Genomic DNA, 72,089 nt, shown 5'->3' with positions numbered 1-72,089 from the left:
ATTCTTTTCAACTCACAACAAGGGCTTATTTTAAGAATATTGACAGTTGGTACACAAAAATATACATATCTCGAACAGTGACGTTGGCTTTAGTTTTGTTCAATTAGAACAGATGTGATTTATATCAAAGGAAATAAATTTAAAAATGAATAAATCAGTTCTGAAAGTTCTGCTGCCAAACTCAGTGGAACATCTCTGAACAGGCTGCTATTCCACTGGATCTCCATTTAGTGGAATACTTAATCCATTGAAACTTAATAGGTTAAAGCAGTGAGCAGAGGAGTGTCGGCCAATCACAGTAATATCTGAGCTTTTCACATATCACAACATGTATTTTCCAATGTTGACATTTAGAAACACCTTGCATTTATATAGCACCTTTAATGACCTCAAGTTGTCCCAAAGTGCTTTACAACCAATGAATTATTTCGGAAGTGTGGTCACCGTTGTAATGTAGGAAACGTGGCAGCCAATTTGTGCACAGCAAGATCCCATAAACAGCAATGGAATAATGATCAGGTAATCAATTTTTCAGATGTTGGCTGAGGGATAAATGTTTCTGCTGGAAACCCTGGAGAACTCCTCTGCTCTTTAACATAGTGCCATGAGTCCTTTAAATCCACCTGAGTGGGAAGACGGGGCCTCAGTTTAATATCTGCCACGAAAGACAGCACCTCTGATCATGCAGCACTCCCAAACTACTGACATCAGGCGTGTCGGTTTAGATTATGGGCTCAGATGTCTCGAGCGGGGTTTAGTATCTGTGTCCTTCTGAGTCAGAGGCGAGAGAGATCCTGCTGAGCCGAGGCTTGAACATATCACCGCTTGTATTTTAAAATGCTGCCATTCAGCTCATCATGTCTGAGGTTCAAGGTCTGAGCCCAGTCTTACACCGCTCCGTTTATCATCAGGCGCGAGTTCTCTTATCTTGCCTGAGATGTCATTACCACACTGTGATTTCCACTGGGTCCGTAAACAAGTGTCAGTGATTCCGCAGCGAACATTTGAAGTGCTCGAGGCAGAAGGACCCACGGAACTTGATATTTACATTGTGTGAGCTGCACCATCAGAGCAGCTGGAAGCTGGAACTGTTCTCCTTAGAGCCGAGCAAGTTCTGGGCCACTTAATAGAGCTGTTCAAAATCATGAAAAGTTTTGATCGGGTAAATTGGAAGATACACCATCATTCCCTCCGATCATCCCTCCCATCCTCCACCCGTCTCTCCTTCCCTCCATCCCTTCATCCCTCCCTCTCTCTATCCCGCCCACCCGCCATACCTGCCTCCATCAATCGCTCCCTCCCTGGACCCACCTCTCCCTCCCTCCAGCCGGACTCCACCCGTCTAATACACTACACCTCCCTTGCTCCACTCCTCCCTTCCTCCATCGCCCCCTCGATCAATTGCTCACTCCGTGCACCCATTTCTAACTCCGTCCATCCCGCCACCCCTCCACCTCTCCATCCATCCCTTGTTCCATTCCTAACTACCTCCCTCCCTCTGTCAGCCCAAACGTGTCTTTTTTTCCCCTTTGCAGTGTTTCTGCTTCCATTGATGAGGATTCCTCAGCTGGAATTTTCTGCAGCCAATTCCTTCACTGGGCTTTCATATATATTAACAAATGAGAGAGAGAGCAATGGCAATTATATATATATTTAACCCCCCTACCCCCACCTAAAAAAGCTGACAGGAATTAAAATGTTGACCTTTCCAGAGAGGGAGTTGGTTGGTGAACTGTCACAGGGTAGAAATTCTAGTTGGCACAGTCAGGATATTTTTCCTGTTTATAAAAAAAAGTAAGCGTAACAATTTAAAAATTGTTTTAAGTCATCGGTCGACTTTCAGCTGCTGTTTTTTCCTTCCCTTTCTCGCTGTTGTGGACAGGCCAGTGCCCGCCTGGAGCTCGCTGTCAATGTGAGTACGGGACAGTAGGACGTAAGCTCTCGCTGCGCGGACAGAGTTGGAGAAGCTGGGGCTGTTCTCCTTACAGCAGAGAAGGCTGAGGGGAGATTTACCAGAATAGTACCAAGGATGAATGGTGAGAAACACTAGTTCTGCCCCAGCTGGAGTATTTTGTCCAATTCTGGGCACCACATTGTAGGAAGGACGTGAAGTCTTTCCAGAGGGTGCAGAATAAATTTACTGGAAACGCATCAGGTATGGGGGTTACAATTATGTGGAGAGACTTGCGAAGCTGGGGTTGCTCCCCTTAGAGCAGAGAAGGTTAAAATAAGATTTAGTAGATTGGTACCTAGATGAGGGATTTCAGTTAATGTGGAGAGATCGGAGAAGATGGGTTTGTTCTTCGAGTAGAAAAGGTTAAGAGGAGATTTAGTAGATTAGTGTCTGGCATGTGATACTTCAGTTAACGTGGAGTTGAGGTCAGAGACCAGCCATGCTCTGATTAAAATGTGGAGCAGGCTTGAGGGGCCGAATGGCCTACTCTTGCTCCGAATTGTTATTTTCTTTTGTTCCTAAACAGGGACAGTGTGTATAACTCAGACAGGGCCGAGTGTAATATGAATCAGGTCCTGAGTTATGTAAACAGAGAAAAGATCTGTTTCAGTAATAAGTTATATAGGGACTTATGTAACATAAACAAAAATATGCTAAGATATAATTAAAATAAAATTTGTTCTGGTGCAGGAATAACTGAGAATGGGTCATGTGTAATATAAACATGGATATGGTCGAGTATAATATAAACTGAGGCTAGCTTGAGTACACTAATAAATTTGAAAGCGGCATCCTGCTTCAGTTATACTGATCTAGACAATGTCTCTGTTTAAAGTACAGTAGGACATGTCTTGATTTGTGCTGCAATCGACCTTGTCTCTCTTTATATTACACTAGACACTGTCTCTGTTTAAATTACACTAGACCCTGTCTCTGTTTATATTGCACTAGACAATGTCTCTGTTTACATTACACTAGACAATGTCTCAGTTTATATTGCACTATACAATGTCTCTGTTTATTTTACATTAGACAATGTCGCTGTTTACATTACACTAGCCAATGTCTCCGTTAATATTACACTTGACAATGTCCCTGTCTATTTTGAATGAAGAGAGTACTCGAGTAATTTTGACTGTGGAATGAATGAAAGCCTGTTTTAAAAAGGTGTGGAGCTGCCTGCCTGTTTTAGCTCCATCCACTCTTTCCAAACAGAGTGAAATGTTTTTTTTTAACCCTTCGTAGTGCTGTCCTGTTTGTGGGAAATTTAAGAAACTGTGAACCTTATGGTATTACATTTTAAGTTGGAAACGAAGGTGTGGATATAAGTTACGGAGCTAGGAAATGCACAAAGGATAGGTTTGTTGAGTAAAAGATAAAAATACATGGTCCCGGTAGTAAAGAAAAAAAAAGAATTTGACACGCTCACTTACTTGTCGAAAGAAAACATGCAATTGGGTTGAAATACATAAATTTAGTCTAGGAATGAGATAAAGAATGCCTTTCAAAACGCTCCCATTTTCCTTTGTGTAAATCCTTGACATGAAAGCTTCTAGCTCAGCAAAAAAAAAGAGTTTTAATTTTGAAATACTTCAGGGATCAGGTCAAACTCCTGGGCGAGTGGTGAGCTATCTGTGAAGGTGTAAAAGGGACTTTTGAAAAAGGCTAAAACAGTAAGCTTAAGCAGTTTAGAAAAGAAAAAGATAAAGCAGGAAAAGGTCTCTGCCACGGGAACAGGAGGAGGGCAGAAAAGGGGGACTTGCCACAATACCCTATAAGACCTGAAGCTAGAACAGCGGTTGTAGAAATAGTAAAAGGGCTAGTGGAAAAGGGTATCTGTAAAGAAAGAGTTAGCACCACTAACTCCCCAAAAAGGCCCAGGTAGGGAAATCCCAGGTCCTGTACCTAGGGTACTGCCTCTCAAGGGGTTGAAAGAAACGCCCACGGATAGGAAAAAGGCTGTCAAGGACATGCCTAGACCAGTAACGGTAAGGGGGGTGAGGAAGGTACTGGGCCTCTTTAATTACAGCCGGAACTTTATCCCTGATAAAAGGAGACCTATAGCCTATTACTCTACCACCGAAAGCCCGGTGGTGACTGGGTTATCCAGATGTATAGCCGCGCTAGATTGCGCAGCTTGGGCGGTAAAAATTAAGCGAGCTTGTGGTGATGACTGGAAACATCATTCTCCACACTAAACACACATTGGTAGAAATGTTAAACACAGGAAAACTGAGAACCGTATCTAATATGAGACATGCAAAGTGGGAAGCAGTCCTCTTAACACCCAACAAAGCGGTAACCATAATTAGTGATGTAGGAAACAACCCCACAGAAGGTATGATGGGTGAGGGGGAACCCCACTTTTGCGAAGAGGTATGTGAGGATATGGAAGAGGATAGAATAAAAGACGCCCCCCTTCAAACCGCAGAACAAACCTTGTTTGTGGACGGCTCACGAAAATACGTAGAGGGACTACCTCGTACCGGATGGGCCGTAGTTAACCAGGATCTAGAGACAGTTGAATCAGGGCGAATTAATGGGGGGTCGTCAGTTCAAGTGGCAGAACTGGTAGCCCTCACCTGGGCACTGGAATTATCGGAAAATATGATTGTTAATATTTATACGGACAGTAGATATGCATTCGGGGTAGTACATGATTATATGACAGCATGGGGGAGAAGGGATGTTTGCGATGGATAAAGACATAACTTACGAAATACCAGTTGATATCAGCTGTGAAAAAGATATTGGTTTCATTGAAAAAAAAATATTTTGAAGAGGTAAAAAACACTCTCCATTGATAATAATTTTAAATGATTAAAATTAAGTCAGTGCCGCTGGGGCCCAAGACGAAGAGATAAGTATTGAGAAACTACACCAGGACACTTCTGAGGAGGAAATAGGTATGTGGACAAAGCAGGGCGCAACGCAAGGGAAGGATAACGTTTGGAGACGAAACGACAAGGTAATGGCGCCTGAATGCATACTGAATACCTTATTGGAGTTGCATCATGGCCTGTCTTATTCAGGATGAGAGGCCATGACCGGGAGTCTTGGAAGAGATTGGTGGTGGAAAGGGATGGGGAGAGATATCACCAAACATTGCCATCGATGCGTTACGTGCGCACAATATAATCCAGGCAGGCCCATTAAAATTAAAATGGGACACAAGCCCCGTCCACGTGGGCCATGGGAACACGTACAAATTGATTTCACAGGTCCTTTGGCCCCATCCCATGGAAAAAGATATTGCCTAGTGATTATAGATCAATTTACCCGGTGGGTAGAAGCTTTCCCACACGTGATTGCACTGCCTCAACAGTGGTAAGGATATTGACCACGCAGGTGATTCCCTGATGGGCAGTGCCTCTTCAAATAGATTCCGACCAAGGCACCCACTTCACCGGAAAAATTGTAAAAACAATATGCCAGCTGATCGGCATAAAACAAAAATTCCACATCCCCTACCACCCGCAGAGTTCTGGGATGGTAGAGCGCATGAACCATACCCTTAAGAACGCCCTGGCAAAGGCCATGCAAACGTCAGGAAAAACGTGGACAGAAGTATTACTCATTATATTGATGAAGTTAAGAGCCACGACAAACCGGACAACCGGATTAACCCCTTGTGAACTAATGACAGGAAGGGCGAAGCAATTACCCGAGAACATCATAACAGGGTGGGCCGATGTAGGCCCATAAAAAGACAAAATAAAACGGTATGTTTTGGAACTAAGTACTCAATTAAAAGGGATGCATAAATTAGTTCGGTACAATCAGGAAGAAAGAGACTCGGAAGCAGAGCCTACAAAACTCCCTGAAGTCCCGTAGGCAGGAAGTCGCATTATGGTAAGGGTCCTCCCGGGAAAAACCGGGGTTTGCCTCAAAAATGGATATGACCATATGAGGTTATACTCAGCGGGGACACTTGTGCCTGCATCGATGTTAAAGGGAACGGACAATGGAAGCATCGGACCCAGCTTAAGGTTTTTGAACCAGCCGTTTAGCACACATATTAGTTGTTGTTGTTTGTCTATTTAAAGATTGACAGCGAGAGATTCTTCAAGCAAGCCATATGGCCATTTTTCCTTTGACTATTTGTTAATTATAGAGTAATAAGATGAAACTATATATTGCGATCAGTGCGATTATCATAGTTCGTGTTCGGTCCGGCCTGCTAGCTAGACCGAAACGAGAGTTACTTGTGAATACCTTTTTGTACATGTCTTATGTTTATGCACAAAATGAGAACTTTTCTAGTTGCTGGGTATGTTCGCACATCCCCATACATAGCAAAGGAGGCATCCCTTTGACGTCAATCTCCCTTAACAGTTCAGAAGTAGCAGAGTGAGTAATGCGACAAAACAGTACAGGGGAAGTAAATGATACTTGGAACCACAGTGGGAATAAAGAAACGTGGAGATCGGGGGATTGCCTTTTGGATGCATTGACAGATGGTACCAGCCGGAATATAATAGGTCGGTACGACCCCCGTTCCTGGTTTTGACCAACACCTCAGAAGTTGGAAGGCCCACCGCTGACATTTGTTTCACTAGAGACCTGACCGGTGAGGAAACAGGTTTTGTAGCAGGATATAGTTTAACCTCACCAGATGGAACATAATAGCCAGCGAAACAACAAACCAAGGCTTCTTCGAAATAGAGGGTTTGAAGAATCAGACAAGTAGCCAGGACTGGGACGCTAAGATTAGGTGGCGACGGGGGCTGAGAGAGAGATTGGGATCGAATCTAACAGCATATAATTGCACTTATTTTGTGTGCGGGCATAAGGCCTACCCCTGGTTGCCTCAGAACTGGAGGGGGTCTTGTTATTTGGGATATGTGGTCACCTTTGTCAGACGGGTACGTACTTTAGCAGAAGTACAGACACCAGGTCGACTAAGACGAGATCTTACCGCGGTAGAGAGGCTATTTGGGGTCATGATGCTTCCATTCGAGATAGGACGCACCATGGATGAATTACATAACCTAGAGAGGGTACTGGAACAGATAGTTAACGGCACTGCTGAAGCAATGTAGGGCATAACGGCTGAAATGGTAGCCATATGCACAATGTGCCTTAATTGGAGCTGAATGTTGCACTTACATTCCTGATAATTCAGAAAACATAACCAACCTCGCTGATCACATAAGAAGGGAGGTAAAGAAGTTATATATAACAGCAGGAGGATCTGGCTGGTTTGACTGTCTGTTAGGGGGATCCTGGGGGTCCTATCTTATGCATGGAGTAATTATTCTGGTTGTAATAATAATTACTTGCTGTCTGATTATCGGGTGTTTTAATATCTGCTGTAATGTTACGATGGCTCGACTGAAGCCAGTAGCCAGTGTAATCGCTGAAGAATAAGCACATCTGATGGAAATACCTGAAGACACCAAGAATGAAGAAACAGACGACAATGACACCGACCACTATCTTTGAAGGGTAGCTTAGAGCTACAGGCAAGGTGGACATACGGAACATCTGGGAAGTAACATACGCCAAAGGACGAATATATGCTACTATCATTGTGGTCATCTGGATTTCGTAAACATCATCCAGGACCAAAAGGGGGAATATTGTTGGAGCGGATTTTTGGACATATACTGGACTAATATACGGGTTCAAACATTTGTTTTATTTTCCCCTTTAAATGAATTTTGTAAGGGACAATACTGATGCATTATGCTCGATATAAAAAAAAACAGTTAGACTTTAAGGTATGCTGGCCTTGAGTTAATGCAGATAGGAAAGTGAGATAATGAACACTGGAGAGTTAAGTGCTGGATATGTTTGTTTATACCGGTGTCAAAAGCCTGCACTTGTTTATACTGCCCTGTCACAATGCAGGATGGGTTATATCAAAAGCTTAGCCTTCGATAGTCAAAGCTTTGTAGTGCTAAAGCATGCGTTGTAAAGTGACGTAATTTGTAAGATAAAAGAACTTCACTGCCGATACCAATTTGAGAAGATGGTTCAAAGACAGGGGTCTTTTACACTTCTCCCAAAGTTTTGACTCCAATTTAATAAACCTCTCTTTATATATATTATGCAGTCTCAGAAAAAATTTCCACAACATATTACACGAGACAATTTCTCATTTTATATTACACTAGACTCTTCCCCTGTTTATATTACACTAGACAGTGTCACTGTTTATATTACACGAGACAATGTCGCTGTTTACATTACACGAGCCAATGTCTCCGTTAATATTACACTTGACAATGTCCCTGTTTATAGTACACTAGCCAATGTCTCAGTTTATATTACACAAGACTCTTTCCCTGTTTATATTACACAAGACAGTGTCACTGTTTATATTACACGAGACAATGTCTCTGCTTATATTACACAATAGCCTTTTTCTTTTTTGTTACATCAGACAATGTCTCAATTTATATTACACTGGACTCTGTCTCAGTTATTACTGCACTAGACCATGTCGGTGGCATATTACATTAGGTTCTCTCTCCGTTAGTACTGTACTAGAGTCTGTTTATGTTAGTATTGCACAATGCCCTGCCTCATTTATTATTGCACTAGATCCGGTGACTAGTTATATTACACTAGGCCCTGCATCTGTTCATATTACACTGGGCCATGCCTCAGTTATTACTGCACTAAGCCATGTCTCTGTTTATATTACACAATGCTCCCTCTGTTATACTGCATGAGAACACGTCTCTCTTTATATTACACTAGGCCTTGTCTCAGTTATCACTGCACTAGACCATGCCTGTGATTAGATTTCACTCAGCCTTGTCTCAATTATTACTGCACTGGACCGTGCCCCTTTTCATATAGTCTTATATTAAATACTGTCTCATTTATTGCTGCCCTCTGGTATGTATCTCTCATATTACACGAAACCTTGCCTCAGTTATAAAGCACTAAGCAATGTCTATGTTTATAATACACTGGGCACTCTCCGTTATTATAATCTATACCATGTCACTATTTATATTACACTAGGCACTGTTGCAGTTATTACTACACTAGACGACGTCTCCTCTTTATATTGCTCTAGGTCTTGTCTCTGTTATTAATGGATTCGACCAGTCTTCTGTTTAAATTACACGATACGCTTTCTCAATTAGTACTGAACTATATCATGCCTCTATTCAATTAGATGACGGATGATCGGCATCTTAACTCCATCGACCAGCTTTGGTTCCGTCGCCCGTAATCTCCTAACCGAACCAAAATCTACCAATCAATCTCTGGCAGCAATCAGAAAATAATGCCTCTGCCTGTCATAGCCTTCCTTTTATGAAGGGATTTGATACGGTTAAAAGTGAGATAATGTTTACACTGAGAGTGTCGGTAACCAGAGGATACATATTTAAGATCATTTGCAAAAAAAAAACAAAAGGGAGATGTGGAGATGTTTTAATGTAACAAGTGGTTCTGATCTGGAATGCAAAAGGTATACACTATCTTTAGTTTTCATAAATAGAGATATAGGGTTCAAATGCGAGGAACTTATTGGTAAGCATCTGTAAAACATTGGTTATACTCCAGTATTGTTCTTAATTCTGAGCGCCACATTTAGGAAAGATTGAACGGCTTTGGAAAGTGTGCTTGGGGAATTTACTAGAATAGTATCTTGGATAAAAGACTTCAATTAAGTGAAGACACTCGGGGCATTGAGATTGTTGTCATTAGAGCAGAGAAGGTTAAAAGGAGCTTTTACAAACATGCTCAAGACCGTGAATGGTTCTGACACTTTAAATAAGAAGATAATTTTCCAGTGGCTGATGAGTCTGTCACCATATGACACACATTTAAGGAACTTCGCAAAAGAGCCCGAGGCGAAATGAGGAAAAAGAAATACACAACTAGCTATTATGATCTGGAATACACTATCTGACAGGGTGCTGGAAGCAATTCCAGTAATAAATTTCAAAAGTGAATTGGGTAAATAATTGAATTGGAAATAATGCAGGGTTATTGGGAAAAAGCAGGGATAGTGGGACCAATTGGTTAGCTGTTTCAACTCAGTGCAGGCACAGGCACCAGAGGGCTTAATGTGCACGTTATGTGCTGTATCATTCTTCCATTCTGTGATTTTATATCGACATCATGTCTCGGTTCATATTACACTAAGACCCGTCTCGGTTTATACAACACTAGTTCCTGCCGCAGCTATTATTGCACCGGTCACGGCATGTTTTTATATCACGCGAAGACCTTCGAACACAAGAACATAAGAATATATGAAATAGGAGCAGGAGTAGGCCATTTGGCCCCTCGAGCCTGCTCTGCCATTTAATAAGTTCATGGCTGGTCTGATCATGGACTCAGCTCCAATGCCCTGCCCGCTCCCCCTAACCCTTTATTCCCTTATCGCTCAAAAATCTGCCCATCTCTGCCTTACATATATTCAATGACCCAGCCTCCACAGCTCTCTGTTGCAGATACTTCCACAGAATTACAACCCTCTGAGAGAAGAAATTCCTCCTCATCTCAGTTTTAAATAGCAGCCCCTTATTCTGAGATTAAGCCTCCTAGTTTTAGTTTCCCCTGTGAATTAAAATGTCCTCTCTGCATTCACTTTCTCGAGCCCCCTCATTATCTTATATGTTTCGATAAGATCTTCTCACATTCTTTGAACTCCAACATGTATAGGCCCAAACTACTCAACTTTTCTTCATACATCAACCTCCTCTTCTCCGGAATCAACCCAATGAACCTTCTCTGAAAAGTCGCCAATGCAAGTATAACCTTTCTTAAATCCGGAGAACAAAACTTTATGCAGTACTCCAGGTGTGGCCTCACCAATACCCTGTAGGGTTGTAGCAGGACTTCTCTGCTTTTGTACTCCATCCCCTTTGCAATAAATCGCAACATTCCATTTGCCTTCCTGATTACTTGCTGTACCTGCACAGTAACATTTTGTGTTTCATGCACAAGTACAACCAGGTCCCTCTGTACCGCAGCATTTTGCAATTTTTCTCCATTTAAATTATAACTTGCTTTACTTTTTTTTTCTGCCAAAGTGGATAATCTGAGATTTTCACGATTATAATTCATCTGTCAAAGTTTTGTCCACTCACTTAGCCTGTCTATATCTCCTTGCATAATTTTTTAGTGTCTTCCTCACAATTTGCTTTTGCACCCAACATTTATTTTTACACAACCACTTGAATGTCCCCATTAACTCCGTGTTGTAGTCAGTTTACTAATCTTCTCAGCAGTCCCTCTCTTGTTTATCGATGCCCTGGACCCAGTCACAGTTATAACTGCAATAGACCCAGTCTCTGTTCATATTACATTGGACTCTGTCTCTGTTTAATTTACATTCTTCCTTGTCTCTATTTATATTACACTAGACCTTGTCTCTGTTTATATAACATTAGACCCTGTCCCTGTTTATATTACACTACACACTGTCTCTGCTTATATTACACTAGACCCAGTCACTGTTTATAATACACTAGCCCCTGTCTCTGTTTATGTTACACTAGACCCTGTCTCTATTTATATTACACTCGTCCCTGTCTCAGTGTATATTACACTATACTCGGTCCTTGTGTATATTATACTGGACCCTGTCTCAGTTTATATTACACTACACCATGTCTCTGTTTATATTACACTAGGCACTGTCTCAGTTATTCCTGCCATAGACCATGGCTGAAATATATTATAATAAATGCCTGTCTCTCTTCATATTACACTAGATCTTGTCTAAACTATTAGTGTGCTGGATCCTGTATCTATTTCTTGTAGCATAGACCCTGCCTCAGTTATTTCTCCACTTGCACATGCGTCTATTACATAGGCAGACGATATAAAGAGATATCGACAGATATTAATATAAATAAAGATGTATATATGTGTGGCTGTGAGGATGCAATACTTTTTTGGTTGGAAATATAGGTTTAGATTTGTTAACAGCTATCAACACGTGTGTGTAATCTTGAATTAATCTGGTATTATGACGGTAATATTTGTGTTGAGAGGATGGGGTGAATCTTTTAACAATCTTCCAGTAATGGACTGGGATTGAAGGACAGGACGGAAGGTGAGCAATAGTGCACTGCACTTTGAACTACTGGCAAAATCTGTGTGTTTGTGGTTACTAAATCACACTTGTGTTGTCCTGTGCCTATTTCTCCAAGTTCTTTAACGTTAAGGATTGTTTTTGGTCCAGTATTTTCTATTTAGCTGTGACGTGGCCCACTGATTATGTAAGACAGAGCCTGGAACCGTGAGCTCAGAGCACCGCCGGATGGGCAGCCGCAGGGTCCTAATATCCACCAGAATAAATGTTCTCACCATGTAAAATGAACAACTGAAAAGAGGACACAGAAAGTGTTTGCTATATGTGTATGCGTGTTTGTGTGTATGCGCGTTTGTGTGTTTATGTATGTGTGTGTGTGTGTGTGTGAATGTATGTGTGTGTGTACAAAACACTTGCTCACATTCATAATGTGTACATGTGCATTCCAGAAAGATAAATGATTAGCTTCAGCCAATATTTTTCAGCATTCTACTTTATTCAAAATGCAATTACAGGTCGTTTAATAGCTTTAACATTTATTGATAACCCATTCTCTTGCGTGCTCTTGTTTAGAAAATGATGTCACTCTGACGATTCTGTTACAGGTGACCATTTCTGTCCGCAGTTTCAGTGTGAAACGGGATTAAATCACACCGAGGATAATGAGCAGCCAGACGCCAGTCTCTGCGCTTTATCGTCTAGTGATCACCTCAGCATCACCCAGAAAACACTGATATACACCTTGAGGGAATGCATCCAAAGTTCACCAGACTGATTCGCGGGATGGCAGGACTGACATATGAAGAAAGATTGGATTGACTAGCCTTATATCCACTGGAATTTAGAAGAATGAGAGGGGATCTCATAGAAGCATATGAAATCTGACGGGATTGGACAGGTTAGATGTAGGAAGAATGTTCCCGATGTTGAGGAAGTCCAGAACCAGGATTCACAATCTAAGGATAAGGGGTAAGCCATTTAGAACAGAGATGAGGAGAAACTTCTTCACCCAGAGAAATGTGAACCTATGTAATTCTCTACCACAGAAAGTTGTTGAGTCCAGTTCGTTGGATATATTCAAATGGGAGTTAGATTTGGCCCTTACTGCTAAAGGGATCATGGAGAGAAGACAGGAGTGGGGTATTTACGTTGTATGATCAGCCATGATCATATTGAATGGTGCTGCAGGCTCGGAGGGCCGAATGGCCTGCTCCTGCACATATTTTCTATGTTTCTATGTTTCTATGATTAGTGCCCATGATGGTAAAAATGAAACTGCACCTGTACCTGGCAGGAGGTTAATAAATCTGCAATTATCTGGCATTATTTCTCTCATTACACCAGACACCGTCGCAGTTTTTACCGCGCTAGATCCAGTCTCAGTTTATAAGGTTGATGTGGTGGCCTTCTAAAAGGTGTTTGATAAAGTGCCTTAATAATAACCTTGCCATAAAAATTTAACCACATAGAATAAAGAGGACAGTGCCAGCATGGATATGAAATTGGCTGAGTGACAGGAACCACAGAGTAGTGGTGACCAGTTATTTTTTGATGGACTGGGGTAAGGTATATTGTGGTATTCTGCAGCGGTTGGTACGAGGAACACTGCGTTTCTTCATTTATATTCATGACTTAGACTTAGGAGTACAGGGTACAATTTCGAAATTTGCAGATGATACAAAACTTGGAAGTAGAGGGAACAGTGAGGAGGATAGTGATGACTTCAAGAGGACATAGACATGCTGATGGAAGGGGTGCACTCGGGGCAAATGAAATGGAGAAAAGTGTGAAATGAATCATTTTTATAAGACGAATGAGGAGAGGAAAAATAAACTCAATGTTCAATGCTAAAGGAGCTGCATGAACACAGTGACCTGAAGGTAAATGTGCACAAATCATTGAAGGTGGCAGGGCCGGTTGAGAAAATGGTCAAAAAAGCTTACATAATCCTGGGCTTCATAAATACACGCATAGAGTACAAAAGAAAGGAAGTTATGATGAACTTCACCTGGAGTATTGTGTCCAATTCTTTAGGAAGGATGTAAGGCTTGAGAGAGGATTCAGAAAAGATTTACAATTATGGTTCCAGGGATATGGTACTTCGGTTACGTGGATAGTCTGGAGAAGCTGGAATTTTTCTCCTTAGAGCAGAAAGGTTGAGATGAGATTTCATAGAGGTGTTCAGAATCATAATGGGTCTAGACAGAGTAGATAGAGAGAAATTGTTCCGATTAGTGGAAAGATCGAGAACAAAGGACACAGATATAAGGTGATTAACAGATTGGAAAACTGCAAATTTAATGCCTCTATTTACGAAAGGTTGCAGGCAAAAAGCAGGAAACTATAAACCAGTTAGTCTAACATCTGTGCTTGGGAAAATGTTGGAGCCCATTATTAAAGAAGCAGTGGCAGGATATTTGGAAAAGCAAAATTCGGTCAGGCAGTGTCAGCATGGATTTATGAAGGGGAAGACATGTTTGACAAATTTTCTGGAATTCTTTGAGGATGGAGCACACAGGGTGGATACAGAGGAACCAGTGGATGTGATGTATTTGGGCTTCCAGAAGGCATGTGACAAGGTGCCAAATAAAAGGTTGCTGCACAAGATAAACATTCACGGGGTTAGGGCTGATATTTTAACATGGATAGAGGACTAGCTAACTAACAGAAAATAGAGATTCAGGATCAATGGATCATTCTAGGGTTGGCAATCAGTAAATAGTGGGGTGCTGCAGGGATCAGTGCTGGGATACAATCTATATACAATCTACCGACTTTAAAGAAGGGATCGAGAGTAACATAGCCAAGTTTTCTGATGAAGCAAAGATGGGAGAAAAAGCAATGTGTGACGAGGACACAAAAATACTCCACTACACTACAGTAGACCATTCTCAAGTTTATTTTACCCCATCCACCGCGTTAAATATTCCCTCCCTCCCCCAACGGTGCACCATGCCTGCAGTGATTAACATCCCCAAGATGCTTTGCAGCAACTTCCCAAGACATCCTCAACAGTCCTTTCCAGACCAGCGACCTCTTCCACCTAGAAGGACAAGGGCAGCGTGCTCATGGGAACACCATCACCTCCATGTATCCCTCCAAATCACACATCACCCTGACTTGGAACCGTATTACCGTTCCTTCATAGTCGCTGGGTCAAATTCGTGGAACCCCTTCCGAACAATTTGGGGGTTCCATCGCCACATGGACTGCAGCGATTCAAGGTGGCAGCTCGCCACCTGTTTTTCAAGGCCAATTAGGGCTAGACCATCAATGTTTGCCTTGCCAGCGACACCCATACCCATATGCCAGGAGACAATAAAGAAATGTCCCTGCATCAGTAATTACCGCACCGGGCCCTATCTCAGTTATTACTGCACTAGAACTATTAATATTGTAATAGGCCCGGTATCAGATATTACTGGAATATGTCATGCCTTTGTTCCTATTGCACAAGACCCTGTCTCTGTTTATATTAAACTAGACCAGGACATAGATTATATTACACTAGCCCCAAACTTTTACATTACTAAACTAGAACATGTCTCTGTTTATATTCCACTGGACCCTGTCTCAGTTATTACTGCACTAAACTCTGCAACTTTCTGGCAGGGTTCAGCATGTGTTAGCTACAGAGTAAAACGCCCTCTACACCGCACTATCATACATTCCCAGGCCAGGTACAGCATGTGTCAGGTACAGAGTAAAGTGCCCTCTATACTAGGACATCACATACTCCCAGGGCAGGTAGAGTACGAGTTAGACACAGAGAAAAGCTCCCTCTACACTGCCCCATCAAACACTCCCAGGGCAGGTACATCATATGTCAGATACAGAGTAAAACTCCCTCTACAATGTCCCATCATACACTCCCAGGGCAGGTACAACTTTAAGCATAAACCTCCACTATCACATTAGTGATATTGCTGTACATGCTGACGAGAAGGAGTATTTCCTCATTCTGTCCGTGGGTATCATATTTCCTTTATTCTAATAAAATTTAGTGAAATGTACCAAAAAACAATTGTTGCTGGAGTCTGTTGAGAGATTTGCATTTCTGTCTATCTTTATTTCTATGCTGTGTTGGTAGCGAAACATTTATTGTGTCTCTGACGCTCAATACTCTAATCTGGGACATCTATTTCTGTGATTATTTACAAAAAGGTCTCAATGGTTCCTATGAAGTGTTCATGGCAGCAAAATCATGCCAACAGAGTCACTTACATAGAAACATAGAAAATAGGTGCAGGGGCAGGCCATTTAGCCCTTCTAGCCTGCACCGCCATTCAATGAGTTCATGGCTGAACATGAAACTTCAGTACCCCCTTCCTGCTTTCTCGCCATAACCCTTGATCCCCCGAGAAGTAAGGACTTCATCTAACTCCCTTTTGAATATATTTAGTGAATTGGCCTCAACTACTTTCTGTGGTAGAGAATTCCACAGGTTTACCACTCTCTGGGTGAATAAGTTTCTCCTCATCTCGGTCCTAAATGGCTTACCCATTATCCTCAGACTGTGACCCCTGGTTCTGGACTTCCCCAACATTGGGAACATTCTTCCTGCATCTAACCTGTCGAAACCCGTCAGAATCTTAAACGTTTCTATTCTAAACTCACAGCAAGAGCTTATTTTAAGAATATTGACAGTGGGTACACAGAAGTAGCAATATGTCGATCAGTGACGTTGGCTTCAGTTTTGTTTAATTAGAACAGATGTGATTTATATCAAAGGGAATAAGTATAAAAAAAAATAATTCAGCTGTGAAAGTTCTGTATTCCACTGGATCTCCACTTCGTGGAAGATTTAACCCAGTGAAATTAAATAAGTTCAACCAGCGACCATCAGTAATATCTGAGCGTTTCACAAATCGCAACGTGTATCTTAAAATGTTGACATTTAGAAACAACTAGCATTTATATAGCGCCCTTCATGACCTCATGATGTCCCAAATGCTTTACAGGCAATGAATTACTTTGGAAGTGTTGCAACGTAGGAAATGTGGCAGCCAATTTGTGCAGAGCAAGATCCCATACACAGCAATGAAATAATGACCAGATAATCTGTATTTCAGATGTTGTTTGAGGGACAAATGTTTTCCGTGGAAACCCTGGAGAACTCCTCAGCTGTTTAAGATAGTGCAACGAATACTTTAAATCCACCTGAGTGGGAAGATGTGGTCTCAGTTTAATGTTTTCCCCGAAAGACGGCAGTTCTGATCGTGCAGCACTCCCTCAGCACTGGCACCGTGCATGTCGGCATCGATTATGGGCTCAGGTCTCTGGAGTGGGGTTAATATCTGCGACCTTATAAGTCAGAGGCGAGAGTGATCCCACTGAGCCGAGGCTTGAACATATCACAGCTTTATTTTAAAATGTTGCCATTCAGTTCATCCTGCCTGAAGTTCAGGGCCTGAAGTTCAGGGCCTGAACCCAGCCTTACTCCGATCCGTTTATTATCACGGGCGAGTTCTCTTATCTTGTCCGGGATGTCATTCACACACTAGGGTTTCCACTGGATCTAGATAAAAGCGATTCCACAAGGAACGTCTGGAAGTGCCCAAGGCAGAAGGACTCACGGAACTTGAGTTTTACACTGTGTGAGCTGCACCATAAGAGCAGCTGGAACCTGGCATTTTTCTCCTTCGAGCCGAGCAGGTTATGGGGCACTTATTAGAGGTGCTCAAGAAGATGAAGAGTTTTGATCTTGTAAAATGGGAGATACTCCATTACTCCCTCCAACTATCCTTCCCTCCGACCACACGTCTCTCCTTCCCTCCCACCATCAACCCTCCATCACTCCCTCCCACCATCCCCTGCCACCCTCCTTCCATTTCCAGCCCTCCATACCTCCATACCTCCCTCCATCAATCTCTCCCTTCCCGCAACCATCCCTCCCACCCTCCGACCATCCCTCCACCCCTCCATCACAGCACCCCTTCCTTGCTCCACTCCTCCCTACCTCCATCCCTCCCTCAGCTCAGCCGATTCGTATTTTCCCTTTGCAGTGTTTCTGCTTCCATCGATGAGGATTCCTCAGCTGGAATATTCTGCACACAATTCCTTCACCGGGCTTTCATATATATTAACAAATAAGAGAGTGAGCGACAGCAAATGTATATATTTAACCCCCCTGCCTAAAATAATACTGATGATAAATAAAATGGTGACCTTTCCAGAGAGGGAGTTGGCTGGGGAACTGGCACTGGGTAGAAATTCTAGTTGGTACAGTCGGGGTATTTTTCCTTTTCATGATTAAAAAAAAGAAGGGTAACTTCTTTAAAAATTGTTTTAAGTCATCGTCAACTTTCAACTTCTTGTTTTCCCTCCCCATTCTGGCTGTTGAGGATGGGCCAGTGCCCGCCTGGAGCTTGTTGCCATTGTGTGTACGGTATGGTAGCTCACAAGCTCTTGCTACATGGACAGACTTGGAGAAGCTGGGGCTGTTCTCCATACAGCAGAGAATGGTGAGGGGAGATTCAGTACATTGGTACCTGCATGAGGGACTTCAGTTAAAGCGGAGACTGGAGAAGATGGGTTTGCTCTCCTTGGAGGAGGCAAGGTTGAGGGCATGTCTAATAGAATGGTACCAGGGATGAGGGACTTCAGTTAATGTGGAGAGACAGGAGAAGATGGGATTCTCCTCTTCAGAGGAGAGAAGTCGAAGAGAAGATTTGATGGACGTTTTTGAAAATATCAATCATTTGACAGAGTAAATAAACAGAAACTGTTTCAGATGGGTGGTGATTGACAAAAGAACAAGAAGCGATATGTAGATAAAATTTCTATGCAACCACTGGTTAGAATTTAGAGTGTACTGCATAATAGGGTGGTAGATACAGATTCAATAGTAGCCTTCAAAAAGGAAATTGTGCAAGTATTTGAAGGAGCAAAAATGCAGGGATATAGGGAAGGAGCGGGGGATTGACATTAATGGGCTTGCTCTTCGAAAGAGCCGGCACAGACTCTATGGGCTGAATGGCCACCCTGTGTGCCGTACCAATCTATGAATGACCATAACATAGTTGAATTTCAAATTCAGTTGGCGGTGGGGGAGGTGGTGGGATAGAGTTGGTTCACAATCCAGTATCCTAAGTTTAAATGAAGGATACTATGAGGGCAGAGTTGGCTAAAGTGGACTGGGAAATTAGATAAAAGGATGGGACAGCTGATGAGCAGTGGCCGACATTTATGGAGATATTTCATAACTCGAAACAGAAATATATCCCAATGAGAAGGCAACACTGCATGAGAAGGGATAACCATCCGGGGCTAACTAAGGAAATAAGGGAATGTATCAAATTGCAAACAAATGCATACATTGTGGCCAAGACGAGTGGGAGGTCAGAGGATTGGGAAACTTTTAAAAGCTAGCAAAGAAACAATAAATGATAAAGAGAGGGAAGATAGATTATGAAAGTAAACAAGCACGAAATATAAAAAACAGATAGTAAGAGTTTCTACAGGTGCATAAAAAGGAAAGGTTTGGCTAAAGTAAATATTGGTCACCTAGAGGATGAGATTGGGCAATTAATAATGGAGACCAAAGAAATGGAAAAATCGTTGAATAAATATTTTGTATTTGTCTTCACGGTAGAATACATTAAAAAAATTCCAATAGTGGAACATCAAGGGGCTATAGGGAGGGAGGAACTTATTACAATCACGATCACTAATGAAGTAGTACTCGGTAAAATAATGGTAATCAAGACGGACAAGTCCCCTGGACCTGACGGCTTACATCCTAGGGTCCTAAAAGAAGTGGCTGCAGAGATAGTGGATGCGTTGGCTGTAATCTACCAAAATTCCCTGGATTCTGGGGCGGACCCAGCAGATTGGAAAACTGCAAATATAACGCCCCTATTTAAAAAAGAAGGCAGACAAAAAGCAAGAAACTATAGATCAATGAGCCGAACGTCAGCCATTGTAAAAAAGCTGGATTCCATTCAGGTAGCGGGACATTTGGAAAAGCATCATTCAATCAAGCAGAATCAGCATGGTTTAATGAAAGGGAAATCATGTTTGACAAATTTGATGGAGTTCTTTGAAGATGTAACGAGCAGGGTGGATAGTGGGGGACCAGTGGATGTGGTGTATTTGGATTTCCAGAATGCATTCGATATAAAAGGTTACTGCACAAGATAAAAGTTCACGGGATTGGGGTTAATATATTAGCATGGGTAGCGTATTGGCTAACTAGCAGATCGGCGAGTCGGGATATTTGGGTCATTTCCCGATTGGCAAACAGTGACTAGTGGGGTGCGCAGGGATCGGTGCTTGGTCCTCAACTATTTATAATTTTTGTCATGACTTTGGATGAAGGCACTGAGTGTAATGTAGCCAAGTTTGCTGATGATATAAAGATGGGTGAGAAAGCAAATTGTGCGGAGGACACAAAAAATCTGCAAAGGGATATAGACAGGCTAAGTGAGTGGGCAGAACTGTACAGGATATTGTAGTACAGTACTGCGTAAGGTTTTGGTCTCCGTATTTAAGGAAGGATATACTTACATTGAAGGTTGTCCAGAGAAGGTTTACTAGGATGAGTCCGGAGATGAGGTCGTTGACTTATGAAGATAGGTTGAGTAGGTTGGGACTATACAGATTGGAGTTCAGAACAATGAGGTGATTTTACTGAAACATAGGATAACGAGAGAGCTCAACAAGGTGAATGCAGAGAGGATATTTCCACTCCAAGGGGAGAAAGAAACTAGGGGACATAGTCTCAGAATAAGGGGCAGCACATTTAAAACTGAAATGAGGAGGAATCTCTTCTCTGCGAGGTTTGTATATCTATGGAACTCTATGCCCCAGAGAGCTGTGGAGGCTAGACATGCAATATATTTAAGGCGGAGACAGACAGATATTTGAGCGATAAGGGAATAAAGAATTGTGGCCAGCGGGCAGGGAAGTGAGGCTGAGTCCATGATCAGATCAGCCATGACATTCCTATATGACGGAGCAGGTTCGAGCGGCCAGTTGGCCTACTCCTGCTCCTATTTCTTATGTACTTATGTTTTTATATTTATATTGCACTAGGCACTGTAGCTATTTCTATTACACTAGACCTTGTCTCTGTTTATAATACACCACACCCTGTCTCTGTGTATATTACACCAGGCCCTGCCTCTGTTTATATTACTCTAGACCCGGTCTCCCTTTATGATGGACGAGGTCATGTATCATTGCACTTCACAAGAAGACCCAGCAGATTGGAAAACTGCAAATGTAAGACCTCTATTTAAAAAAGGAGGCAGCCAGAAAGCAGGAAATCATAGATCAGATAGCCGAAAATCTGTGTTTTGGAAATTGTTGGAGTTCATTATTAAGAAGCTATAGCAGGATATGAAGAAAAGCATAATTCGGTCAGGCAGCGTCAGCATAGATTTATGGAGAGGAAGTCATGTTTCCCAAATTTGCTGGAAATCTTTGAGTGTAACGAACAGGGTGAAGAAAGGGGAACCAGTTGATGTGGTGTACTTGGACTTCCAGAAGGCATTTGACATGGTGCCACATAAAAGGTTACATCACAAGATAAACCTTCAAGGGGTTGGAGGTAATATATTAGCATTGATAGAGGATTGTCTAATTAACAGAAAACAGAGAGTCGGGCTAAATTGTTCATTCTCGGTTTGGCAATCAGTAAATGGTGGCGTGTCACAGGGATAAGTGCTGGGGCCCCAGCTATTTACAATCGATACTAACGACTTGAATGAAGGGACCGAGTATAACACAGAGAAGGTTGTTGACGATACAAAGATGAGACGAAAAGCAATGTGTAAGGAGGACACACATAATCTGCTAAAGGACAGACAGGCCATGTGTGTGGGAAAAAAATTGACAGCTGGAATATAATGTAAGAAAGTGTCAGATCATGCACTTTGGCAGAATAATTGCAAAGTGCTGCATTACAGCGGGACCTGGGGGTATTTGTGCAGGTAAAGGAAGTGATCATGAAGGCCAATGGAATTTTGGCATTTATTGCAAAGGGGATGGAGTATAAAAGCAGGTTGATCTTGCTACAGTTATACAGAGTATTGGTGAGGTCACAGCTGGAAAACTGCGTACTGCTTTGTTTTCCACATTTACGAAATATTATACTTGCTTTGTAGGCAGTACAGGGAATGTTCACTAGGTTGATTGCGGAGATGAGTGCCTTGACTTACGAGGAAGGGTTGAGGAGTTTGGGCATCTACTCATTGGAATTCAGAAGAATGAGTGGTGATCTTATCGTAAAGGTGGATACATAGACGATGTTTCCACTGATAGGGTAGACTAGAACTAGGGGCATAATCTTAATATAAGAGCCGCCCATTTAACATTGAGATGAGGAGGAACTTCTTTTCTCAGAGGGTTGTAAATCTGTGGAATTCACTGCCTCAGGGAGCTGTGGATGCCGGAAAATCGAATACATTTAAGACAGAGATAGACAGTTTCTTATGCGATAAGGGATTAATGGGTTACGGCGCGCGCACAAGGAAGTGGATCTGACTCCATGATCGGATCATCCATGATCATATTGAATGACGCAGCAGGCTCGAGGGGCCGTATGGCCTACTCATGCTTCTATTTCTTATATCCTTACGGTCTTCTAATGTTACAATGTCTGTTTGTGTCAGCCGAGGCACAGTGTGTCTCACTTCGCCCCGTCTAAGACAGTTTTGGGATAAACTCCCACTCCAAGGAATATGTCTCTAGTTATTGTACTATAGACCCTGTCACCGTTATTTCTGCACTTGACCATGCGTCTGTTAGATTGACAGAAGATATATAGACGCTGGATAGATATTGATATAAATAAAGATATTTATATGTGTGGTTAGGAGGATTTAATACTTTTTTGGTTAGAACATACGTTTAGTTTCAATAATAGGTAACAAGAGTTGTGTGCAAAGTCTAATTGATCTGGTATTGTGTCGGTAATATTTGTGCTGAGGGGATGGGGTTAATCTTGTAACAATCTCCCAGAGATGGACTGGGATTGAGGGACAGGACTGAAGGTGAGCAATTCACTGCACTTTACACTACTTAGTGGCACTGTGTGTTAAAGGTTACTAACTCACACTGGTGTTGTCCTGCGCCAATTGCTCTCGGTTCTTTAATGTAAACGATTGTTTTTCTCGCAGTATTTTCACGTGTCCCACTGATTGTGTCAGACAGAGCCTGGAACCGTGACCTCACAGCACCGCCGGATGGACGGCCGCATGGTCCAAACATCCACCGGACTAATAACGCATCTGCTTAAGCCGAACAACTGAAAAGAGCACACACACAGTGTTTGCTATCTTTGTGTGTGTGTGTGTGTGTGTGTGTGTGTGTGTGTGTGTGTGTTTGTGTGTGTGTATTTGTGTGTGTATGTGTGTGTGTATATGTGTGTGTGTATGTGTGTGCATGTATGTGTGTGTATGTGTTTATTTGTGTGTGAGTGTGTGTAAGTGTGTGCATGCATGTGTGTGTATATGCGTGTGTGTGTGTATGTGTGTGTGTGTTTGTGTGTGTGTGTATGTAAAAAGCACATCATTCATAAGGTGTGCAAGTGCATTCCACAAAGATAAATTATTAGCTCCAAACATTATTTTTCAGCATTTTATTTTATTCAACAGCTAATTGCAGATCGTTTAATACCTTTAACATTTATTGATAACACATTGTCTTGCGTGCTCTTCTTTAGAAAGTGATGTCACACTGACAATTCCATTACCAAGGTGACCATGTCTGTCCGCAGTATTCAGTGGGAAAGTGGATTAAATCACTCCGAGAATAATGCGCAACCAGTCACCAGTCCCTGCGCTTTATTGTCCAGTGATCATCTCACCATCACACAGAATCCGCTGATATACACCTCAAGTGATGGTAAACATGAAACTGCACCTGTATCTGGCATGAGGTTAATAAATCTGTAAATATCTGACTTACTGTCTCTCTCATTACACCAGACCCCATCGCGGTTTTTGCTGCAGTAGACCCAGTTTCAGTTTATGATGGACTTCCAAAAGGCATTTGATAAAGTGCTTTGATAATATCATTTCCAGCAAAGTTAAAGCCCATAGAATATAAGGGACAGTGGCATCATGGATATGAAATTGGCTGAGTGACAGGAATCAGAGAGCTGTGTTTTATTTGGGACTGGAGGGAGGTATACAGTGGTGTTTCGCAGCGGTTGGTACTAGGAACGCTGCTTTTTTTGATTTATATTCATGACCTAGATTCGGGTGTACTGGGCACAATTTCAAAATGTTTAAACTATTCAAGTCTGGGAAGTTTAGTGAACAGTGAGGAGAGGAGGATAGTGATGACTTCAAGAGGACAGCGACATGCTGGTGGAATAGACGGACACTTGGCAAATGAAACGCAGAAAAGTGTGAAGTTATACATTTTGGAAGGAAGAACGAGGAGAGGAAAAGTAACCAAAGGGTACAAAACTAAAAGCTGTGATGAACGCAGGGACCTGGGGGTCGAAATGCAAAAGTCTTTGAAGGTGGCAGGGTAGGTTCATAAAGTGTTTTAAAAAACATATGGGATCCTGGGCTTCATAAATAGAGGCATATAATATATAAGCAAGGAAATTATGATGAACCTGTGTAAAACACGGTTTCGGCCACAAGCTATTACTGTGTCCAATTCTGGGCACCTTACTTTAGGAAGGATGTAAACGCCTTCGAGAGGGTGCAGAAAAGATTTCCCTGTGGTTCCAGGGATAAGGTACTTCAGTTATGTGGATAGACTGGAGTAGCTGGGGATGTTCTCCTTAGAGCAGAGAAGGTTGAGATGAGACTTGATAGAGGTATTCAGAGTCATAAGGGGTCGAGACAGAGTAGCTGGAGAGAAACAGTTCCCATTGGCGGAAGGGTCGAGAACAGAGGATACAGATTTAGCGCAATTGGCAGAACAACCTAAATCGACACGAGGAAAAATTAGGATCTGGAATGCACTGCCTGAAAGAGTGGTGGAGACAGATTCAATCATGGCACGGAATTGGATAAGTTCCTGAAGGAAGAACAATCACAGGGCTACGGAAAAGGGCGGGGGAGTGGACTAGCTGAAATATTCTTGCTGAGAGCGGCATGGTCTGTATGGGCCGAATGACTCTCACACCCGCATGACAGGAACGAATAAAACAATGTCCCTGTATCAGTAATTACTGCACTAAGTCCTGCCTCAGTTATTACAGTACTAGAATTATTAATATTGTACTACGCCCTGGCTCATATAATACTGGAATAGTATGTGCCTTTGTTCCTATTACACAAGTCCCTGTCTCTGTTTATATTAAACTAGACAAGGACGGTGTTTACATTACTCTAGCCCCATCATTTCACTTTACTAAACTAGACAATGCCTCCGTTTATGTTAAATTAGACCCTGTCACCGTTATTAATGCACTAAACACTGTAAATCACAGGTCAGGTACAACATGTGTCAGATACAGAGTAAACCGACCTCTACATTTTCTAATTAAACATTCCCAGGACAGGTATGTACGGGTTAGATACAGCAAAATGGACTCTATACACTGTCCCATCAAACACTTCCAAGGTAGGTACAGTACGGGTTAGATACAGTGCAAAGCTCCCTCGACTCTGTCCCATCAAACACTCCCAGGACAGGTGCAGCATGTGTCAGATCCAGAGTAAAACGAGCTCTACAGTGTCCTATCAAACACTCCCAGGGACACAGTAGAGCACAGTTTAAATACAGAGTAAAGCTCTCCCTACACTGTCCAATCAAACGCTCCCAGATCGTTTAATTCACAGGTCATATCTTGGATTAAAGCTCCCTCTGCGCATTCCAATGAAGTTGGTTCGAGGCGTATCATTCGGGTTCAAGAAAAACATTTGTTAGATTTTAATATCTAGTTGTGGGAGATGGCTAATTATCCATTCTTGAGAGACAATACACAAATTGGAAATAGGAGAGGGAGAGGGTACAGGAAATCTCCACTGACAATTTGTGATGTTACTATATACGGTGAATAGAATCTTTCCCCATTCTGTCCCTGGGTATCATCTTTACTTTATTCTCTTTTGTTTAGAAAAATGTCCCGCAAAACAATTGCTACTGGAATCCGTTGGGAAATTTGCATTTCTTTCTCTGCTTATTTCTATTCTGTGTTGGTGGGGAAACATTTAACTTGTTTCTGTCACTCAATACTCTAATCGAGAACTTCTATTTCTGTGTTTATTTACATAACCGCCTCACCGGTTCCCATGAAGTGTTCATGGCAGCAAAATCAGATCAACAGAGTCACTTATTGATTAGTCTCCTCTCACAACAAGTGTCATTTGTAAAAATATTGACAGTTGGTACAACTTTAATAGAAAAATCTCCAACAGTGAGGTTTGCTTCAGTTTTGTTCAATTAGAACAGATGTCATTTATGTCAAAGGAATACATAGTAAAATGAATAATTCAGTTCTGAAAGAACTACTGCCGAAATTAATGGAACATCTCTCAACAGGCTGCTATTCTACTGGATCTCCATTTCGTGGAAGATTTAACCCATTGAAACTAAACATTGAAAGTAAAACCAGTGACCAGAGGAGTGTCCTACAATCACATTAATATCTGAGCTTTTCACATATCTCAACTTTTATTTACAAATGTTGACATTTAGAAACACCATGCACTTATATAATGCCTTTCTTGACCTCATGATATCCCAAAGTGCTTTACAGCCAATGAATTACTTTGGAAGTGTGCTCACTGTTGTAATGTAGGAAACGTTGCAGACAATGTGTGCACAGCAAGCTCTCACAAAGAGCATGAAATATTGATCAGATAATTTGTTTTTCAGATGTTGGTTGAAGTATAAATATTTGCGCTGGAAACCCTGGAGAACTCATCTGCTCTTCAGTATAGTGCCATGAATCCCTTACAACCAACTGAGCAGAAAGATGCAGTGATATAGGGAAAGTGCACAGGAATGGGACTAACTGGGTTGTTCTTCGAAAGAGCCGGCACAGACTCTATGGGCTGAATTATCACCTTCTGTGCCGTACTAATCTATGAATGACCATAACACGGTTAAATTTCAAATTCAGTTGGAGAGTGCGAGAATTGGTTTTCAAACCACTGTCCAAAGCTTAAATAAACGAGCCTACAAAGGTATAAGGGCATTGGTGGCTAAAGCGGACTAGGAAAAAAGATAAAAGTATGGGACGGTTGATGAGCAGTGGCAGACATTAAAGTAGATAATTCATAACTCGCAACAAAAAAATATCCCAATTAGAAGGCAAGACTGTAAGAGAGGGGATAACCATCCGTGGTTAACTCAGGAAATAGGGATGGTATCAAATTGGAAACAAAGGCGTACAATGTGGCCAAGACTAGTGGGAGGCCAGAGGATTGGGAAACTTTTAAAAGCCAGCAAAGAACAACTAAACAAATGATAAAGAGAGGGAAGATAGATTATGAAAGTAAACTAGCGCGAAATATAAAAACAGATAGTAAGAGTTTCTACAGGTACATAACAAGCAAAAGAGAGGTTAAAGTAAATGTTGGTCATCAAGCGGATGAGACTGGGGAATGAATAATGGAGAACAGGGAAATGACAGAGACGTTGAACAAATATTTTGTATCGGTCTTCATGGTAGCAGACACTAAAAACATCCAAATTATGCAAAATCAAGGGGCTATAGGGAGGGAGGAATTTATTACAATCACTATCACTAATGAAGTCGTACTCGGTAAAATGATGGGACTAAAGGCGGACAAGTCCCCAGGGCCTGATGGGTTACATCCTATGGTATTAAAGAAGTGGCTGCAGAGATAGTTGATGCATTGGTTGTAATCTACCAAAATTCCTTGAATTCTGGGGCTGGCCCAGCGGATTGGAAAACTGCAAATGTAGTGCCCCTATTTAAAAAAATAAGCAGACAAAAAGCAAGAAACTATAGACCAGTGAGCTGAACATCTGTCATTGGGACAATGCTGGAGTCCATTAAGGAAGCAGTAGCGGGAGATTTGGAAAAGCAAAATTCAATCAAGCAGAATCAGCATGGTTTCATGAACGGAACGACATGATTGACAAATTTGCTGAAGATCTTTGAGGATGAAACGAACAGGGTGTATTAGGGGAATCCAGTGGATGTGGTGTATTTGAATTTCCAGAAGGCATTCGATATGGTGCCGCATAAAAGGTTACTGCACAAGATAAAAGTTCTCCGGGTTGAGGGCAATATATTGGCATGGATAGTGGATTGGCTAACTAACAGATCGGAGGGTCGGGATAAATGGGTCAATTTCCGGTTGGCAAACAGTATCTCGTGGTGTGCCGCAGGGATCGGTGGGGGAACCTGAACTATTTACAATCGATAGTAATGACTTGGATGAAGGGACCCAGTGTAATGTAGCCAAGTTTTCAGATGATAAAAAGAAGAGTGGGAAAAAAAATTGTGAGGAGGACACCAATAATCTGTAAAGGGATATGGACAGACTAAGTGAATGGGCAAAACGCTAGAGGATATTGGTGAAGCCACATCTAGAGTACTGCGTCCAGTGTTGGCCCCTGTATTTAAGGAAGGATATACCTGCATTGGAGGCTTTCCAGCGAAGGTTGATTCCGGAGATGAGGGTGTTGAATTATGAAGATATTGTGAGTAGGTTGGGCCTATACACATTGGAGTTCGGAAGAATGAGAGGTGAACTTATTGCAAATTATAAGATAATGAGGGCACTCGACAATGTGGATGCAGAGAGGATACTTCCACTCATAGGGAACATTAAAACTAGGGGACATAGTCTCAGAAAAACAAGCTGCACAGTTAAAACTGAGCTAACGGGGAATTTCTTCGCTCAGAGAGATGTAAATCTATGGAATTCTCAGCCCAAGAGAGTTGTGCAGTCTTGGTCATGGAATATATTTAAGGCGGAGATAGAAAGATGTTTGAGTGATAAGAGAATAAAGGGTTATGGGGATCGGGAAGAGAAATGGAGCTGAGTCCATGATCAGATCAGCCATGATCTTATTAAATGGCGAGCAGGCTCGAGGGGCCAGGTGGCCTACTACTGTTCCTATTTCTTATGTTCTTTTGTTTACATTACACTAGGCACTGTCTCTCTTATATTACACGAGACGCTGTATCTGTTTATATTACCCTAGACCCTGTCTCTTTTAAATTACACTAGACCCTGTATCTGTTTATATTACACTAGACCCTGTCTCTGTTTGTATTACACAAGACCCTGCCTCTGTTTACATTACACGAGACTATGTCTCTTTTTATATTTCACTAGATCCTGTCTCTGTTTGTATTACACTAGAACCTGTCTCTCTTTCTGTTATACTAGACCCTGTCTCTCTTTATATTACACTAGACCCTTTCTCTGTTTATATTACAGTCGACCCTGTCTCTTTATATAACACTAGACCCTGTCTGTGTTTATATTACACTAGACCCGCTCTCTCTTTCTATTATACTAGACCCTGTCTCTCTTTATATTACACTAGACCCTGTCTCTGTTTATATTACACTAGACTTTGTCTCTGTTTATATTACACGACACCCTGTCTCTGTTTATATCACACGGCACCCTGTCTCTGTTTATATCACACTAGACCCTGTCTCTGTTTATGTTATTCTAGACCCTGTCTCTGTTTATGTTACACTAGACCCTGTCTCTCTTTATGTTACACTAGACCCTGTCTCTCTTTATATTACACTAGACCCTGTCTCTGTTTATATTACACTAGACCATGTCTCTGTTTATATTACACTAGACCTTGTCTCTGTTTATATTACACTAGACTCTGGCTCTGTGTATATTACACTAGGCCCTTTCTCTGTTTATATTACAGTCGACCCTGTATCTTTATAGTACACTACACCTTGTCTCTGTTGATATTACCCTGGACCCCGTCTCTCTTTCTATTATACTAGACCCTGTATCTCTTTATATTACACTAGACCCTGTCTCTGTTTATATTACACGAGACCCTGTCTCTGTTTATATTCCACAAGACCCTGTCTCTGTTTATATTACACTAGCCCCTGTCTCTGTTAATACTACACTCGATCATTTCTCCGTTTATATTACACTAGACATTGTCTCTGTTAATATTACACTAGACCATGTCTCTGTATATATTACACTAGACCCTGTCTCCGTTTGTATTACACTAGACCTTGTCTATGTTTATTTTACACTAGGCCCGGTCTCTCTTTACATTAAACTAGACCCTGTCTCTGTTTATATTACACCAGACCATGTCTCTGTTTATATTACACGAGACCTTGTCTCTGTTTATATTACACTAGACTCTGGCTCTGTGTATATTACACTAGGTAACCTGTCTCTGTTTATATTACACTGGACCCTGTCTCTGTTTATATTACACGAGACCCTGTCTCTGTTTATATTCCACAAGACACTGTCTCTGTTGATATTACACTAGACCCTGTCTCTGTTTATATTACACTAGACCCATGTCTCTGTTTATATTACACTAGACCTTGTCTATATTTATATTACACTAGACCATGTCTCTGTTTATATTACACAAGACCCTGTCTCTCTTTGTATTACACTAGACCATGTCTGTGTTTATATTACACTAGACCCTGTCTCTGTTTAGATTACACTAGACCCGGTCTATGTTTGTATTACACTAGACCCTGTCTCTGTTTATATTACACTAGAACATGTCTCTGTTTATATTACACTAGACTGGGTTTCTGTTTGTGTTACACTAGACCATGTCTCTGTTTATATTACACTAGCTCCGGTCTCTGTTTGTATTATACTGGACCTTGTTTCTGTTTATATTACACTAGACCCGGTCTCTGTTTATATTACACTAGACCCTGTCTCTGTTTATATTACACTAGACCATGTCTCTGTTTATATTACACTAGACCTTGTCCCTCATCCTGGAACACTGGGCCCTGTCTGCCTTTATGTTAGACTGGGCCATGTATCCATTGACTTCACAAGACAATGCCTGTTTGTGTCAACCGAGGCTCAGGGTGTCTCACTTTCTCCTCGGTCTGAGATAGTTTTGGATGAACTCCCTCTCCAGGGACTATATCTCTATTTATTGTACAACAGACACTGTTGTCAGTTATTTCTGCCATGCGTCTGTTAGGGAGACAGACGATATATAGACGGTGGATAGATATTAATATAAATAAAGATATTTATGCGTGTGGGTAGGAAGATGCAATACTTCTTTTTGGTTGGAACATACGTTTAATTTCGTTACTAGCTATCAAATGTTGTGGGCAATGTCGAATTGATCTGGTATTGTGTCTGTAATACTTGTGTTGAGAAGATGGGGTGAATCTTGTAACAATCTCCCAGAGATGCACTGGGAGTGAGGGACAGGACTGAAGGTGAGCAATTCACTGCATTTTGCACTACTTAATGGCACCCTGTGTTTTAATTTTCAATAATTCACACTTGTGTTGTCCTGTGTCAATTGCTCCCAGTTCTTTAATGTTAAGGATTGTTTTTCCTGCAGTATTTTCTGTTGAGCATTCACTTGACCCACTGATTGCGTCAGACAGAGCCTGGAATCGTGATCTCAAAGCACCGCCGGATGGGCGGCCACAGGGTCCCAATATCCACTGGAGTTCATTCCCTTACGACGATCAACTGAAAAGAGAACACACACAGTGTTTTCTATGTGTGTATATATATATATCTGTGTGTGTGTGTGTGTGTGTGTATGTGTGTGTGTGTTTGTATTTGTGTGTATTTGTGTGTGTGTGTGTGTGCTTGTGTGAGTTTGTGTGTATTTATGTGTGTATGTGTGTACGTGTGTGTGTGTGTATGTGTGTGTACGTGTGTGTGTGTATGTGTTTATCTTCATGTTTGTATGTGTGTGTGTGTGTACAAATTATAATGTGTGCAAGTACATTCAACAAAGATAAATGATTAGCTTCAACCATCATTTTTCAGCATTTTATTTTATTCAACAGCTAATTGCAGATCGTTTAATACTTTTAACATTTATTGATAACACATTGTCTTGCACGCTCTACTTTAAAAAGTGATGTCACGCTGACGATTCCATTACCAAGGTGACCATGTCTGTCCGCAGTATTCAGTGGGAAAGGGGATTAAATTACACCGAGGATAATGAGCAGCCAGCCACTTTATTTTCCAGCATTCACCTCACCATCACACCGAGTCTCCTGATATACACCTCAAGTGTATGATGATTTGTGCAAGTGATGGTAAACATGAAACTGCACTTGTACCTGGCATGTAGTTAATAAATATGTAATTACCTGACTTATTGTTTCTCTCATTACTGCACTAGACCCAGGCTCAGTTTAAATCGTTGATGTGGTGGACTTACAAAAGGTGTTTGATAAAGTGGTTTGATAATATCCGTGCCAGCAAAGTTGAAACCCATAGAATAAAAGGGACAGTGGCAGCCTGGATGTGAAATTGACTGAATGACAGGAATCAGAGAGTAGTGTTTTTTTTGTACTGGAGGAAGGTATACAGTGGTGTTCTGCAGCAGTTGGTGCCAGGAACACTGCTTTTCTTGATTTATATTCATGACTTACATTGGGTTTAAGGGCACAATTTCAATATATACAGACGACTCAAAATTTGGAAGTATAGTGAACAGTGAGGAGGGTTGTTATAGACTTCAAAAGCATATAGGCTTGCTGGTAGAATAGACGGACACATGGAAAATGAAACACAGAAAACTTTGAAGTGATACATTTTGGTAGGAAGAACGAGGAGAGTCAAAGTGAACCAAAGGGTACAATTCTAAAGGGTATGATGAACACAGAGAATTCAGGCTATCTGTACATACATCATTGAATGAGGCAGGGCAGATTGAGAAAGTGGTTTAAAAAGCATAATGGATCATGGGCTTCATAAATAGTGCATAGAATAAAAGCAAGGAACTTATGATGAACTTGTATAAAACAATGATTAGGCCTCAACTGGAGTATTGTGTCTAATTCTGGGCACCGCACTTTAGGAAGGATCTGAAGGCCTTAGAGAGGTGCAGAAAAGATTTACGTGTGTTTCCAGGGATAAGGGACTTCGGTTATGTGGTCTAGTCTGGAGAAGCTGGGGTTGTTCTCCTTAGAGCAAAGAAGTTTGAGATGAGATTTGATCGAGGCGTTCAGAAACATAAGTGGTCTAAACAGAGTAGCTGGAGAGAAACTTTTCCCATTGGCAGAAGGGTCGAGAACAGAGGACAAGGATTAAAAGTGATTGACACAACCAAGGCTACATGAGAAAAACTTTTTTATGCAGCGAGTGGTTATGATCTGAAATGCATTGCCTGAAAGGGACGTGGGCGAAGATTCAATCATTGCATTCTAAAGGGAATTGGATAAGTACTTGAAGGAAAAAATTCACAGGGCTACGGGGAAGGGCGGAGGACTGGACTAGTTGAAATACTCTTGCAGAGAGCGGCACGGGCTATATGGGCCGAATGGCCCTCTTCTGTGCTGTAACCATTCTATGATTCTATAATACACCAGAACCTGTCTCAGTTATAACTACACAAGACACTATTCCAGTTTATATAACCCCACACACCACGTTAAATATTCACTCCCTCCACCACTGGCGTACTATGTCTGCAGTGATTACTATCTACAAGATGCATTGCAGTAACTCGCCAAGACATCTTCAACAGAACTTTCCAAATCTACGACCTTTTCCAACGAGAAGGACAAGGGCAGCAGGCTCATGCAAACACCATCATCTCCACGTACCCCTCCAAATTACACACCAATCTGGCGTTGAAATTTATTGTCTTTCCTTCATAAACACTGGGCCAAATTCTTCAACTCTCTCCCTAACACTTTGTGAGTACCTTCCCCACACAGTCTGCAGCGGTTCAAGGTGGCAGCTCACCAATTGCTTCTCAAGGCCAATTAGGAAAAGACAATCAATGTTGGCCTTGCCAGCCACACGCACACCCACATGTCAGGAACCAATAAAACAATGTCCCTGTATCAATCGTTACAGTACTAGCCACTACCTCTGTTCGTACTGCACTTGAACTACTAATATTGTACTAGGCCCTGTCTCAGATATTAATGGAATATGCCATGCTTTTGTTCCTATTACAAAAGACCCTGTCTCTGTTTATATTAAGCTAGACAATGGCATTGCTTATATTACAGTAGCCCCATCCTCTCACATTACTGCCTTATACCATGTCTCTTTTTAATATTAGACTAGACCCTGTCACCGTTATTACTGCACTAGACCATGTCTCTCTTTATATTACACTACACGCGATGTCAGTTCTTACTTCTCTAGATCCTATAACTCCCAGGGCAGGTACAGCATGTGTCAGATACAGAGTGGAGCTCCCACTATACTCTCCCATCACACATTCACAGAACAGTAACAGCACGATTTAGATACAGAGTGATGCTCCCTCTATACTGTCCCATCACACACTGCCAGGACAGGTACAGCACGGTTTAGGTACAGAACAATGCGCTCTCCATAACATCCCATCAAACAATTCCCAGGACAGGTAAAGCACGTGTTGGATACAGAGTAAAGATCCCTTCAAACTTTCCCATCAAAAACTCCCATGCCATTTAATGCACAGGTCACATTTTTGAATAAAGCTCCCTCTGTGCACTCCAATCAATTTGGTCCGAGGCATATCCTTATGGCTGAGGGAAATATTTTGTTAGATGTTGACATCTAGTTGTGGGGGAATGTCAATGATCCATTCTTGAGATATAGGAGGAAAATGGAAAATTGAGAGGCAGAGGATACACAAATCTCCACTATCACCTTTGTGATGTTGCTGTACATGCTGACGAGAAGCAATCTTTCGCCTTTCTGTCCGTGGGTATCATCTTTACTTTATTCTCCTATAATGTAGAGCAATGTACGAAAAACAATTGTTCCTGGAATTTGTTGAGAGATTTGCATTTCTCTCTGTCTTTATTTCTATGCTTTGCTGGTGGGGAAACGGTTATTGTGTCTCTGTCGCTCAATGATCTAATCTGGGACTTCTATTTCTGTGTTTATTTACATAAACGCCTCACTGCTGGCCATGAAGTGTTCATGGCAGGAAAATCAGATCAACAGAATCACTTATTGATCAGCCTCAACTCACAACAATGGCTTATTTTAAGAATATTGACAGTGGGTATACAGAAGTAGAAATATGTCGAACAGCGACGTTAGCTGCAGTTTTGTTCAATTGCAACAGATGTGATTTATATCAAAGGGAATAAATATTAAAATGAATAATTCAGTTCTGAAAATTCTGCTGCTGAAATCAGTGGAACATCTCTGAACAGACTGTTATTCCACTGGATCTCCATTTAATGGAATATTTAACTAACTGAAACTAAGCAATTTAAACCAGTGACCAGAGGAGTACCGGCAATCACAGCATTATCTGAGCATTTCACATATCGCAACTTGTATTTTGAAATGTTGACATTTAGAAACACTTTGCATTTATATAGCGCATTTCATGATCTCATGATGTCCCAAAATGATTTACAGACAATGAATTACTTTGGAAGTGTGGTCACTGTTGTAATGTAGGCAACGTGGCAGCCAATTGGTGCACATCAAGATCACGCAAAGAGCAATGAAATAATAATCAGGTCATCTATTTTTCAGAAGTTCGTTAAGGGATAAATATTTGCGCTGTAAACCCTGGAGAACTCCTCTGCACTTCAATATAGTGCCATGAGTCCTTTAAATCCACCTGAGCGGAAAGATGGGGCTCAATTTAATGTCTGCCCCGAAAGACGGCACCTCTGACCGTGCAGCATTCCCTCAGTACTGGCACCGGGCGTCTCGGCATAGATTATGTGCTCAGGTCTCTGGAGTGGGGTTTAGTATCTGTGACCTTCTGAATCAGAGGCGAGAGTGATCCCACTGAGCCAAGGCTTGAACATGTCACAGCTTGTATTTTAAAATGTTGCCATTCAGCTCATCGTGTCTGAAGTTCAAGGACTGAGTTCAGTCTGACTCCGATTGGTTTATTATCAGGAGCGAGTTCGCTTATCTTGCTTGGGATGTCATTCCCTCACTGGTATTTCCACTGGGTCCATGTAAAAGTGTCAGCGATTCCGCAAGGAACATCTGGAAGTGCCCGAAGCACAAGGACTCACGGAACCTGAATGTTACACTGTGTCAGATGCACTATCAGTGCAGCTGGAAGCTGGGACTGTTCTGCTTAGAGCCGAGCAGGTTATGGGCCACTTAATAGAGGTGTTCAAAATCAGTCAGAATTTTGTTCGGGTAAATTGACATATACTCCATCACTCCGTTCCTCCATCCCCATCACGCTCCACCCATCTCCACTTCACTCCCTCCCTTCATCGCTCCCTCCCACCATCTCTTACACCCTCCACCCGTCTCTCCTTCCCTCCCTCCGTCCATCCCTCCCGCCCTCCATACCTCCATATGTCGCTCCGTCAATCTCTCCCTCCCTGCACACTTCCCTCCCTGTCTCCGTCCATTCCTCACCACTCCATCACTCCACCGCTCCCTTGCTCCACTCCTCCCTCCCGCCATCCCTCCCTCAGGCCAACCGATTATTATTATTTCCCTTTGCAGTTTATCTGCTCCCATCGATGAGGATTCATCAGATGGAATTTTCTGCACCCAATTCCTTCAGCGAGCTTTAATATATATTATCAAATAAGAGAGAGAGCGATGGCTAATATATATATATATTTAATCCCCCTGCCTAAAAACACTGACACGTAATAAAATGGCGACCTTTCTGGAGAGGGAGTTGGCTGGGGAACTGGCACTGGGTAGAAATTCTAGTTGGGGCAGTCAGGATATTTTCCGTTATTTAAATAAAAAAGATAAAGGTAAGAATTAAATAAATTATTTTAAGACATCGTCGACTTCAGAAGCTCATTTTTCCTCCCCCTTCTCGCTGTTGAGGACGGGCCATTGCCCGCCTGGAGCTCGCTGCCATTCTGTGTACGGGATGGTAGGATTCAAACTCTCTCTACGCAGACAGATTTGGAGAAGCTGGGGCTGTTTTCCTTACAACACAGAAGGTTTCAGGGGAGATTTTCCAGATTGATACCAGGGATAAATGACTAGAAATACTAGTTCAGCCCTGGCTGGAGTACTGTGTCCAATTCTGCGCAGCACACTTTAGGAAGGACGTGAAGACTTTCGAGAGGATGCAGAAGAGATTTAATGGAAATGCATCCAGTATGGGCGATTAAAATTATTTGGAGAGACTGGAGAATTCTCGGGCTGCTCTCCTTAGAGCAGAGAAGGTTAAGAGGAGATTTAGTAGATTATAAGAACACAAGAACATAAGAAAGAGGAGCAGGAGTGGGCCATACGGCCCCTCGAGTCTGCTGCAACATTCAATACGATCATGGCTGATCTGATCATGGACTCAGGTCCACTTACCCGCCCGTTCCCGCTAAACCCATATCCCCTTATCGTTTAAGGAACTGTCTATTTCTGTCTTAAATGTATTCAACGTCCAAGCTTCCACAGCTCTCTGAGGCAGCGAATTCCACAGATTTACAACCCTCTGAGAGAAGAAATTTCTCCTCATCACTGCTTTTAATGGGCGGCCCCTGCTCTAAGTTTGTACCCTCTAGTTCTAGTCTCCCGCATCAGTCGAAACATCCTCTCTGCATCCACTTTTTCAAGCCCCTTCATAAACATATACCTTTTGACAAGATCACCTCTCATTCTTCTGAATTCCAATGAGTAGAGGGCCAACCGACTCAACTTTTCCTCAAAAGTCAACCCCCTCATTCGCGGAATCATCTGAGTGAACATTCTCTGAATTGCCTCCAAAGCAAGTTTATCCTTTCGTAAATATGGAAACCAAAACTGCACGCAGTATTCCAGGTGTGATCACAACAATACCTTATATAGCTGTAGCAAGACTTCCCTGCTTTTATACTCCATCTCTTTGCAATAAAGGCCAAGTTACCATTGGCCTTCCTGATCACTTGCTGTACCTGCATACTATCCTTTTGTGTTTCATGCATAAGTACCCCCACGTCCCACTACGTGGTGGCATGTTGCAATATTTCTCCATTTAAATAATAAATTGCTGTTTGATTTTTTTTCTGCAAAGTGCATGACTTCACACATTCCAACATTGTGCTCCATCTGCCAAGTTTTTCCCCACTCACATAACCTGTCTATGTCCTTTTGCAGATCGTGTGTGTCCTCCTCACACATTGCTTTTCCTCTCATCTTTGGATTGTCAGCAAACTTTGCCACGTTACACTCAGTCCCATCTTCCAAGTCGTTAATGTAGATAGTAAATAGTTGGGGTCCCGGCACTGATCCCTGCACACCCCATAATTTCCGGTTGCCAACCAGAGAATGACCCATTTATACCGAATCTCTGTTCTCTGTTAATTAACCAATCCTCTATCCATGCTAATATATTACCCGCAACCCCGTGAACTTTTATCTTGTGCAGTAACCTTTTACGTGGCACCTTGTTAAATGCCTTCTGGAAGACAAAATACACCACACCCACTGGTTCCCTTTTATCAACCCTGTTCACTACATACTCAAATAAATCCAGCAAATTATTCAAACATTACTTCACCTTCATAAATCCATGCTGCCTCTGCCAGACCGAATTTTGCTTTTCCAAATGTCCTGCTACTGCTTCGTTAATAATGGACTCCAACATTTTTACAAGCAAGATTAGTTCTAGGCATTAGGGGCTTCAATTAATGTGCAGAAACTGGAGAAGATGGCATTGTTCTACTTAATAGGAGAGAAGTTAAAGTGGAGATTTGATTGACGTGTTTAAACTCATCAAGGGTTTAGATCAGTGGTTCTCAACCAGTGTTCCGCGGCACATTGGTGTGCCGTGAACCCTTCACAGGTGTGCCACCAAATTGTGTAAAAGTATGGTGGACTTTAGCTAATTTTACAATGAAACACAAACCACTTAACTCTGAAACAGAAGGTTAGGGGGAGAGAGAGAGATAGGCAGACACTTATGCACATATGTCATCTACCTATATGTATGACGCCACTGCTGTAATAAACATTGCCAATATTGACAAATAACTATCTATTTATCTATACTATTGTCAAGACACTATGTTCTAGAGTTGTACAAGTAATAATGACAAGAGACAACACACACAAACAACTTATATGACCATACTCAGAACAAAATCCTTTGGAAAATGTGTTTCCCTTTAGTACTGAACACCGCCATCCACCACCCTCCCTCTCTCATTCCCTTACTCCCTCCCATTGATAATAGAGAAGTGTGAGTGCCTCCCATCGAATGAGACTGTGTGTGTGTGTGTGTGTATGTATAAGCATGTATATTTATGTTTGTGTGTGTAAGTGGGTCTGTACCAAGGGCGTAGCCAGGGGGCAGTTGGGTCATGGCCACACCCAATCCAAAATAATAGTATTAAATTGTTCATGTGAAAAGCTTACAATGTCATTATTATATAGGATGAAAGAAATGACAGACGAGTCTAACACATATGCAGTAAAAGGTGTAGTTTTTATAATAAAATGTTAAAAACTATTTAATTACATTTAACCACATTCTACTTTCTATTTTGTTATTGTTGTTTATTGATCTGCAGCTTGATGTGTGGCCGGGACTGGCGACATCTTTGATGCTTTGACCTGATACAGCGCCAATAAGTGGCTCCTTTGATGTAGGCGACATCCAATTTGAACAGGCCTCGCAACCCTAGCGGTTACTTTGATTTCTGAGAGTTGGCTTTTAGCATATTTTGATCATAGTCAAAATCAAAATTTCCTGTTCAACTCAAGGTTCGTTTCTGTCTGGACTCTCTGGAGTTTGGAAATTGGAAGTCTCAGTTCGTGTCTGCCTGGAGTTTGGATCATTCAGCCGAATAAAGTTTGTCCCCGCAATGGACAAATTCATTTTAAGAAAACGTAAAAATGAGCAAGGAGATGTCAATGACAGTGCCACTAAAAGTGGCGCTAATAGGCCGACAACCAAAGCCAGTACAAGTGGCGCCGAACCAAATCCTAAAAAATCCAAAATTCATCGTCAATATATGGAGGATTGTTTGAGGTTCAGTTTTTCATGGACAGGATAAGAAGAATGTCCAATTCCATTGTGTGTTTGTGCAGAAAACAACTGTAGAACAGTGCAATGGTTCACAGTAAATTGAAACGTCATTTTACTCCGAAGCATGCACATCTTTCAACAAAAGATCAGAGTTATTTTAGGAAATTAATGTTGACGCAATCAAAAGAAGTGAAATATTTTGAAAAAAATGTTAAGAGTGTCAGATAAGGTTCAAATTGCTTCTTATGAAGTTGCTGAATTAACAGCGCAGAAAATGAAGTCTCATACTTTAGCTGAGTCACTTATTTTGTCTGCAAGTCGTAAAATTGCCAAAATATTGTTTGGTGATGCAGCAGAACAAGACATTGCAAAGATTCCGCTGTCTGATGATACAATTCGGAGAAGCATAAATGAAATGTCACCTTACATTGAAGAAAATGTAGCCAAGAAGCTGACAAACTCGAATTTAGCTCTGCAAATCGCCGAGTCCACCGACATTAGTGGTAAAGCACAATTATTAGCTTCTGTTCGCTTCATTCATGAAAACGAGATATTTAACCAATTTCTGTGCTGTAGAGAACTTCCAGAAAATACTAGAGGTCAAGGCATATTTGATTCTGTGAATTCATAATTAGAAGACTTGAAAATTTTATGGGACTCATGTGCTTGGACCTGCACGGACAGTGCTCAATCTATGGTGAGATGTGTCAAAAGATTCAATATGCTCACAAAAAAACATAATCCAAATATATTATTCACCCATTGCTTTTTGCATAGAGAAGCACTTGCTGCAAAGACATTACTGCTAGAATTAAAATCTGTGTTAGATCAAGTTGTTAATATTGTAAATTATATAAATTCAAAATCTTTAAAAACTTGCTTGTTTAAACAGCTCTGCAAAGCTATGGATGCACAGCACGAATGTTTACTTTTGCATACAGATGTAAGATGGCTTTCAAGGAGGAAAGTCTTATGTCGTGTATTTGAACTTAAAGAAGAATTGTCAGTATTTTTTGAAAGAGAAGGAAACGATACCTTTTGCAAATACCTTAAGAGTGAAATGTGGTGTGCTAAGTTAGCATATTTGGCAGCTATATATAATTGTCTTTGCAGCGTTAATACCAGTATGCAAGGGCGAAATGAAAACATTCTCACCTCTACAGACAAGCTATTAGCTTTTCAGAAAAATAATTATAGCTGGAAAAAGAGAGCAACAGAACAAAATCTTGAAATGTCCCCTTTGATAACAAATCACAGTATTAAAAGTTTGCTCCTATCCTGATGGAGCATTTGGCATCACTGGAAGACAACTTCAAAAAATATTTTCTATCTTTGGATGTAGAGAAGTATGATTGGGTAAGAAATCCATTTTCTCCAACTAGTACGTCAGATTTTGATTTGACATTGCAAGAAGACGAAGAATTAATTACTATTTCTATAGACCACGGTCTTAAAATGAAACATTCAGATATGTTTATTGATGCATTCTGGATTTCTATTAAAGAAGAATATCCTGCAATATCAAAAAAAAGCTTTGATAATTCTGATGCAGTTTTCAACATCATATCTCTGTGAATTAGGATTCTTAACTCTTACGAACATCAAATGCAAAAAAAGGGAAAAATTTAGCGAACTTGAACACGAAATGAGAGAGGCCTTATCGGTTATAGGCCCTAATATCAGTGACAGAACTAAAAAACGTCAGGCTCAAGTAGCACATTAAAATACTAATTAATCTGTAATTAATGTGAGGAATTATTATTATAGTTTATTATTGTATTGTTTCATTCAGAATAAAAAATAATTAATAACATACATGTATCCAATGTTGTATATCTCATATACTGTGACTAATAAAATGTTTTTTAAATTTTCTGAAACTTGATTTTTTAACCTTTTAATCCCTTCAAGTGTGCACCAAAAGTTCTAGTATACAAAATTGTGCCGCGAATACAAGAAGTTTGAGAACCACTGGTTCAGATGTAAGGTGATTGATTCAGATGTAAGGTGATTGACTAAAGAACCAGAGGCGATATTTGGACGAAATTTTTTATGCAACCACTGGTTAGGATTTGGGTTGTACTGCCTGATAGGGTGGCAGATATATAATCAATAGTTGCCCTCAATATAAAATTGTACAAATACTTGAATGAGGAAAAAATCCAGAGATATAGGGAAAGTGCGCTGGAGTGGGACTAACTGGATTGCTCTTCAACAGAGATAGCAGAGATTTTTGGGCTGAATGGCCACCTTCTGTGCCATACTAATCTATGAATGACCATAACATGGTTGAATTTCAAACTCAGTTGGAGGGTGAGAGAGTTGGTTCTCAAAGCAGTATCCAAAGCTTATATAAAGGAGACTACAAAGGTCTGAGTGCAGTGGTTGCTAAAGCGTACTGGGAAAATAGATAAAAGTATGGGACGGTTGATGAGCAGTGGCAGACATTTAACGAGATATTTCATAACTCGCAACAAAAATATATACTAATGAGCAGGCAAGACTGAAAGAGTAGGGATAACCATCCGTGGCTAACTAACGAAATAAGAGATGGTGTCAAATTGGAAACAAAGGCATACAATGTGGCCAAGACTAGTGGGAGCCGAGAGGATTGGGAAACTTTATAAAGCCAGCAAAGAACAACTAAACAAATTATAAAGAGAGAGAAGACAGATTAGGAAAATAAACCAGCACGAAATATAAAAACAGATGGTAAGACTTTCCACATGTACATAACGCAAAAGAGATGCTAAACTAAATGTTGGTAAACAAGAGGATCTGACTGGGGAATTAATAATGGAGAGCAGGGAAATGGCAGACGCATTGAACAAATATTTTGTATCGGTCATCACGGAAGCAGACACTAAAAACATCCAAATAGTGGAAAATCAATGTACTATATGGAGGGAGGAAATTATTACAATTATTATCACTAATGAAGTAATACTCGGTAGAATAATGGGATTTAAGGCAGACAATTCCCCAGGACTTGGTGGCTTACATCCAAAGGTCCTGAAAAAAGTGGCTGCAGAGATGGTGATGCATTGGTTGTAATCTACCAACATTCCTTTGCTTCTGGGGCGGTCCCAGCGGATTAGAAAACTGCAAATTTAGTGCTACTATTTTAAAAAATAGGCAGACAGAAGGCAAGCAACTATAGACTAGTGAGCCGAACATCTGTCTTTGGGAAAATGCTGGAGTCCATTCAGAAAGCAGTAGCGGGACATTTGGAAGAGCATAATTCAATCAAGCACAGTCAGCATGGTTTCGTGAACGGGAAATCAAGTTTGACAAATTTGGTGGAGATCTTTGAGGATGTAACGAGCAAGTTGGATAAAGGGGCTCCATTGGATGTAGTTTATTTGGATTTCCAGAAGGCATTCGATAAGATGCCACATAAAAGGTTACTGCACGATAAACGTTCACGGCGTTGGGGTTAATATATGGATAGAGGATTGGCTAACTAACAGATCGGAGAGTCGGGATATATTGGTCAATTTCCATTTGGCAAACAGTAACTCGTGGTGTGTCGCAGGGATCAGGGTTGGAACCTCAACTATTACAATCGCTCATAATAAATTGGATGAAGGCCTGCAGTGTAATATAGCCAGTTTGCAAATGTTACAAAGATAGGGATAGGTGGGAAAGAAAATTGTGAGGAGGATACAAAAAATCTGCAAAGGAATATGGACAGACTAAGTTCATGGGCAAAACTGTGCAGGATATTGATGATGCCACACCGAGAATACTGCGTCCAGTTTTGGTCTCTGTATTTAAGAAAGGATATATCTGCATTGGAGGCATTTCAGTGAACATTGATTCCAGAGCTGAGGGGGTTGACTTATGAAGATAGGTTGAGTAGGTTGGGCCTTTACACATTGGAATTCAGAAGATGAGAGGTGATCTTATTGAAACTTATAAGATAATAAGGGTGTTCGACAAGATGAATGCAGAAAGGATATTTCCACTCAGGGGAAAATAAAACTAGGGGACATAGTCTCAGAATAAGGAGCCGCCCATTTAAAACTGAGATGAGGGGAATTTCTTCGCTTAGAGTGTTGTAATATGTGGAATTCTCAGCCCCAGAGAGTTGTGGAGGCTAAGTCATTGAATATATTTAAGGTGGAGATAGAAATATCTTTGAACAATAAGAGAACAAACGGTTATGTGGATAGAAACATAGAAACATAGAAAATAGGTGCAGGAGTAGGCCATTCGGCCCTTCTAGCCTGCACCGCCATTCAATGAGTTCATGGCTGAACATGCAACTTCAGTACCCCATTCCTGCTTTCTCGCCATACCCCTTGATCCCCCGAGTAGTAAGGACTTCATCTAACTCCTTTTTGAATATATTTAGTGAATTGGCCTCACCAACTTTCTGTGGTAGAGAATTCCACAGGTTCACCACTCTCTGGGTGAAGAGTTTCTCCTCATCTCGGTCCTAAATGGCTTACCCCTTATCCTTAGACTGTGACCCCTGGTTCTGGACTTACCCAACATTGGGAACATTCTTCCTGCATCTAACAGGTCTGAACCCATCAGAATTTGAAACGTTTCTATGAGGTCCCCTCTCATTCTTCTGAACTCCAGTGAATACAAGCCCAGTTAATCCAGTCTTTCTTGATAGGTCAGTCCCGCCATCCCGAGAATCAGTCTGGTGAACCTTCACTGCACTCCCTCAATAGCAAAAATGTCCTTCCTCAAGTTAGGAGATCAAAACTGTACACAATACTCCAGGTGTTGCCTCACCAAGGCCCTGCACAAATGTAGCAACACATCCCTGCCCCTGTACTCAAATCCCCTCGCGATTAAGGCCAACATGCCATTTGCTTTCTTAACTGCCTGCTGTACCTGCATGCCAAAAAACATCTGCCGAAACCCAGGATTGAACAAGGGACCTTTAGATTTTCAGTCTAACGCTCTTCCAACTGTGATATTTCGGCTGGCATTTCGGATCGTAAAGAGGTGCAGCTGAGTCCATAATCAGATCAGCCATGATAGTAAATTGCAGAGCAGGATCGAGGGACCAGGTGGCCTACTCCTGCTCCTATTGCTTATGTTATTTTGTTTTTATTACACTTGGCACTATCTTTGTTGAAATTACACTAAACCTTGTCGTTGTTTAATTACATTAGGCCCTCTCTCTGTTTATATTACACTTGGCCCTGTCTTGGTTTATATTACACTAGATCTTGTCTCTGTTTATAATACACTAGGCCCTGTCTCTGTTTATATTTACTAGGCCCTGTCTGTCTTTATATTACACGAGGCCCTGTCTCTGTTTATGTTGTGCTGGACCCTGTCTCCATTTATATTCCACTAGGCCCTGTCTCTGTTTAGGTTACACTAGACCCTGTCTCCCTCTATGTTACACTAGGCCCTGTCTGCCTTTATGTTAAACTGGGCCATGTATCTTTTGACTTCACAACACAATGTCTGTCTGTGTCAACCGGGGCTCAGTGTTTCTCACTTTTGCCTTAGTCTCAGATAGTTTTGGGATAAACTCCCACTCCAAGGATTATATCTCTATTTATTGTACAACAGACATGGTTGTCAGTTATTTCTGCATTCGACCATGCGTCTGTAAGATAGACAGAAGATATATCGACGGTGGATAGATATTAATATAAATAAAGATATATATGCGTGAGGGTGGGAGGATGCAATACTTTTTTCGTTGGAACATACGTTTAATTTCGTTACTAGCTAGCAAGAGTTGTGTGCAAAGTAATTTAGATCTGTTATTGCATCGGTAATATTTGTGTTGCGAGGATGGGCTGATTCTTGTAACAATCTCCCAGAGATGGACTGGGATTGAGGGACAGCACTGAAGGTGAGCAATCCACTGCACTTTGGACTACTTAGTGGCACTCTGTGTGTTATCTCACCCTTCTCTGCTCTAAGGATAAGAACCCCAGCTTCTCCTGTCTCTCCACATAACCGAAGTACCTTATCCCTGGAAGCACACGTAAATCTTTTTGCACCCTCGCTAAGGCCTTCATATCCTTACTAAAGCGCGGTGCCCAGAATTGGACACAAAACTTCATTTGATGCATAATCAGTGTTTTAAACAGGTTCGTCATAATTTCCTTGCTTTTGTATTCTATGGCTCTATTTATGAAGCCCAGGATGAAGTATGCTTTTCAAAACACTTTCTCAACCTGTCCTGCCACATTCAATGATTTGTGCACATATATCCCCAGGTCTCTGTGTTCATCACACCTTTTAGAATTGTATCCTTTAGTATATTTTGCCTCTCCTCATTCTTCCTATCAAAAAGTATCACTTCACAATTTTCTGTTTTTTATTTGCCACGTGTCACACACTGCCAGGGCAGGTACAGCACAGTTTAGGCACCGACTAATGCTCCCTCTACAAAGTCCCATCAAACAATCGCAGGGCAGATACAACACGTGTTAGATATAGCGTAAAGATCTACACTATCCCATCAAATACTCCCATGTCATTTAATGCACAGTTTACATTTGGATTAAAACTCCCTCTGTGCACTCCGATCAATTTGTTCTGAGGCATATCCTTATGGCTGAGGGTAATCTTTTGTTAGCTGTTGACATTTATTTGTGGGGAAATGTCAATGAACAATTCTTGAGAGACGGAACCGAAAATGGAAATAGGAGAATGAGACGAGACATGTGATGTTGCTGTTCATGCTAACGAGAAGGAATATTTCCCCATTCTCTCCATGGGTATCATTTTTACTTGATTCGAATATAATTTAGTGAAATGTACCAAAAAACAATTGTTACTGGAATCTGTTGAGACATTTCCATTTCTGTCCATCTTTATTTCGATGCTGTATTGGTGGGGAAACATTTGTTGTGTCTCTGTCGCTCAATACTCTAATCTGGGGCTTCTATTTCTGTGTTTATTTACAGAAACGCCTCACTGGTTGCCATGAAGTGTTCATGGCAGCAAAATCAGAATAACAGAGTTGCTTATTGATTAGACTCAACTCAGAACAATGGCTTATTTTAAGCATATTGACAGTAGATTGGTACCTGCATGAGGTATTTCATTTAATGAGGAGAGACCGCAGAAGATGGGATTGTTATCCTTAGAGCAGAAATGGTTAAGAGGAGATGTAGTAGATTATCATCAGGCATGAGAGACTTCAGTTAATGTTGAGTTGCGGTCGAAGACCAGCCATGCTCTTCCTGAATGGCGGAGCAGGCTTGAGGGGCCGAATGGCCGACTCTTGCACCTCATTGTCATGTCCTTATTTTCTTAAACAGAGGCTGTGTGTACTGCAGTTTAACTCAGACAGAACCTAGTGTAATATAAACCAGGTCATGAATTATATAAACAGAGAAATATCTGTTTCAGTAATAATTGATATTGCGACTTATGTAATATAAACGGAGAAATGGTCAGATATAATTTAACTAAAATATGTTCTGGTGCAGGAATAACTGGGACTGGGTCATGTGTAATATAAACAGGGACATGGTCCTGTATAATATAAACTGAGATTAGGTAAAGTACATTAATAACTTAGACAGTTATGTCCAGCCTCAGTTATACTGATCTGGAGAATGCCTCTGTTAAAAGTACAGTAGGACATGTTTTAGTTTTTGCTGTAATAGAACGTGTCTCTGTTTATATTACAGTAGGTCCAGTCTCTGTTTATATTACAGTAGACATTGTCTCAGTTTCTATTACACTGGACAATATCTCTGTTTATATTGCACTAGAAAATGTGTCTGGTTATATTACACTAGACACTGTCTCAGTATATTTACACTAGATAATGTCTCCGTTTATATTACAGTATACAATCTCTCTGTTTATATTACACAAGACAATGTCCCTGTTTATATTACACAAGATGATGACTCAGTTATTACTGCACCAGACCATATCGCAGGTATATTAGACTAGCTCCTGTCTCCATCAGTACTGTACTAGACTCTTTTTCTGATAATATTGCACAATGTCCTGCCTCATTCATCATTGCACTAGACCTGGTCACTAGTTATTTTACACTATGTTCTGCATCTGTTCATATTACACTGGGCTATGTGTCAATTATTACTGCACTAAGCCATGTCTCTGTTTATATTACACAAGGCTCTCTCTGTTAGTATTGCATGAGAACACGTGTCTCTTTATATTACACTAGGCTCTGTCTCAGTTATCACTGCACTTGACCATGCATGTGATTAAATTTCACTCAGACTTGTCTCATTTTACATTACACGATGCCCTGCTAAGTTATTATTGCACTGGACCGTACCTCTGTTCATATAGCCTTAGATTAAATACTGTCTCATTTATTGCTGCATTCGGCTATGTATCTTTCATATTACACGAAACCTTGCCTCAGTTATAATGCACGAGGAAATGCCTATGTTTATAGTACACTGGACACTCTCAGTTATTACAATCTATACCGTGTCGCTATTTATATTACACTAGGCACTGTCGCACTTATTACTACACGAGACGATGTCTCCTCTTTTTATTGCTCTAGGTCTTGTCTCTCTTATTAATGGATTAGACCATTCTTCTGTTTAAGTTACACGATACACTTTCTCAATTAGTACTGAACTATACCATTCCTCCAATTAATTAGATGATGGATGATCGGCATCTTAACTCCATCGACCAGCATTGGTTCCGTCATCTGTAATATCCTAAACGAACCAAAATCTACCAATCAATCTCTGGCAGCAATCAGAAAATAATACCTCTGCCTGTTATAGCCTTCCCTTTATGAAGGGATTTGATAGGGTTAAAAGTGAGACAGTGTTTTCACTGACAGGAGTGTCGGTAACCAGAGGACACAGATTTAAGATCATTTGCAAAGAAAAACAGAAGGGAGATGAGGAGATGGTTTAATATAGCAATGGCTCTGATTTGGAATGCAGAAGGTATACACTATCTTCCGTTTTTATAAATGGAGACGTAGGATGCAAATGAAAGGAACTTATTGCTAAGCATTTGTAAAACATTGTTTATTGTGAGCGTCACATTTTAGGAACGATTGCACGGCCTTGGAAAGGGTGCAGCGGGAATTTACTAGAATAGTACCTTGGATGAAATACTTCAGTTAACTTAAGACAATCAGGGCATTTGGATTGTTGTCATTAGCGCAGAGAAGGGTAAAAGGAGCTTTTATAAACACGTTCAAATTCGTGAATGGTTCTGACACTTTAAATAAGAAGATCATTTTTCATTGGCTGACGGGTCTGTAACCAGAGGATACAGATTTAAGGAACGTGGCAAAAGAGCCAGAGGCGAAATGAGGAAAAAGAAGTACACAACGAGCTGTTATGATCTGGAATACACTATCTGATAGGGTGCTGGAAGCAGTTCAGGTAATAAGTTTCAAAAGGGAATTGGGTAAATAATTATATTTGAAAAAATGCAGGGATATTGGTAAATAGTAGGGGGAGTGGGACCAATTGCTTAGCTATTTTAGCTTCGTGTCAGCACAGGCACAAGTGGGCTGAATGTACACATTATCTGCTGTATCATTCTTCCATTTTGTGTTTCTATAACTACATCATGTCTAGGTTCATATTACACTGAGACCCTTCTCTGTTTATAAAACACTAAATCCTGCCGCAGTTATTATTGCAATGGACAAGGAATATTTTTGAATCACGCTAGGATCTAAGAATATAAGAACAAAATAAATAGGAGCAGGAGTAGGCCAATTGGCTCCTCGAGCCTGCTCTGCCATTTAATCATGGCTGATCTGATCATGGACCCAGCTCCAATTCCCTGCCCGTTCCGCATAACCCTTTATTCCATTATCGCTCTAAGATCTGTCCATCACTGTCTCACATATATTCAATGACCCAGCCTCCACAGCTCTTTCTGGCAGAGAATTCCATAGCTTTACAACCCTCTAAGAGAAGAAATTCCTCCTCATCTCTATTTAAATTGGGCAGCCCCTTATTCTGAGAATAAGCCCCCTAGGTTTAGTTTCCCCTATGAGTGGAAATATCGTCTCTGCATCCATCATGTCGAGCCCCCTTATATGTTTCGATAAAAACACCTCTCATTCTTCTGAATTCCAACAAGTATAGGCCCAACCTACTCAACCTTTATTCATAAGACAACCACCTCACCTTCAGAATCAACCGGGTGAGCCTTCGCTGAACAGCCTCCAATGCCACTATCTCTGTTTATATTACATTACACCCTTTATCCGTCATTCCTGACATAGACCATGTCTGAAATATATTATAATATACCCCGTCTGTCTTCATATTATACAAGACCTTGTCTAAAATATTCGTGCACTGGACGCTGTCACTATTTATTGTACAACAGACCCTGCCTCAGTTATTTCTGTGCTTGTCCATGCGTCTGTTACTTAAGCAGAAGATTTAAAGAGGGATCGATAGATATTAATATAAATAAAGATGTATGTGTTTGTGGGTTTGAGGATACAATACTTTTTTGGTTTGAAGTATTTGTTTAGTTTTGTTAACAACTATCAACAGCTGTGTGCAATTACTAATTGATCTGGTATTGTGTCGGTTATATTCGTGTTGATAGGATGGGGTGAATTTTGTAACAATTTCCTGGAGATGGACTGGGGTTGAGGGACAGGACTGAAGGTGAGCAATTCACTGCAATTTGCACTACTTATTGGCACTCTGTGTGTTAAAAGTTACTAATTGTCACTTGTTTTGTCCTGTGCCAATTCCTCCCTGTTCTTTAATATTAAGGAATGTTTTTCCTCCAGTATTTCCTATTTAGCTGTCCCGTGACCCACTGATTGCGTCAGACAGGGCCTGGAACCGTGACGTCACAGCACTGTCGAATGGTCGGCCGCGTGGTGCTAATATCCACCGGAAAAAATGTCTCATCTGGTTGAGAAGAACAACTGAAAAGAGTATGTGTATCTGCATGTGTGTGTGTGTATGTGGGTACAAAACACATCATTCATAATGTGTGCATTCCACAAAGATAAATGATACGCTTCAACCATTATTTTTCAGCATTTTATTGTATTCAAAATGCAATTGCAGGTCGTTAATACCTTTACCATTTATTGATAACCCATTGTTTTGTGTGTTCTTGTTTAGAAAGTTTTGTCACACTGACCATTTCTTTACCAAGGTGACCAAGTCTATCCGCAATATTCAGTGGGAAAGGGGATTAAATCACACCGAGGATAATGAGCAGCCACCCACCTGTCTCTGCGCTTTACTGGCCAGTGATCACCACACCATCACACAGATGCTGCTGAGATTTAACTCTACTGTGTAAGTGATGGTAAAAATGAAAATGCACCTGTACCTGGCAAGAGGTTAGAAAATCTGTAATTATCTAACTTATTGCTTCTCTCATTACACCACACCCCGTCCCAGTTTTTAATGCACAATACCCAGGCTCAGTTCATATGGTTGATGTGGTCCACTTCCATAAATTGCCTTGATAATATATTTGCCAGCAAAGTTGAAACCAATAGAATAAAAAGGACAGTGGCAGCATGGATATGAAATTGGTTGAGTATCAGGAATCAGACAGTCGTGGTTTTTTTTGACCAGCGGAAGGTATACAGAGGTATTCTGCAGTGGTTCATACTAGGAACTCTGCTTCTTTTGATTTATATTCATGACATGGATTTTGGTGTACGGGGCACAATTCCAAACTTTTCAGATGACTCAAAGCTTGGAAGCATAGTGAACAGTGAAGAGGGTACTGATGACTGCAAGAGGACATAGAGGTGATGGTGGAATGGGTGGACATGTGTCAAACTAAACGGAGAACATTTTAAAGTGATACATTTTGTTGGGAGGAAGGAGAGGCAAAATAAACGAAAGGGTAGAATTCTAAAGGGCGTGATGAACAGAGAGACGTTGGGGTATGTGTACAAAAATTATCGAAGGTGGCAGGGCAGGTTGAGAAAGTGGTTTAAAAAGCATACGGAATCCTGGGCTTCATTAATAGAGGCATAGAATACAAAAGCAATGACCAACCTGTATAAAACACTGGTTAGTCCTCAACTGAGTATTGTTTCCAATTCTGCACACCGCACTTTAGGAAGTATGTGAAGGCCTTAGAAAGGGTGCAAAAAGATTTACGTGTTGTTCCAGGGATAAGGTACTTCAGTTATGTGGCTAGACAAGAGAAGATGGGGTTGTTCTCCCTAGAGCAGAGAAGGTTGAGATGAGATTTGTGAGAGGTGTTCAGAATCATAAGGGCTCGAGACAGAGTAGCTGCCTAGAAACTGTTCCCATTGACGTACGAGTCGAGAACGGAGGACACAGATTTAAGGTGATTGTCAGGAGCACCAAAGGCGACGTGAGGAAATTTGTTTTAAGCAGCGAGCGGTTAGGATCTGGAATGCACTGCCTGACAGGGTGGTGGAGGTAGACTCAATCATGGCATTGCAAAGGGAATTGGATAAATACGTAAAGGAAGAAAATTCACAGGGCTACGGGAAAGGACGGGGGAGTGGACGAGCTGAAATACTCTTGCAGAGAGCGGCACGGACTATATGGGCCGAATGCCACTTTTATGTGCTGTGACCATTCTACGATTGTATAATACACCAGAGCCTGTCTCAGTTATTACTATACTAGACCCTGTTCCTGTTTATATCACGCCATCCATTAAAAATTCACTACCTCAACTATCGGCGGACCTTGTCTGCAGTGAGTATTATCTACAAGATGCATTGCAGCAACTTCCCAAGACATCTTCGACAGCACTTTCCAAACCTAGAAGTATAAGGGCAGCGGGCTCGTGGGAACACCATCACCTCCACGTACCCCTCCAAATCACTCACAATCCTGAATTGGAAATTTATTATGGTCCCTTCTTAATTGCTGGGTCAAATTCGTGGAAACCCCTCCCTAACACTGCGGGAGTACCTTCACCACACGGACTGCAAGCGGTTCAAGGTCGCAGCTCAACACCTGGTTTTCAAATCCAATTAGGGTTACGCTTTCAACCTTGGCCTTGCCAGCGACACCCACATGCCAGGCATAAATAAAACCTTACTGCACTAGAACTACTAATATTGTACTATGCCGTGTCTCAGATATTACTGGAATATGCCACGCCTTTGTTCCTATTACTCAGGACCATGTCTCTGCTTATAGTAAACGAGACAAAGACACTGTTTTTTTAAACTAGCCCCATTCTTCCATTTTAAAAAACTAGCCCATGCCTCTGTTTATATTAAACTAGACCTTGTCTCATTTATTACTGCACTGAACTCTGTAACTCACAGGGCAGGTACAGCATGTTTCAGATACAGAGTAATGCTCCCTCTGCACCGTTCCATCAATCACTCCTAGGGCAGGTATTGCTTGGATGAGATACAGATTAAAGTCTCTCTAGACTATCCCATCAAACATTCCCAGGGCAGGTACAGCACGGGTTAGGTACAGAGTAAAGCTCTATCTACACAGTCCCATCTAACACGCCAAGGGCTGGTCCAGCACGGGTTGGATACAGTGTATAGATCCCTCTACATTGTCCCATCAAAAACTCCCAGATCATTCCATACAGATGTCACATTTTGGATTAAAGCTCCATCTGCGCACTATAATCAACTTGGTTCGAAGCATTTCAGTAGGGCTTAAGGAAAACGTTTGTTAGACGTTGACATCTCGTTGTGGGGGGAAGGCCAATTATCCATTCTCCAGAGAGAAGGTGGAATGTGGAAACAGGAGAGGGAGAGGATACAGGAAATTTGTGATGTCACTTTATACGGTGACTAGAATCTTTCCCAATTCTGACCGTGGGTATCAACGTTACTTTATTTTCCTACAATTTAGAGAAATTTAACAAAAAACAATTGTTGCTGGAATCTGTTGAGATATTTTCATTTCTCTCTATCTTTATTTCTGTGCCATGTTGGTGGGGACACATTTATTGTGTTTCTGTCGCTCAATGCTCTAATCTGGGACTTCTATTTCTGTGTTTATTTACATAAACGCATCACTGAAGTGTTCATGGCAGAAAAATCAGATAAACAGAGTCAATTATTGATTCATTTCATCTCACAACAAGGGCTATTTTAAATAATATTGACATTTGGCACACAGATATATACATATCTCGAACTGTGACGTTGGCTTCAGTTTTGTTCAATAGAACAGATATGATTTATATCAAGGGAATACATTTTAAAATGTATACTTCAGTTCTGAAAGTTCTGCTGCCGAAATCAGTTGAACATCTCTGAACAGGCTGCTATTCCACTGGATCTCCATTTATTGGAAGATTTAACCAATTGAAACTAAATAAGTTAACCAGTGCCCAGAGGAGTGTTCTACAATTGCAGTAATATCAGAGCTTTTCACATATCGCAACTTGTATTTTCAAATGTTGACATTTAGAAACACCTTGCGTTTATACAGCGACTTTCATGAACTCATGTTGTCCCAAACTGCTTTACAGCCAATGATATTTTTTAGGAAGTGTGGTCGTTATTGTAATGTAGGAAATGTGGCAACCAATTTCTGCACAGCAAGATCCCACAAGCAGCAATGAAATAATGATCAGATAATCTATTTTTCAGATGTTGGTTGAGTGATAATTTGTTGCGCTGGAAACCGTGGAGAACTCCTCTGCTCTTTACGATAGTGCCAAGAGTCCTTTATATCCAACTGGTCGGGAAGATGGGGCCTCACTTTAATGTCTGACCCGAAAGACGGCACATCTGACCATGCAGCATTCACTCAGTACTAGCATCGGGCATGTCGGCACAGCTTATGGGCTCTGGTCGCTGGAGTGGAGTTTAGTATCTGTCACCTTCTGAGTCAGAGGCGAGAGCGATTCCACTGAGGCGAGGCTTGAACATATCACAGCTTGTATTTTAAAATGTTGCCATTCAGCTCATCGTCTTTGAATTTCAGAGCCTGAACACAGTCTTACACTGATCCGTTTATTATCAGGGAGAGTTCTCTTATCTTGCCTGTGATGTAATTCACACACAGGGATTTGCACTGGCTCCATAAAAAAGTGTCAGTGATTCCGCAGGGAATATCTGGAAGTGCCTGAGGCAGAAGGACTCACGGAACTTGAGATTTACACTGCGTGAGCTGCACCATCAGAGCAGCTGAAAGCTGGGATTGTTCTCCTTAGAGCTGAGCAGGTTATGGGTCATTTATTATCGGTGCTCAAGAATATGAAGAGTTTTGATCGGGTATATTGGGAGATATTACATCAGTCCCTCCCACCATCCCTTCCTCCCTCTACCCGCCTCTGCTTCGCTCCCTCCCTTCATCCCTCCTTCCTTTCATCCCACCCTCCCCCCTCCCTCCCTCCATCAATCGCTCCCTCCCTGGACCCACAGCTCCCTCCCTCCGTCCACATTCCACCCATCCTTCACTCCACCGCTACCTTGCTCCATTCCTCCCTCCCTCAATCCCTCCCTCCATCAATCATTCCCTCCCTGCACCCATCTCTTCCTCCGTCCACCCCTCCACCCCTCCATCACTCCACCCCTCCTTTGCTCCACTCCTTCCTCCCTCCATCCCTCCCTCAGCACAACTGATTCTTATTTATCCTATTGCAGTGTTTCTGGTTCCATCGATGAGGATTCCTCAGCTGGAATTTTCTGCACCCAATTCCTTCACCGGGCTTTCATATATATTAACAAATAAGAGAGAGAGCGATGGCAAATATATACATTTAACCCTCCCACCTCCATCTAAAAAAACTGACAAGAAATAAAATGGTGACCTTTACGGAGAGGGAATTCGCTGCGAACTGGCACTGGGTAGAATTTCTAGCTGGGGAAGTGAGGATATTTTTTCTGCATTTAAATTAAATAAATAAGGATCACAGTTTTTGAAAAATTGCTTTAAGTCACCGTCGACTTTCAGCTGTTCTTTTTTCCTGCCCATTTTCGCAATTGAGGACGGGCCAGTTCCTGCCTGGAGCTCGATGCCATTGTGTGTACTGGAAGGTAGGATGCGAACGCTCGTTACACGGACATCTTGTAGATTCTGGGGCTGTTCTTCTTACAGCAGAGAAGGGTAAGGGGAGATTTACCAGATTGGTACCAAGGATGAAAGACTGGAACCACGAGTTCGGCCCCAGCTGGAGGATTGTGTCCAATTCTGGGCACCACACTTTAGGAAGGACGTGATGACTTTCGAGAGGGTACAGAAGAGATTTACTGGAAACGCATCAGGGATGGGGGATTAAAATTATGTGGAGAGACTGGAGAAGCTGGGGTTGTTTTCCTTGGAGTAGAGAAGGTTAAGAGGAAATGGGTGACTTTAATATGCACATAGTTTGGGCTAACGAAACTGGACGCAATACGGTGGAGGAGCTATACCTGGAGTGCATAAGGGATGGTTTTCTAGACCAATATGTCGAGGAACCAACTAGGGGGGAGGCTATCTTAGACTGGGTGTTGTGTAATGAGAGAGGATTAATTAGCAATCTCTTTGTGCGAGGCCCCTTGGGGAAGAGGGACCATAATGTGGTGGAATTCTGCATTAGGATGGAGAATGAAACAGTTAATTCAGAGACCATGCTCCAGAACTTAAAGAAGGGTAACTTTGAAGGTATGAGGCGTGAATTGGCTAGGATAGATTGGCGAATGATACTTAAGGGGTTGACTGTGGATGGGCAATGGCAGACATTTAGAGACCGCATGGATTAACTACAACAATGGTACATTCCTGTCTGGCGTAAAAATAAAAAAGGGAAGGTGGCTCAACCGTGGCTATCAAGGGAAATCGGGGATAGTATTAAAGCCAAGGAAGTGGCATACAGATTGGCCAGGAATAGAAGAGAACCCGGGGACGGGGAGAAATTTAGAACTCAGCAGAGGAGGACAAAGGGTTTGATTAGGGCAGGGAAAACGGAGTACGAGAATAAGCTTGCAGGGAACATTAAGACGGATTGCAAAAGTTTCTATAGATATGTAAAGATAAAAAGGTTAGTAAAGACAAACGTAGGTCCCCTGCAGTCAGAATCAGGGGAAGTCATAACGGTGAACAAAGAAATGGCAGACCAATTGAACAAGTACTTTGGTTCGGTATTTACTAAGGAGGACACAAACAACCTTCCGGATATAAAAGGGTCAGACGATCTAGTAAGGAGGAGGAACTGAGGGAAATCCTTATTAGTCGGGAAATTGTGTTGGGGGAATTGATGGGATTGAAGGCCGATAATTCCCAAGGCCTGATGGACTACATCACAGAGTACTTAAGGAGGTGGCCTTGAAAACAGCGGAGGCATTGACAGTCATTTTCCAACATTCCATTGACTCTGGATCAGTTCCTATCGAGTGGAGGGTAGCCAATGTAACCCCACTTTTTAAAAAAGGAGGGAGAGAGAAAACAGGGAATTATAGACCGGTCAGCCTGACCTCAGTACTGGGTAAAATGATGAAATCAATTATTAAGGATGTCATAGCAGCTTATTTGGAAAGAGGTGACATGACAGGTCCACGTCAGCATGGATTTGTGAAAGGGAAATCATGCTTGACAAATCATCTGGAATTTTTTGAGGATGTTTCCAGTCGAGTGGTCAAGGGATAACCAGTTGATGTGGTATAATTGGACTTTCAGAAGGCTTTCGACAAGGTCCCACACAAGAGATTAATGTGCAAAGTTAAAGCACATGGGATTGGGGGTACTGTGCTGACGTGGATTGAGAACTGGTTGTTAGACAGGAAGCAAAGAGTCGGCGTAAATGGGTACTTTTCAGAATGGCAGGCAGTGACTAGTAGGGTACCGCAAGGTTCTGTGCTGGGGCCCCAGCTGTTTACTCTGTACATTAATGATTTAGACGAGGGGATTAAAGGTAGTATATCCAAATTTGCGGATGACACTAAGTTAGTTGGCAGTGCGAGCTGCGGGGAGGATGCTATGAGGCTGCAGAGTGAAATAGTTAGGTTAGGTGAGTGGGCAAATGCTTAGCAGATGAAATATAATGTGGGTAAATGTGAGGTTATCCACTTTGGTGGTAAAAACAGAGAGACAGACTATTATCTGAATGGTGACAGATTAGGAAAAGCGGAGGTGCAAGGAGACCTGGGTGTCATGATACATCAGTCATTGAAGGTTGGCATGCAGGTACAGCAAGCGATTAAGAAAGCAAATGGCATGTTGGCCTTTATAGCGAGGGGATTTGAGTACAGGGGCAGGGAGGTGTTGCTACAGTTGTAGAGGACCTTGGTGAGGCCACACCTGGAGTATTGTGTACAGTTTTGTTCTCCTAACTTGAGGAAGGAGATTCTTGCCATTGAGGGAGTGCAGCGAAGGTTCACCAGACTGATTCCCGGGATGGTGGGACTGACCTATCAAGAAAGACTGGATCAACTGGGCTTGTGTTCACTGGAGTTCAGAAGAATGAGAGGGGACCTCATAGAAACGTTTAAAATTCTGATGGGTTGAGACAGGTTAGATGCAGGAAGAATGTTCCCAATGTTGGGGAAGTCCAGAACCAGGGGTCACAGTCTAAGGATAAGGGGTAAGCCATTTAGGACCGAGATAGGAGAAACTTCTTCATCCAGAGAGTGGTGAACCTGTGGAATTCTCTACCACAGAAAGTTGTTGAGGCCAATTCACTAAATATATTCAAAAAGGAGTTAGATGAAGTCCTTACTACTAGGGGGATCAAGGGGTATGGCGAGAAAGCAGGAATGGGGTACTGAAGTTGCATGTTCAGCCATGAACGCATTGAATGGCGGTGCAGGCTAGAAGGACCGAATGGCATACTCCTGCACCTATTTTCTATGTTTCTATATTTTAGTAGAATAGCAGCGGGAATGAAGGACTTCAGTTAATGTGGAGCGACAGGAGCAGATGGGATTGTTCTCCTTGGAGTGGACAAGGTTAAGGGCATCTGTAATAGAATGTTACCAGGGATGAGGGACGTCAGTTAATGTGGAGAGATAGGAAAAGATGCGATTCTCCTCCTTAGATGAGAGAAGTGTAAGAGCAGATTTGAAAGACCTGTTTAAAATCATCAAGAGTTGAGATATAATACATAAATAGAAGAAGTTGCAGGTGATAGTTGATTGACAAAAGAACCAAAGGCGATGTGTGGCCAAACTTCTTAATGAGACCACTGGTTAGGATTTCGAGTGTATTGCCTGAAAGGATGGTAGATATAGATTGAATAGTAGCCTTCAAAAGTAAATTGTGTAAATACTTGAAGGAGAAAAAAATGCAGTGATATAGCGAAAGAGCGGTGGAGTGATACTAACTGGATTGTTCTTCGAAAGAGCCGGCACAGGCTCTATGGGCTGAATTGCCACCTTCTGTGCTGTACTAATCTGTGAGTGACCATCACAATCACTAAGGAGGTGGTACTCATAGGAAATTGGGACGAAAGGCAAATCATTCCTCTGGACCTGATGATTTGCAGCCTAGAGTCTCAAGAAAAGTGGCGGCAGGGATTGTGGATGCATTGCTTGTAATTTACCAAAATTTCCCGGAGTCTGAGGAGGTCCCAGCAGATTGCAAAACTGCAAATGTAACGCCACTATTTAAAAAAGGAAGCAGACAAAATGCAGGAAACTATAGAGCAGTTAGCCCACCATCTGTGGTTGGGAGAATGTTGGAGCTCATTATTAAAGAAGCAGTAACAGGACATTTGGAAAAGCAAAATTCGGTCAGGCAGAGTCAGCATGGATTTATGATTGATAAATTTGCTGGAGTTCTTTGAGGATGTAACGAACAGGGAGGATAAAGCGCAACGAGTGGATGCAGTGCATTTGGACTTACAGAAGGCATTTGACAAGGTGCCACGTAAAAGGTTACTGCACAAGATAAAAGTTCACGGTGTTGGGAGTAATATATTAGCATGGATAGCGGATTGGCTAACTAACAGAAAACAGAGAGTCGGGATAAATGGTTCTAGTGTGGTGCCGCAGGGATCAGTATACAATCTAAATAAACGACTTGGAAGAAGGGACTGAGTGTAACGATGTCAAGTTTGTTGATGATACAAAGATGGGAGGAAAAGCAATGTGTGAGGAGGACTCGAGAAATCTGCAAATGGTCATAGACAGGCTAAGTTAGTGGCCAAAATTTGGCAGATGGTGTATAATGTTGGAACTTGTGTGAGGTCATGCACTTTGGCAGAAAAAAACAAAGAGCAAGTTATTATTTAAATGGAGAAAAATTGCAAATTGTCGCAGGACTACGGGAGCGGGAAGTACTTGTGCATGAAAGACAAAAGTATACTATGCAGGTACAGCAAGTGATCAAGAAGGCCAATAGTATCTTGGCCTTTATTGCAAAGGGGATGGAGTATAAAAGCAGGGACATATTTGTACAGCTTTTTAAGGTATTGGTGATGCCACACCTGGAATACTGCGTGCAGTTTTGATTTCCATATTTACGAAACGATATACTTGCTTTGGAGGCTGTTCAGAGAATGTTCACTAGGTTGATATCGGGGATGAGGGGTTTGACTTATGAGGAAAGGTTGAGTAGGTTGGTCCTCTATTCATTGCAAATCAGAAGAATGAGAGGTGATCTTATCGAAACGTATAAGATAATGAGGGGGCTTGGCAGGGTGGATGCAGAGAGGATATTTCCACTCACATGGCAACATAAAACAAGGGGACATAGACTCAGAATAAGAGGCCGCCTATTTAAAACAGAGATGAGGAGGAATTTGTTCTCTCAGTGGGTTTCAAATCGATAAAATATTCTGTCACAGTGAGCTGTGGAGGCTAGGTTATTGAATATATTTAAGGCGGTGATAGACAGATCTTTGTGCGATAAGGGAATAAAGGGTTATGGGGGGCAGGAAGTGGAGCTGAGTCAATGATCTGATCAGCCATGATCTTATTGAATGGCGGAGCAGGCTCGAGGGGTCAGGTGGCCTACTGCTGCTGCTATTTCTTATGTTCTTGTGTTCTTAAGTTTATACTACACTAGGCAATGTCTCTGTTTTTAATACACTACGCCTTGTCCATGTTTATATTACACTAGACCCTGTCTTTGTTTAAATTACACTACATCCTGCCTTTGTTTATATTGCACTCGGCCCGGTCTCTGTTTATATTACAATAGACCTAGTCTCTGTTTAAATTACACTGCATCCTGTCCCAGTTTATATTACACTACTCCTTGTCTGCTTAAATTACACTGGGCTCTGTCTCTGTTTAAAAGGCACTATAACCTGTCTCTGTTTATAATTCACGTAGCCCTGTATCCTTTTATGTTACACCAGGCCCTGTGTCCCTTTATGTTACACTGGTCCATATATCCATTGCGCTTCACATCACAATGTCTGTTTGTGTGAGACGATGCTCAGTATGTCTCACTTTCGTCTCGGTCTCAGATATTTTTGGGATAACCACCCACTCCAGGCTCTATATCTCAATTTATTGCACAACAGACCCTGTCTCAATTATTTCGGCACTTGACTATGCGTCTGTTAGCTAGATAGAAGATCATCATTATAGGCAGTTGCTCGGAATCAAGGAAGACTTAATTCCACTGTTAAAATTAGTTCTTAGGTGGCTGAACAGTCCAATAGAGGAATTACAGTCTCTGTCATAGGTGGGACAGATAGTCGTTGAAGGAAGGGATGGATGGGACTTTTTTGCCATGCGCTCTTTCCACTGCCTGCGCTCGATTTCTGCATGCTCTCGGAGATGAGACTCGAATTGCTCAGCACCCTCCCGGATGCATTTTCTCCACTCAGGACGGTTTTTGGCCTGGGACTCCCAGGTGTCAGTGGGGATGTTGCACTTTATCAGGGAGGCTTTGAGCGTGTCCTTGTAACGATCACGACCAGGCCAACATCCCCAACAGTGAAGAACTGACCACACTTGATCAGCTCCGCTGGGCAAGCCACATAGTTCGCATGCCAGGACACGAGAATGCCAAAGCAAGAAAGAAGATATATAAAGGCTGGAGTGATAATAATGTAAATAAAGATATACATGTTTGTGGGTAGGAGGATGCAATACTTTTTTGGTTGGAACATATGTTTCGATTCCTTAACAGCTATCTAAGGTTTTGTGCAATGTCTAATTGATCTGGTGTCATGTCGTTAATATTTGTGCCGAAAGGATGGAGTGAATCTTGTAACAATCTCCCAGAGATGGACTGGTATTGAGGGACAAGACTGAATATGTGCAATAGTGCACTGCACTTTGCACTACTTGGAGACACACTGTGTGGTAAAGGTTACCAATTCACACTTGTGGTGTGCTGTGCCAATTTCTCTCAGTTAATTAATGATAAGAATTGTTTTTCCTGCAACATTTTCTCTGGAGCTGTCACGTGACCCACTGGTTGTGTCAGATGGAGCCTGGAACCGTGACCTCACAGCACCACCGGATGGGCGGCTTCAGGGTGCTAATGTCCACAAACATTGTATCGCTCATTTGGTTCAGACGAACAACTGAAAATAGCACACACAAAGTGTTCGCTATATGTGTCTGTGCGTGTGTACTTTATCAGAGAGGTGTTGAGGGTGTCCTTGTAACGTTTCCAGTGCCCACCTTTCGCTCGTTTGCCGTGAGTTCCGAGTAGAGTGCTTGCTTTAGGAGTCTAATGTCTGGCATGCGAACAATGTGGCCTGTCCAACGGAGCTGATCAAGTGTGGTCAGTGCTGCAATGCTAGGGATGTTGGTCTGGTCGAGGACGCGAACGTTGTTGCGTCTGTCCTCCCAAGAGATTTGCAGGTTCTTGCGAAAACATCGTTGGTGGTATTTCTCCAGCGACTTGAGGGTTCTACTCGACATGGTCCATGTCTCTGAGGCATACAGCAGGGCCAAAGACAAAAGACTGCCCTATGTGGAGGAAGTGCATGCGGGAATGTGCCGAGCACCTCGAGTCTTATCGCTGAGAGCATGCAGAAAGCAAGCGCAGGCAGTGGAAAGAACGTGCTGTCCCACACCACCTCGCCCCTTTCCCTCAACGGCTCTCTGTCCCACCAGTGACAGTGACTGTGGTTCTCGTGTTGGTCTGTTCAGCCACCTAAGGTCTCATTTTTAAAGTGAATGCAAGTCTTCCTCGATTCCGAGGGACTGCCTATGATGTGTGTGTGTGTATGTGTGCATGTGTGCATTTGTGTGTGTATGTGTGTGTGTCTATGTATGTGTGTGTGTGTACAAGTTTGTGTGTATAAAACACATCCTTTATAATATGTGCAAGTGCTATCCACAAAGATTAGATTCAACCATTACTTTTTCTCCTTTAAATGTTATTCTATATCTAATTGCATGTCGTTTAATGCCTTTAATATTTATTGATAACACATTGTCTTGCGTGCTCTGCTTTAGAAAGAGATGTCACACTGACCATTCCGTTACCAAGGTGACCATGTCTGTTTGCAATGTTCAGTGGGAAAGGGGATTAATTCACACCGAGGATAATGAGCAGCCCACTAACAGTCTCAGCGCTTTTTTGTACAGTGATCACCTCAGCGCCAGACAGAATGCCCTGTTATACACCTCGAGTGTATGATTATTGGTGCAATTGATGGCAAACATGAAACTGCACCTGCACCTGGCATGCGTTTAATAAATCTGCAATTATTATTTCTCTCATTACACCAGACCCTGTCGCCGTTTTTACTGCACGTGTCCCAGTCTTAGTTTATATGGTTGATGTGGTGGACTTCCAAAAGGCGTTTGATAAAGTGTTTTGAAAATATCCTTTGCAGCAAAGTTGAAGCCCATAGAATAAAAGGGACAGTGGCACCATGGGTATGAAATTGACTGAGTGACAGGAATCAGAGAGTAGTGTTTTTTTTGGATTGGAGGAAGGTATACAGTGGGTTTCCGCAGCGGTTGTCATTAGGAACACTGTTTTTCATGATTCATATTCATTACTTAGACTTGGGTGTACGGGCACAATTTCAAAATTTACTGATGGCATCAAACTTGAAAGCATAGTGAACAGTGAGGAGGAGAATAATGACTGCAAGAGGGCATTGACATGCTGGTGGAATGGGTGGCCACGTGGCAAATGAAACGCAGAAAATTGTGAAGTGCTAAATTTTGGTAAGAAGAACGAGGAGAGGCAAAATAAACTAAAGGATACGATTCTAAAGGGTGCATAAACGCAGTGAACTGGGGGTATACGTGCACAACTCATTGAATGTGGCAGAGGCGGCTGAGAAAGCGGCTAAAAAGCATTCGGGACCCTGGGCTTCATAATTAGAGGCACAGAATACAAACGAAAGGAAGTTATGATGAACATTTATAAAACACTGGTTCAGCCTCAACTAGAGTATTGGGTCCAATTCTGGGCACCCCATTTTAGGAAAGATGTGAAGGCCTTAAAGAGGGTTCATAAAAGATTTACACGTGTGGGTCCAGGGTGAAAGAACTTTGGTTACGTGGTAGCCTTGGGAAGCTGGGGTTGTTCTCTGTAGAATAGAAAAGATTGAGATGCGATTTGATAAAGGTGTTCAGAAAAATAAAGTGTCGAGACAGAATAGCTAGAGAGAAACTGTTCCCATTGGCGGAAGGGTCGAGAACAGAGGACCACAGATTTAAGGTGATTGGCAGCAGAGCCAAAGGCGACATGAGGAAAACGTTTTTAAACAGCGAGCGGTTAGGATCTGGCATGCACTGCCTGAAAGGGTGGTGGAGGCAGAGTCAATCATGGCATTGCAAAGAGAATTGGATAAGTACCTGCAGGAAGAAAATTCACAGGGCTACGGGAAAGGGTGGGATGTGGATTAGCTGAAATACTCTCGCAGAGAGCGGCACGGGCTACATGGGCCTAATGGCCCTCTTCTGTGCTTTAACTATTCTATGATTCTGTAATATATCAGACCCTGTCTCAGTTGTTACTACCCTAGAACCTGCTCCAGTTTATATTACCCCATCCACCACGTTAAATATTCATTCCCTCCACCACTGGCACATCATGTCTGCAGGGATTACTATCTACACGATATATTGCAACAACTCGCCAAGACATCTTCGACAGCACTTTCCAAACCTACGATTTCTTAAATCTACAAGGACAAGGGCAGCAGCCTCGTGGGAACACTACCACCTCAAAGTTCCCCTCCAAATCACACAACATCCTGACTAGGAAATTTATGACCGTCCCTTCATAGTCGCTGGGTATAATCCATGGAACCCACTCCCTCACACTGTGGGGGTCCCTTCACCACACGGACAGCAGCGGTTCAAGGTGGCAGCACATGACCTGCTTCTCAAGGCCAATTAGGGATAGACAATCAATGTTAGCCTAGTCAGCGGCACCCACACCCACATGCCAGGAACCAATTAAAATGTCACTGTATCAGTAATTACTACACAAGGCTTTACCTCAGTTATTATTGCAGTAGAGCTACTAATATTATTCTAGGCTCTGTCTCAGATATTGCTGGAATGTGCCATGCCTTTGTTTCTATTACATAATACCCTGAATTTGTTTATATTAAACTAGACAAGGACACTGTTTATATTACACTGGCCCCATCCTTTCACATTTAAACTAGACCATGTCTCTGTTTATATTAGTCTAGACCCTGTCACCATTATTACCGCACGAGACCATGCCTCTGTTTCTATGAAACTAGACCCTGTATCTGCTTTTATTATAATTCACCATGTCAGTGTTTATATGACACTGCACCCTGTCTCAGCTATTACTGCACTCAACCCAGTAACTCCCAGCGCAGTACAGCATATGTCAGATTCAGAGTAATTATCCCTCTACACCGTCCCATCAAACATTCCCAGCGCCGGTGCAGCACAGATTGGAAACAGAGTGAAGCTTCTTCCACATGGTCGCATCAAACACACCAAGGGCAGGTACAGCACGGGGTTAGAAACAGAGTTAAGCTCCCTCTAAACGGTCCCATCAAAGACAACCAGGGCAGGTATAGCACGGGTTAGATACAGTGTAAAGATCCATCTACACTGATCCATCAAACAATCCCAGATAATTTAATACACGTGTCATATTTTGGATTAATGCTCCCTCTGTGCAACCCAATCAATTTGTTCCAAGGCATATCATTGGGGCTCAAGGAAAACCTTTGTTAGATGTTGACATCATTTGTGCGGGAAGGCCAATTATCTCTTCTTGAGAGACAAGATGGAAAGTGGTAATAGGAGAGGGAGAGGATACAGGAAATCTCCACTGTCACACTTGTGATGTTGCTTTGTATGGTGATTAGAATCTTTCCCCATTTTGTCCGTGGGTATCATCTTTACTTTATTCTCCTGTAATTTAGTGAAATGTACCAAAAAACAATTGTTGATGGAATCTGTTGAGAGATTTGCATTTCTCTCTATCTTTATTTCTGTGCTGTGTTGGTGGGGACACAGTTATTGTGTTTCCGTCGCTTAATACTCTAATCTGGGACTTCTATTTCTGTGATTATTTACATAAACGACTCACTGGTTCCCATGAAGTGTTCATGGCAGCAGAATCAGATCAACAGAGTCAGTTATTGATTAGTTTCAACTCACAACAAGCAATTATTTTAAGAATATTGACAGTTGATACAACATTAATAGAAATATGTCGAACAGTGATGTTGGCTTCAGTTTTGTTCAATTAGAACAGATGTGATTTTTATCAAAGGGAATAAATATTAAAATGAATAATTCAGTTCTGAACATTCTGCTGCTGGGATCATCTATGAACAGGCTGCTATTCCACTAGAGCTCCATTTAGTGGAAGATTTAACCTTTGTAAACCAGTGACCAGAGGAGTGTCCTACAATCACTTTAATATCTGAACTTTTCACATAATGCAAATTGTATTTTCAAATGATGAAATGTAGCAACATCTTATCATGACTTCATGTTGTCAATAAGTGCTTTACAGCCAATTAATTACTTTGGAAGTGTGTTAACTGTTGCAATGTAGGAAATGGGGCAGCCAATTTGTGCACAGCAAGAGACCAGAAAAAGCAATGAAATAATGATAAGATAATTAATTTTTCAGATGTTGGTTGAGGGTTACATATTTGACCTTGAAACCATGGAGAACTCCTCTGCTCTTCAACAGAGTGCCATGACTCCTTTAAATCCAACTGAGTTGGAATATGGGCCTCAGTTTAATGTCTGCCCCGAAAGATGGCACATATGACCGTGCAGCACGAACTCAGTACTGGCACTGCGGATGTCGGCATAGATTTTGTGCTCAGGTCTCTGGAGTGGGTTTAGTATCTGTGACCTTCTGAGTCAGAGCCAAGAGCGATCACACTGTGCCGAGGCTTGAACATATCACAGCTTGTATTTTAAAAAATTTCCATTCAGCTCATCGTGTCTGAAGTTGAGGGCCTGAGACCAGAATTACACTGATCCATTTATTATCAGGGGCCAGTTCTCTTTTCTTGCCTGGGATGTCATTCCCACATTGGGATTTACACCGGGTCTATATAAAATGTTGGAAATTTCGCAAGGAATATCTCGAAGTGTCCCAGGCAGAAGGACTCACGGAACCTGAGTTTTACCCTCTGTGAGCTACACCATCCGAGGAGCTGGAAGCAGGGACTGTTCTCTTTAGAGTCGAGCAGGCTTGGGCCACTTAATAGAAGTGTTCAAAATCATGGAGCGTTTTGATCAGGTAAATTGGGAGATAGTCCATCACTCCCTCCCACCCTCCACACATCTTTACATCCCTCCCTCCCTTCATCGCTCCCACCCTCCATACCTCCATCACTCCCTCCATCAATCGCTCCTTAACTGCACCCATCCCTCCTTCTCTCCATCACTCCACCCCTCCCTTGCTCCATTCTTCCCTCTCTCCATCATTCTCTCAGCCCAAGTGATTCCTATTTTTCCCTTTGCAGTGTTTTTGCTTCCATCGATGAGGATTCCTCAGCTGGAATTTTCTGCACCCAATTCCTTCACCGGGCGTTCATATATTCTGAAACTGGATAAGCTGTGGTTGTTCTCCTTGGAGCAGAGACGGTTAAGAGGTGATTCACGAGTTGAGTACCAGGCATGAAGGAGTTCAGTCATTGTGGAGAGACAGGAGAAGATGGGATTCTACTCCTTAGAGGAGAGAAGTAAGAGGAGATTTGATAGACGTGTTTAAAATCATCAAGGGTTTAGATTGAGTAAATAAATAGAAACTGTTTCTGATGTAAGGTGATTGACAACAGAACCAGAGGCGATATGTGGACAAACTTATTTATGCAACCACTGATTAGGATTTGGAGTGTACTGCCTGAGAGGGTGGTAGATACAGATTCAAGACTAACTTTCAAAATGAAATTGTATAAATACCTGAAGGAGAAAAATGCAGGGATATAGGGAAAGAGCGGGATAGTGAAACTAATTTGATTGCTCTTGGGAAGAGCCGGCTCAGACTCTATGGGCTGAATTGTCACTGTCCGTGCTTGACTAATCTATGGGCCCGAGTTTGGTCAAACCTAAATTCCGCCCATGTACCGTTGAATTGACTGCTACGGCCCTCACGGTGCAGGATGAAAGTTTGGTGGAAAAATATGAAAAATAATGCCCAGTGGATAAAAATTGGCCTTACACGCCGATTCTAGGCAGCTGCAGGCCGTAGTTCGGATCCTGGCTGGTAAATGCGATCCTTGGCAAAGCAACGCCGAGGATAGAGTCCAGCCCACGGAGGGGGTTACGGGATTAAAACATTTCAACAAATGAAATGGAAACTGTTACAAATTCTTCAGAGGACCAACAAAATGGCTACAAAAGAAATGAAGAAAACAAGTGCACTAACCTTTTCTTGCAAGTCTCCATACTTACCGTTCAGGTAAGAACTGCCTACATGCGGCAGTCTCTTCTGCTGCCGGAGCAGAGGACTGGCTGGACCAATCTCGGAAGGGAGCGGGCAGGAAGTCTTTTGTCGGTGTTGCGACCTCACCAAAATCGCTCGGAGAAGAGAGCACCCAAAATACAGGGAGAGCGTGGAGAAAACGCGGTGGCAGCTGGCAATAAGTCCAACACATTCGGGCCCTGTGATTTTGTGAAAATGTTTCCACGTGCAACAGGGCCATTAAACAGAGGGCACAGCTATTACTGCGCAAGACCATGTCTCAGTTTCTGCTATTCTAGGCACTGTCTCTGTTTATATTGTATTAAGCCCTGTCAATGTTTAAATCACACTAAACCCTCTCTCTGTTTATATTAGACGGGGCCCTGTCTCTGTTTATATTACACTAGACTCTGTCTCTGTTTATATTACACGGGATCCTGTCTCTGTTTAAATTACACTTGACTCTGTCTCTGATAATATTACACGAGATCCCGTCTCTGTTTATATTACACTAAACTTTGTCTCTGTTTATATTACACTCGACTCTGGCTCTGTGTATATTCCACAAGACCCTGTCTCTGTTTATATTACACTCGACCCTGTCTCTGTTTATATTACACTAGATCCTGTCAATGTTTATATTACACTACAACCTGTCTCAGTTTATATTATACTGGACCCTGTCTCTGTTTATATTACACTAGACTCTGTCTCTGTTTATCTTACACTAGACCCTGTCACTGTTTATTTTACACTACAAGCTGTCTCTGTTTATATTATATTGGACCCTGTAACTGTTTATGTTACACTAGACCCTGTCTCTGTTTATATTACACTAGACATTGTCCCTGTTTATATTACACTAGACTATGTCTCTGTTTATCTTACACTAGACCCTGTCACTGTTTATTTTACACTACAAGCTGTCTCTATTTATATTATATTGGACCCTGACACTGTTTATGTTACACTAGACCCTGTCTCTGTTTATATTACACTAGACATTGTCCCTGTTTATATTACACTAGACGCTGTCTCTGTTTATATTACCCGGGGGCATGTATTCATTGCACTGCACAAGACAACGTCTGTTTGTATCAGCCGAGGCTCAGTGTATCTCACTTTCCCCTCGGTCTAAGATAGTTTTGGGAAAAACTCACAATCCAGAGACTTGAGCGCAAAGTCCAGGCACATCATTCCTGGTGCTAGTATTGAGGGAGTGCAGCACTGTCGGAGTTGCCGTCTTTGGGTTGAGAAGTTAACCCGAGTACCCATCTGCCCCCTAAGATCTACTTAAAAGATCCCATGACATGATTGTGCAGAAGAGCAGGTGATTTATCCCCAGTGTCCGGTTCAATAACTTCCACTCAACGAACTACACAGAGAATATCGATTAACAGCTCATTGATCACTTGCAGTTTGTGGGAGCTTGCTGCACTCAATTTGGCTGCCATGTTTCCTACATTACAACAGTGACTACACTTCAAGGATTGTCATTGGCGGTAAAGAGCTTTGGGACGTGCTCAAGTGCTGAAAGGAGCTGTGTAAATGTAAGTCTTTCTTTCTTATTGATGCATTTTCTTTTGAATGATGTTCAGATGATGCATTTCCACGCTGAAGAAGGAGAAGTATCAGCACATGGACAGCAACACACACATCAATGTGTTCCACACACAACAGCATGATCCACACACACATCAATGTTCCCTGCACACATCAATGTGTTCCACACACACATCAATGTGTTCCATACACAAACATCAATGTGCTCCACACACACATATCAATGTGCTCCACACACGCATCAATGTGCTCCACCCACACATCAATCTGTTTCACACACACCCATCAATATTTTCCACACACACACATCAATGTACTCCACACACACACATCAATGTGCCCCACATACACATATCAATGTGCTCCACACACATATCAATGTGCTCCACACACACATCAACGTGTTCCACACACAAGCATCAGTGTGCTCCACAAACACATCAATGTGCTCCAACAAAAAAATGGTGTTAAAATGTTGGTAATTAACAAAAGCGAAAGTCCAGTTATTCACGGGGCAGTGAAATAAATTATTTTGCGCTGGGTGAGCGAGAGGTCTTAATCGGGATGTCCAAATAAGTCCCTTCCCTTCCTCATATTGTACCATAGAATCTTAGCAGCTCACTGCGCAGAAAAAGGCCATTTGGCCCACCGCATCCGTACTGCACCTGTACTGGAATAACCCAAATCTAATTATGCTGGTCCGCTCTGTCTGCATCGCTTGTTATCATACATGCTTCAGACAATTGTTCCACTGTCCCCTTGAAAGATGTTCTGATGATGGGTCATCGACCTGAAACGTTAACTCTGTTTCTCTCTCCTGCCAGACCCACTGAGATTATCAGTATTTTCTGGTTTTGTTTTAATCCTTAAAACATATAGCGGCCTTTGTCACAAAGAGTGCCTCACGCGCATAACCTCTCTCCTCTCTGCCTCAGACTTAACAAATCTCCTCTCTGTCTTTCTCTCTCAGACATTACCTAACTCACACAACCTCTGTCCTCTCTCTGAACCGGTAACTCTGTTTCTCTATCCACAAATGCTGCCTGACCAGCTGAGATTTAAAGTGTTTTCTGTTTTTATTTTGTCCCTTAAAAGAAGTAGCGGCCTTTGCCTCAGAGAACACCTAACGCACTCTACCTCTCGCCTATCTCTCCCTCTCTATCTCTCAGAGAGCATCTAAATGACATAAAAGCTTCTATTTTCCAATCGCACTGTTTAAGGTAAATTAATTTTTATCTCCCCTCTTTTATCCCAGTGATCACATTCAGTCCATCTCGCTCGTTAGTGAACGTGTTAAACCCAAATAAGTGCTTGGGTTTTAATCTTTAAAATGAGAATGGAGGTGAATGCACTGTTGAGGTGAAGGGCAATCTGTGCTGTGAGTCTTGGTGCTGTCAGGGTGAGGCCGCCCTCACAGACCGGAAGCCTGTTCATGGTGATAACATCAAACTGACGCTATTTCAGTCTCAGTCAACACAACTTCCTGTTTCTGTGCTGCCGGCTCCAAACCGCACATCTCACTTCTGAGCAGTAAATAAACCCAGGGCCGCAATCTGGTGGAAACATCTGACAAGAGACCTATATCTGGCGAGGGAGTCGGTGCAGAGCCACACATTGCGGTGACATTTGCAAATGAGCCTGTTGTTCAGAGTGTCCATTCTGGAAATGACTGGCGGTGTGTGTGGATCGGTCACTGAGCTCCCTCTGCTCTCTGAAGCCGGGAGATAATCACTCGCTCCCTTTCATTTTATATGGTGATGTTTTTCTTTACGCGGCGAGTTGTTGTGAGATGGAACGCACTGCCTGACAGGGTGGTGGAAGCAGATTCAGTAATAACTCTCGAATGGAAATTGGACAGATACATGCAGGGAGAACATCACAGGGCTATGGGGAAAAAGCAGGGGAGGGGGACTAATTGGATCGCTCT

General features: G+C 41.9%; 1 non-coding gene across 1 annotated transcript; it reads right to left on the bottom strand.

The window, feature by feature from the left end:
* Positions 1 to 44,826: 44,826 nt before the first annotated feature.
* trnaf-gaa (transfer RNA phenylalanine (anticodon GAA)) lies at positions 44,827 to 44,899 on the bottom strand. Its single transcript has one exon. It is a non-coding gene; the product is annotated as a tRNA-Phe (tRNA).
* Between the last annotated feature and the right edge of the window lie 27,190 nt (positions 44,900 to 72,089).

The sequence above is a fragment of the Pristiophorus japonicus genome, chromosome 23 (assembly GCF_044704955.1).
Source record: "Pristiophorus japonicus isolate sPriJap1 chromosome 23, sPriJap1.hap1, whole genome shotgun sequence".
Taxonomy (NCBI): Eukaryota; Metazoa; Chordata; class Chondrichthyes; family Pristiophoridae; genus Pristiophorus; species Pristiophorus japonicus.
Note: the sequence above shows the minus strand (reverse complement) of the source record. Positions and strands in the feature narration are given on the sequence as shown.